This window comes from Nicotiana tomentosiformis, chromosome 2 (assembly GCF_000390325.3).
Source record: "Nicotiana tomentosiformis chromosome 2, ASM39032v3, whole genome shotgun sequence".
NCBI lineage: Eukaryota > Viridiplantae > Streptophyta > Magnoliopsida > Solanales > Solanaceae > Nicotiana > Nicotiana tomentosiformis.
This window is the reverse complement of record NC_090813.1, coordinates 112,012,827-112,084,915: the sequence shown is the minus strand read 5'-3', so window position 1 is coordinate 112,084,915 and position 72,089 is coordinate 112,012,827. Positions and strand designations below refer to the sequence as shown.

At 35.8% G+C, this 72,089-nt stretch overlaps 5 protein-coding genes and 1 long non-coding RNA gene across 9 annotated transcripts; 3 read left to right on the top strand and 3 right to left on the bottom strand.

The window, feature by feature from the left end:
- The first annotated feature begins 4,522 nt into the window (after positions 1–4,522).
- Positions 4,523–13,237, top strand: LOC104095490 (CBS domain-containing protein CBSX1, chloroplastic-like). Of its 2 annotated transcripts, none has more exons than XM_070195971.1 (8): positions 4,523–4,919; positions 6,645–6,732; positions 6,810–6,874; positions 8,253–8,301; positions 9,890–9,942; positions 11,076–11,191; positions 11,303–11,352; positions 13,123–13,237. In XM_070195971.1, exons 1-8 carry the CDS (start codon positions 4,719–4,721, stop codon positions 13,131–13,133), a joined length of 633 nt encoding a protein of 210 aa, XP_070052072.1. In that variant the 5' UTR covers positions 4,523–4,718; the 3' UTR covers positions 13,134–13,237. The 2 variants fall into 2 exon arrangements, with proteins under 2 accessions (XP_070052072.1, XP_009599924.1); XM_009601629.4 differs by lacking the exon at positions 13,123–13,237 and adding an exon at positions 11,439–11,945 and having other exon boundaries at positions 4,532–4,919; positions 11,303–11,360.
- An 8,866-nt stretch (positions 13,238–22,103) lies between these two features.
- LOC138905407 (uncharacterized) lies at positions 22,104–22,421 on the bottom strand. The gene has a single exon (XM_070193931.1). The coding sequence runs from the start codon at positions 22,419–22,421 to the stop codon at positions 22,104–22,106; it is 318 nt and encodes a 105-aa protein (XP_070050032.1).
- A 6,133-nt stretch (positions 22,422–28,554) lies between these two features.
- LOC104095491 (ethylene-responsive transcription factor ERF011-like) lies at positions 28,555–30,061 on the bottom strand. The gene has a single exon (XM_009601633.4). It carries the CDS (start codon positions 29,338–29,340, stop codon positions 28,831–28,833), a length of 510 nt encoding a protein of 169 aa, XP_009599928.1. The 5' UTR covers positions 29,341–30,061; the 3' UTR covers positions 28,555–28,830.
- A 14,911-nt stretch (positions 30,062–44,972) lies between these two features.
- LOC104095492 (uncharacterized) lies at positions 44,973–53,522 on the bottom strand. Of its 3 annotated transcripts, none has more exons than XM_009601635.4 (10): positions 53,054–53,522; positions 52,842–52,904; positions 51,842–51,926; positions 51,689–51,757; positions 51,389–51,461; positions 51,121–51,169; positions 50,197–50,279; positions 50,043–50,112; positions 45,329–45,414; positions 44,973–45,218 (listed from the first exon to the last, which is right to left on the bottom strand). In XM_009601635.4, the coding sequence occupies exons 1-10, from the start codon at positions 53,387–53,389 to the stop codon at positions 45,173–45,175; spliced, it is 960 nt and encodes a 319-aa protein (XP_009599930.1). In that variant the 5' UTR covers positions 53,390–53,522; the 3' UTR covers positions 44,973–45,172. The 3 variants fall into 3 exon arrangements, with proteins under 3 accessions (XP_009599930.1, XP_009599929.1, XP_018626053.1); XM_009601634.4 differs by having other exon boundaries at positions 51,389–51,464; positions 53,054–53,512; XM_018770537.3 differs by having other exon boundaries at positions 51,389–51,464; positions 51,692–51,757; positions 53,054–53,511.
- Positions 53,523–54,169: 647 nt separating this feature from the next.
- LOC104095493 (uncharacterized) lies at positions 54,170–56,111 on the top strand. The gene is made up of 2 exons (XR_686141.4): positions 54,170–54,467; positions 55,857–56,111. It is a non-coding gene; the product is annotated as an uncharacterized lncRNA (long non-coding RNA).
- Positions 56,112–59,006: 2,895 nt separating this feature from the next.
- LOC104095494 (SUMO-conjugating enzyme SCE1-like) lies at positions 59,007–70,592 on the top strand. Its single transcript, XM_009601636.4, has 5 exons — positions 59,007–59,327; positions 59,438–59,521; positions 68,427–68,579; positions 68,671–68,784; positions 70,230–70,592. The coding sequence occupies exons 1-5, from the start codon at positions 59,259–59,261 to the stop codon at positions 70,290–70,292; spliced, it is 483 nt and encodes a 160-aa protein (XP_009599931.1). The 5' UTR covers positions 59,007–59,258; the 3' UTR covers positions 70,293–70,592.
- Positions 70,593–72,089: the final 1,497 nt, after the last annotated feature.

Here is a 72,089-nt window from a genome sequence, read left to right as displayed (position 1 = left end):
TTACACTAATAGAGCAACCAAAATATCTACTGATAATAAGAAGAGGAACCCGTACTGGCCCATTTTTATATCAGCCTGGTTTCATGTACTCATGTACCTCCATTTTTCGCATAACTTGCACATCAAACGTTGCCCAATTTCATTTCAGCATGGTTTCCAAAAGAGTAATTTTCAGAAATCACTATAGTTTCACTATCAACTTTAATTCATATAGCAATCATATACATATTTACTTCATACTTAATATTTTGTTGCTATCGGACTGTATTCGTTATATTCGCGCTACTGTATTCATGAATACAGTCGTGGAATTCGCCTAATAAGTAGGGAGTCCAGCTGTTTAATAACGAAAAGAGGATCAGTTAACGTGTATCACTTCTAATTTAACTCAACAAAATCAATTCTACAAAATTTCGTTGCTATTGTGTTGTATTTCATGTATTCGCGCGACTGTATTTATAAATACAATGAGGTAATCCGCCTTAAAATAGTGATTATGTGTTTAATAACGGAAAGCGCAATATTGAATTGTATTCAATTTCACTATATTGAATTCAGCCGTATTCAAACAACAAAAAATCAAGAAATAGGGTGTATACCGTTATATTCAATTCGACTATATACATTGTATTCAGTTCACCTATATTCATTATTCACTATTATACATTATATTTAATTCACCGTATTCAATTTGATTGTATTCAAAACAACAAAAAAACCACAAAAATAGTGATATTCGGTTGTTTTAAAAAAATACAGACCTTCGAAATACATAAATACATGCGAAAATATAATGTATTTATACAAAAATATAATGTATTTGAGTCTATTTGTACAGAATACAATATATTTGTATCATTGTGTGTGACTCATTAGCAAAGAAGAAAAGAAAGTTCGTCGGAGATGACGTTTTTCGGCCAAGAAAAATAATGTATACATTGAGACGAACAAAAATCAGACCCTCAAATCTTCTCCAGCGATTCTACTTCAGATTTCCAAAAGCTCAATCTGTAGCCATGGCCAGATCTGTTCATCTACTCCCTCTTCGATTTAGATCTATTCTCTTCGCTTCAAAAAGTCTATCATCGTCACCCAAAATGGTTGCTATGATGGCTGCTTTGATGGAAAAGGGAGAGAGATATGAGAAGAAGAGAGAGAATTGAGAATCTTGCTGATAGAGAGGGAATGAAGAAAGAGAGAAAGAACATAACTAGCGTATTTTACGCCTCAATGATAGGGTATAAAATAAATACATATTTTGCTATAAAATAGAAAAGATCGCTATAAGTAATAATATTTTGAAATTATTTTGGTTTATAATAAATATGGTATAATAGTTTGTTATAGGAGGTAAAAATTCGTAAAATAAACAACAAAATTGCATAAAGTAGGCCAATTTTTTTTTTGGGGGGGGGGGGGAGGGGGTATAATTGTAAGATTATCAACTGAAAGACTCTTGGAGAGGGCCTAAAATCAAATAGAAATACATAAAACAAGTCCAAATATGACAAGACAAAGCTACCGAAACAGAAAGATTCAACAACTCAATATAATCTCACTAGTAGGGTTTGGGGAGGATAGTGTATACGCGAACCTTACCCCTACCCTGGGATGGGAAGGCTTTTTCCGATAGACCCTCGGCTCCCTCCCTCCAAGAACTCCCTACCTTGCTCTTGGGGTGACTCGAACTCACAACCTCTTAATTGGAAGTGGAGGGTGCTTATCACTAGAGCAATCTACACTTATCATAACTGAAACAGAAAGATGAGTAACAGAAATGAACGATCTCCTCTTTCAATTGTCAAATCATGCTTGTAGAATGTAGATACTGAAACCAGCAAGGCATACTTTGCTTCAGCATAGGGAAATCTCTCTCTCTCTCTACCTTTATTTTTTCTCCTCTCTTTCTCCTTTCTAATTAGTTAGCAGAGAAAGGCTTAGCACGCAATTTGCTGACAAACTATGGGGAAAAGAATGATGTCTACACACGATTAATAGGATGAAAAATTATTTTCACGAAAATATTCTGCCTAGAAAATATGTTATGTTGACAATTTATTCTTTGGATTGTTCCTGTTTCATTAAATATAATATTATGTGGTGTATAGAGTAAAATTGGTTTATGTTAAATGCTCGAATGATTGCGTGACACGTGAAATCGGAGGCGGACGGAAGATAAATCGAGTGAAAACCAAGACCGAAGACAACAACTTCGGTTAGTACCGGGTAGATCCCGAAGGGAACGCGGTCAACGGAAGCAAACAAATGTTTGCCACAAGATGACATTTAATGAAGAATATTTCTCAGTATTAAAAATGCAGTCGTTGTAGAGAATTTTGGCATTTATAGTTTGTCGTTACATATGGCCCCTTTATTGTCATTTAAGAGGAGATTGATCCTAGAATCTTGTTTCCTAGGTATAGTTATAAATAATGACTTCAACAACCATTCTAGGGGAAAAAATCTCTAGCAAAATTTATGCTACACTTTATTCTCAAGCTAAAAAATATAATTTTATTTTCAGTTGAGTACTATTTTTATCGTTGTGTTCGGAAGCATTTCTCCCGGAACCATGCTGGTCATTTCCTTCGATTTCAACACTAAGTATTATTTTTCATTTAATTTATTTATCATTTTTGGATCAAATCAGTTTGCTTGTCTATAAACCACGCAACAAATTCAATTGTACCGTTTTACGGGTAAACAGTTTGGCGCCCACCGTGGGACTTAGACAGTTGCGTAATTGAGTTGATTCTTGCGTCTATTGCTAACTTGTTTGATTCTTTGTTTCGTAGCAAAAGTCGAAAAGAATGACAGCTAATGATGTCAACATCACACACAACGTTGAGGCACAAGAAAATCTTCCTCAACATGAAGATTCAATCAGTAACACCCGTAATGAGGGTATATAGCAACTCCGGTCCATGACGGGCAATATCCTCGACATGTAGACAACTCCTGATAACACATGGTTAGTGCACCGTTGGCTTGCCTAGCAGCGACTTTGGGCGCATTCACAGCCTATAGGAAAATTGGGTCGTGACAATGGAATAGATGCAAAGTATTGATATATCATAGTCCAACTATAATGGAATAGATGCAAAGTATTGATATAGCATAGTCCAACTATATATTCTGGAGTTTCTTTTTCGCAGAGGAAAATGTTGACTTAGTAACATGGATTAAGTTCTTCTATTTTTACTATTTGTGTTGGAAATTTTAGAATGGAGTGTTTGAAGAGAAAAATACATAATGTAACTATTAAGAAACAGTTGAGTCACATGTGACCCTCTTTCTGAATGAATCTTGTGCAGATATTCTTTTGAAATATCCTTAAGTTAAGAAAACTAACTCTACCTATATATAAAGTATAAACTCCCAATTACAATACTATAGTCCTTAAATACGTGAAGTAAAACTGTGAAAGAGGATGTGTGCTAAATTTGAGATAGTAATAGGAGTTAACTGTTTCACAACAGGTAAGTCACTGTTTCAAACTTTCAACTCAAATAAAGCTCATACAAAAAATAGAGAAAGAAAGGAAGACAAAGAAGCAAATCTAGTCATAAATACAAAAAGAGAGAGAGAGAATACAAACTAATATTGATAATTTGTCACTATCTTATATTTACCTGAAAGTTCTTGTTTATGAAAATTGATATTAACAGAATATCCCAATCTCAAATTTTGAAGAGTAACAGAAAAATCATAGTTTAACGGCAAGAAAGCTACATAACTTTCAGAACATAACATAATACATCATAACAAAAAGATTATATAAAACATTATTTATGAGATCGATAAGGAGAATTGTTTACCTGAACCAATAAAAATTGTCAAAATTTTGGATAGATTCAACGACGCCAATTGTCAGGGGCTATTCTTTAAGAACACAAATTTTAAAATTGTGATATGTATACTATAGTCAATTAAAAGAGGTAATCAAATTTAATTTTGTGAGAAAATATGAGCAATTTCAGCTCGCATAACAATTAATAATTAAAATTATATATCAACCATAGAGTGTGGCAAATAATTGGTAATTAAAAATATATATCAACCATAGAGTGATAAAAATCTTAAATTAATAAAATATTAACTTGATATGATTCCAAAATATTAACAATCCTAATACGGTATTGATTCCAAAATAATGGGAAGAAACGAAAGGGAGAAGCCTAATACGGTCAGTAAAGAAGAAATTGAATCATAAACTAAGACTAAAGAGATAATGGAATTGGAATCCAAAACGAATACAAAAGGGACGTAAAACGCGTAGGCAAGAATCCCAAACATGGACAATTAGCTTTTTTTATTTTTATTTGAAGAAAAAAAGTAATTAAAATTATAATTATATCCAACATGAATAATATTTCGATAGTACCTTTCTGCTTTTAATTGTAGTATAGATTAGAGCATATAACTTAAATCAGGTTTGAATAACAAGTTAGAATAATCCCATTTCAACAGTATGTGCCTGTCTGGTAAATAAAACAAACTCCAGGGAGTAGAATGAAAATATTTTTCCGTGAGAGCACCAATTCGAAGGTTCAAGTTTAGATGCCTCTAGAGTATCAAAAAATAACTACCTGACGAGTGACGAAGCCATACGCGTCTGCTTACTAAGTACTGGCTTCGCTATTTCCGTCGAAGCCATTACTGCTGCATCTTCACTTCCACATCTTCTCTCTGTTAGTTGTCATTTTCTTCTCCCGTCGATGGCGTCTATATCGCCGTCTGGACTCTGTCTCCACCGCGCATCCGCCGCATTCCACCACCAGCTGCCTTGCCTGCTCTTATCTCTGCCTAGCCACAAACTTGCTGCTTCCTCTAAATGTTTCCTGCCGGTACGCCTTTCGGACTCTCGCGAGACCTTTTGCCTTGCTGCAGCCAACACTTTGACGACCAATTCTGTCCCGGTTTGCTTCCTTATCCAATTCTACAATCCTGATTGAACTCTTAGCTTAGGCTAGCTTAACTTAATTTAAGCAACTCTATTCTCTTTGAATGTACTTATATAGTAATTTGGCATATCTTCACCGGCACATACGAATTATAGGATTTGAAGTTTCTAGAAGGCTAAAGGTTTGGAGTATTTGATAAACTTCTTAAGCACTTAAAAGTTAAAACTTAACTCATTGTGAAGTGATAAAATGACTCTTAAATTATGTGCTGGTTATGATTATACTTATAATTTAAATTAAAAATTGTGATTTATTAATTAAAACTGAGACATGAACATGAAGTCGATCAATCATTATCATTAAATAATTAACTATTAATGAACTTTAAAAGTTATTCTATATGTGAAAGCTTAAAGCTACATGGTTACTTTCTGCATAGGTGGATTTAGTTAACAGGCATTCATGCTTTTTGAAAAGTGCGTGAATAAAAAAGGTAAGTAAACTGTAGTGCTTCCTCTGTCTAAAATTGACAATCCCTTAACTCTTTTTTCAGTTATGCTAATAAAGTCAAAATGCATAAAATTAAGCTTGACCTTCAAATTTTGGATTGACTTCTACTTGATGTGGTAAAGGTTTGGCTATTCATTTACATGTGGTAAGTTAAAGCAGGGTGCTTGATATAAATTAGATTATGATTTAAAATGATATTACTTGCCTGTTAGTCTTCTTCTTCTTCTTCTTCTTCTTCTTCTTCTTCTTCTTCTTTAAAATGATATTACTTGCCTGTTAGTCTTCTTCTTCTTCTTCACTCTTCAACATTGTATTAGATGGACCTTTTGGAAAAATTCGATTTAATTCCAAGGCGGAAATATACATAATATAAAAATGAACAGAAATTCACAAGGTCAAAACCTTTGGCAATAATTTATTATATGGCATTCAAGGGATCCTTAAAAGTTTGAATAGTGATAAACTGACTTAAAGAGTAAAAACTCAACAGAGCTTTGCATTCCCTTACCCTCGCTCTTAAGTCTAAAAGTTGTGACAAAAGGGAAACTGCATTCAATCTCATTTGATTGAGAGAGGCGCTCCATGGGAAATGTAGCAATTGAACTCAAGCATTTTTAACGTTATTTGACAAAATTCTTGGCCAAAGTGAATATTCCCAAGGTTAGTACAATTTTGTAGTCATAGTTTCTTGGTATGTATTTTAATCCAGATTAATTTGAAGGTAGCCTCAACCTATGGATTGAGGTAGAGAAGAAAAGGTAAGGTTGCAATTTGGCATGGTTCAAATTTGAAATATGTGCAACATAACTGAATGTGGAGGAACCATGTAACTTTTTGCTATTGCTTTCACTGAAAAAGAGATATAGGTATTTAGAAAAATAAAATTAGATATTTAGGAACTGCACTGAAAGCATTATAAATGGCATTTTATTTCAGAAAGACCAGAATACGTTTAAATGTCTTATTCAAAGATTTATTTATTTGACCCTTGGGAGCAGACATGGATTAAAGTTTCGGGACAGAGAGATCAATATGTATTGGCTCCTCATGTGAATATCTTGCTCACGAGTTGTTGCTTGAACAAAACTTGGTGCTAAATGTCTTGGATCTGTTTCTCTCGGAGAGCCCTTTGTTTTCGAAAGTTAACTATAAATGATTTATCCATTGCATCAAGAAGTTCCTTTTCCCCATGAATGTCCACCAAATCATAAGCTTTTCCACTTGTGGCAGCCCAGAAATGGTGTCTATACAGTAGGTGATTTCATGACTAGAAAAGAGGAGTTACATGTGGTAAAGCCCACAACATCAGTAGATGAAGGTATTTTTGTGCTCAAATTTCATCTTTACTTGCTATACATGAAGTCGATATCTGATACATGATAGTTCCTGCAACAGCCTTGGAAGCTCTAGTGGAACACAGAATCACTGGTTTCCCTGTAATTGATGATAACTGGAAATTGGTAAGTTCTGATTTGCAATGTTAGCTGCTATATCCAGTGTAGATCCCACTTTATTGAGTGTAATTACCCCTTATTCAATGACTCTTTCCCAGCTTATGTAGCACTTATGAACATCTCTTAAACTAACTTCATACCTGAAAGCTAATTTGCCATTAAGTTTCAGTTGAATTAATATCATCAAAGCTGGGCATTAGGAACCTTTAACTTCTTTAAGTGTCTATCTTGTGCAAACTGAAGTTTGTTAAACACAGAAGATAATTTAGCATATCAAACCCATATAGATTACTATGACACAGCACATAACTTTTGTTTATTAGACAGCTAAGCTAGTTATTTACAATGATGGGGGAATTTTCACGAATGTTAAAAATAGATCATCTAGTTACTACTCTGGAACTTTTAGTATAGTAGTTGCTGTGCATGTGATTGCGCATGACCATTAGGATAGATTTTTAATTAGCATCATATTCTAATCAACAAGCTCTTAGTTAATAATATGATAAACATACTAGAGACTAATTCATGTGCTTTAGCTCTCACACATGATACATGCTTCTCTTGACATGTTACATTAAAATATTTTAAGTCATAAAATTTGTTGATCTGTTATAGGCTTATAGCCACCATCCAAATTAATTAGTACATCAAAAGCTTTACTTGGGAGATGTTATCTTCTTCTCATTTAGTGTGCAATCACATGTTTTCTTTTCTGGCTTATATTTGTGAATGGATATTTATAGGCTTATAGCTACCATCCAAATGAATTAGTACATCAAAAGCTTTTGCTGGGGAGATATTTTCTTCTTCTGATTTAATGTGCAATCACATGTTTGCTTTTCTGGCTTATATCTGTGAATGAATCATGTTTCAAACCACAAAGCAGGTAAGGAAAAGCTAATGCTAAAAATTCTTATGGCAACTAATATTTTTTTAATTCCTCTTCTCCTTTGTTACTTTATAAGATGACAACAGGAATCTATTTTTAAAATATTGGTAAAGTAAATCTAATGCTATAGTGTCTTCTGGCAACAGGTGTCTGTAGAAAAGTTCTTTTGTTTTGACAGCTTATTACTTAAAATATTTTGACTGCATACTAATAGGAATTTCTTCTCTAGCTTGTATGGTTTCCATCCACTTTTGGTAAATCAAATATTTAGTGGATGATCCTTTTATCCGATACCTAGTATGCATCAAAACTATTAATTATGAGAAATTTATTAACTGAATAATGCAATATGTAATTGCAGTACTATAATGCGAAAGGTATGGCCACTTCTCTATAGATTTGATTCAGGATATTCAGTTCAAAGATGTGCTAAGAGTAATATTATTTTGTCTCATCAAACACTCAAAAGTCAGAAGCTCTTTCTTGGTACAGGTTGGTCTTGTTTCTGACTATGATCTATTGGCGCTCGACTCTATATCAGGTAAATTTTCCTAAATTGTGATGCTATGATGATTTTCATGCGGAGATTACAACAAATTCTATCGGTATTTGGCCAATATTTTTTTCTGGACCGTTTTCGTTGAAACCTTTAACGTGTTTGGCAAGTAACTGGTGTGTTTGCTGGGGACTGGCATATGGAGAAATGGAATACAGTCCACTATACCCGTCTACAGACAATGTTTAGATTTTAAGTTTTCGGATTCTAAACTCTTCCATAATTTGTTTGCCTTCATACTCCAGGCAAGCTTTATGTTCGAGATGAGTATAGTGCATCTCTTCTTTTTTTTCCTTCGTGAACATGTACCAATTACATGTCTCTCTAGTTAGATCCCACCTATCTTAGTGGTGAACTTTCTTATACCTCGAATATTGTGGCATAATATTTGTGACTTGGAATGTCTGTCAAACAGGAACAAATTCTAAATCTTTTTTCTTGCAGTGTTTAAATATGTTGTTATCATATTTGAGGTTTTACTCACTTAGTTATAAACAGAGTGTGTTTAAATATGTTGTTAGCCTTACTTTATGGTTATAAGTTGAAAATAAATTATGGTTTCCTAATTCGTTATTTTACTTTGGATCTTTATGAACTATAGCCAAAGTTCTAGTAAAAACTTGGTCTGTTCAAATTAAGCCCTTCTGGTTATAAGGTGAAAAATAAACTAAGATTTCCCTAATTCCTTATTGTGCTTGAAATGCTTTGGGACCTTTTATAACTCGAGCCGAAATCCTATTGAAAACCTCTCTGAGGCTTATCTTCTCTCTTTATTTGGATAACATAATCCAGTACTGAAAGTTTATTTGGATTAAGAATATGTTGTTTGTTTTACCCCTTGTGAAGGTATAGTGCATTCCCATTCCACATGTTCATCTTATATTTCATTTATCCTGTATTTTGTTTTCCACTTTGATATCATTCTTGCCTTGAAAGCAATCTTTCCAAAGGCACAATTAGTTCTCTCTTGGTGTACTGTGCACTATTTGCTCTGTCCCCTTTAATTAGCCATGGCAAGAAAACATGTCACTACTGCACCAGCTTAGAACCCCAATCTCAGGCAGTGGTCGAATGATAAAAGGAGCAATTGTTTTTTTCTTCTTTTCTACATCTACTTCCTTAGATTTTGGTTATCTGAAAATGGAATTTCCTGAAAAGATTCATTCTTGCTGCCTAGAAAAATTCTTATATGGAGAACTAATTTATTTATGCAAGAGGAGTAATTGATTTTTACGGGCATCACAACAACTTGATTCTGTGGATGTGGGGCATGAAAGAATAGGCTTAACAGTTAACAGTTACAACATAGTCCCCTAACATTAAGTCCAGTTTGGATTGTTCAAGATTGAATTTTTTATCCCATTAGTTGAGTAATCATTAAGAAATTAGCATTTGAGCTGCTAGCAAGTTGGTGTTCTTGATAAAGATGGACGAATGGAACTTTTATATCTTTTCTTCTCTTTTCTGGTGGGTTTGTTAATCCTCCACTTTTTCTGTATTCCCCTTCTCCATTTGATTAAACTGATATACTAAAATACTGATATGATGTTAATTGTCCAAATACTTTTCTTAGGTACAGGAACAGCTGATGCAGACATGTTTCCTGAAGTAGACAGCAATTGGAAAGTAAGAAAATTTTAATGCCCTTGTACTGTTTATGGAGTACATACTTTTGTAAAAATAATTGACGGTGCTAATTCCATAGAATTTTTATTTTAGGCATGAAATCCTTTACAAATATTTGATAAGATTGTGATTTCTACGTAGAAGACTTGAATATCTCTGTAGTGAAAGGTGGATATTCTCTCTTTCACCTTTTCCTTTTTCTCCTTTTGTGTGTGTGTGGGGGGGGGGGGGGGGGGGGGATAAGAGGAGGAAACATTGGATGGGTTTTCAGTCACCAACTTCAGAAGTTGGCCATTTCATTAAAACGTTTGCCTCACATGAGTGCCTTAAATATTCCTATTTCAACTACAAGAATTCAATATGTGGACTTCATCGTTGCACACTGATCTTGCATATGGATGCTCCCGACTGCTAACATATCACATGAAGTCAACTTTGTGCAGTTTAGGTGTTTGTGGCATTGAATTCAGAAAAAAAGGCCTGTTATTTGTAAGATGTAATTAATGGCTTATGAAACCTACTGAACTGCCTCTGGGTTTTGCTGTCGTATCTAATAATGCATCTATCCTATTTCCAATCTCATAATGATCTGTCTGCTGATTAGCTTCTATGGTCGTACTGAGTTCATCCTCTTACTACGGTTTGATTCGGCATGGAGTTTCGGGAAAACTTGTAATCTTAAACCTTCCATGACATTTTTGTGGTTATAATTAAAAACATGCTATCTTGGGTAAATGAAAATTTTGAACTTAAAATTGCTTTCAAATATAGAGAGGTGTCATTCTTTCTACAACGGACTACTAAAAAATAGTGTCACATGAAATGAAAGTAGATGATATTTTTTGACTAGATGCTCCATGTTTCCTGTTGTCCAAATGTTGGGTCTGCTTCCCCAAAGATAAACCTTTTACCCTAGACTACCTTCGGTTCACTCCCGTAAAAGCAATTTTTCAGGCCTTTGGGCGTCCTTGTAATGGTATTAATAAATGGGGTGGCTCACTTGGAGTTAGCTTGTCATCTTTTTGCTGTGTGGAAGAACAGTGAAAATGCACTTGATTATGTATCATATTAACTGCATCACACAGTATCTCAAAGCTAATCAAGCTTTGTCTCATTCTGAATAATAATTGCAGACATTCAATGAGATTCAAAAGTTGCTAGGTAAGACCAAAGGGAAAGTGGTTGGTGATCTGATGTCACTTGCTCCATTAGTAGTTCGTGAATCTACCAATCTTGAGGATGCAGCAAGGTTCTGTCATTTATTTATTACTATGTTCCTTCCGTTCACGTTACATGTTTTCTTGCTTTTTATTGGATGAGACAGCAAACCGTTTAATGTATTTCTTTCTTTCACTGTCAGACTTTTACTGAAAACGAAATATCGTCGGCTTCCTGTGGTAGATGGTGATGGTAAGCTGGTAAGCTCCTCAAGCTTTGTTTGGTTGCATCTTCTCTAGCAAGTGATTTTTTAATCAATCAACTGTTGTTTAATGAAGGTGGGAATAATAACAAGGGGAAATGTAGTAAGAGCGGCCCTTCAAGTAAAGCGGGCCAACGAAATGGAAGGCTGACATGTACCCATCTTAGTTAACTGTATGCATTTTTACTAGCAAGAATCATAGTCTGTCCCTTCTTTCAAAGGATCTGCTCATCGAGGCAAACTTATATTAATTGCGGTTCCCAACCATACACAGTATGTCAGAATCTAGGATATCTATGTAAATCTACAAACTTATAGGAAACTTCATCAGCGAAAAAGACATTGCAGAGATCATTCTGCTAGATAATATGGTTCAAATGTTACATGGAAAAGCGAAGTGTCCGAGTCAAAACTCTTCAGAGGTTTGAACCACAGAAGAAAAACAGATAATTTTCTGTAAGTGGGAAACATTTTAGGTGGACCTTAAAGAACCTTAAACAGTAGGCACCTTCGTTGACTGTGGAACTTTACTCTTTGATTGAATTTTGTTATTTGTTATCAATGATATTTTCTTCATTTCTAACTTTTAGTTTCATAATATTTGTGTGGAACCCATCTCTGGATGGGCTGCTTCTTTCTTTGGTTGTTGAACTACAAAACGACTGACTAAATGGTGTTAGTCTGCTGAGGAGGTTGGTTAACCCTATGTGGAAAGAACATAAAAGAACAGCCCCATATAAGATTTTCAACAGGTCCTGTTGACACAAATGGCACAATTTTAGTTTTTTTGAGTGGGGCCCTAGTGATTGGATTATCTTTTGGGAACAGCGCGTTTCCACATGCTAACAGTTAGGGGTGTCAATGGTTCAATCGGTCCGTTATTTTTTAATTTTGTATCATACCAATTTTTCGGTTATTCTATTATGTATAATCAAAATTAGACTTTTCGAAACCGTGTCAATCATGTCGGTTTCTCTTTGGTATCGGTACGGTTCGTTAAATTTTCGGTAATTTTTTTTAATGTCATGTAAAGTCACTAGTAGAAGTAGAATGCAATAACATACGTACTTTTATAGGACTTAGCAATGCTCTCTAGACATTTTTACAGTTTAAAAGGTGATGAATTAAGAAAATATGAAAGATGGCTAGAATATAGATCCATCAACTATTCTACATCAGCGTAAAAGAAACCAAGCAAATACAAAAACAATATAAATCACATGAGTGAAAAAATATTAACTAAGTTGGGATTCAAGAATAAAGTCTATAGAAGATTAAATATCCAAAAAGATAAATCAAAATCATACAAAAGGAAACATCTTTAATACATTATAGTTTGCTACTCATAATCGCTACAATACCTTGTGTCTTGCTAGTGAACATGCCGGAAATAATTTTGTTTTAATAGGAGTAGCATAATATGTTTGAGTATTATGATTTTGAGTTTAATTACTTGTTGACTTGTAACAGTTTCATAATTCCAAGGCTCAAGAAAAAATTTAATACTTTATTATTTTTAAACTTAATATATAAATATATTGTTCACATTGTAAATTTATTCGGTACGGTTCGATATTTTTTCGGTTTATTTTCATAAAATAAAAAATCTACCATAATTATTGATACGGTTATAGATTTATATAAAAATTTATAATTTTATTAAAAAAACTTAAAATTCGATTCGATACGATACATCAGTTTAATCGATTTTTAAATATATATATGGACACCCTACATAGTTTTGTTACTGAGTTTGACAGGTACCCAATAATTTGATGTAGTAGAATATGAGCTCACGAGTCTCTATGTGAAAGCATTCCGATTCACATTTCACATTTCACATTTGATCAATTGCCTCTTTTTTCTCTTTTTCAAGTATTACTTGGTACCAATTGGAGGCAGAGAATCCAAGTTTCCCCTTTCATTCAAACCGGAGAAATTTCTTTCCTCAATTTAATAGTGTAGTTGATGCCTTTTCTTCCAAGGTTAAAGCTAGAATTATTTGTAAATAAAATTGCCCGGGCAGGAAGGTAGGCACGGTGCTGGAAGGAGCTGTGGACACATTCCATTAATTTCTACCACTATTTTTACATGTAATTAGTTACTTATATTATATCTGGTCCATTTAGAATAGAAAAGGACTTGTTACGACTCCCGCCTTCTGTGGTCCAATAAACTCTTGTCAAACAGCCGTGAAAGCACTTTCTTCTCACCTCATATCAATTGTTTCTATTGTCAACTAAAGCATATTATATTTATATGTATATGCACTCTTTTATTCTAAATATATTTAACATTGTTCGCTAAAATTGTTATGTTATATACATTATTTCAAATTTACTTAAATAGTAATTTAAAAAAAATTCAATTGATAAAACTCTAATTTACTGTTTCTGCAATCAAATTAAGTCTAATGTTTATAAAAATTTCTACTACTTATACAAAGGCAAGTGAACATCTTGTGGCAGGTCAAAAATGTTGTACATTAAAAAGAAGTATTCTATTGCTAGTGCATATGTGACAGTTTTGATTTGACAATGAAGTTGATCTCTTTATACAGAAGAGGGACTATGGCAGGCAAGCGGGAATGGCTAGGGCCCAGCCTCTGGTGGCCCATAGTCTCTTTTAGGTGATACATATGTCGGGTTGGTTCAGATTTTTTAATTATCAAACCAAATTAATTATATCGGGTTATTAAATCGAAAGACCAAACCAAACCAATAAAAGTCGGATTTTTAAATCTCGAATTTTTTGGGTTTTTAGGTTGTTTCGGGTTTTTTTCATAAAGTCTTCGTAGTGCAAAATATAGAATTTGTGTTCCAAATATTTCTTTCATCCTAGTAAGACAGAACTATATAAGATGTTTTTTAATAAAATAACATAGATATGAGATGATTCATGGCATTGTACTAAAATATTCAACAATAAAGATGAGAAAATCGTATAAAATAAATATTATTAATAAGCCATAATGAAAACAAACATAATTTAAAATTACTAATAAGTTGCTAAAATAAGTACGACCAATAAGTACTATTATTTACATGACTAAACACTAAAAGAAAAATAAATTATGTATTTTATCTAAACCATGAAAAAACTAAAAAATAGATATCCTAACACTATTTTCATTCATAGTACAATTGAATTAAATATCTTTTATTATCATTAGTATTGAATTGATTTTGGTTTAGGATTTATTTGAGTTACTAATATTTATGGACTATAAAATTTATTGGAGCATCCAAAAATTATAAGTCAAAGCTTAAAATAATACGTTAAAAGATAAAATTATGAAAAAGCTTAAGAAATATTTATAAACTACACTACAATAAATATTTTCATGTATTAAATATATTTAAAACTTTTATACATATAATGTCAGGTTTGTTTGGTTTCGATTTGACTTTTTTTAGTTAAAACCAAATCAAACCAATTATCGTCGGATTTTTATTTTCAACACCAAACCAATCAAATCAAATCATAGCCGAATTTTTTTTCTCGATTTGACTCGAATTATCGGGTTGGTGCTGTTTGTCGGTTTTATTTGTATACCCTATTCTCTTCAATAACTTCATCAACACTATTAAAGATTAGTGTACTGGAGAATAACTGTGTTCTAAAAAGTCTATCATTTGATCGATTCAGGTATGTTTTTCTTTTTCTTTTCCATGATTCAGATATATCCAATGATAATATGTAGAGTTTCAACAAAAACAAAAAGATTGAATTCAACTGAAAATTCGAGTCATACCAATTTAAAAAATCAACATGTACTTCGTCTAATTTAGTTTGGTAATGAACAAGAAAAAATCAAACCCAATTGACATATGGATATTTTTTTTCTTGAGTATATAAAATTTATATATTTTTTCTTTTAGAATAAGTCTAGGCAGATTCGTTATCTTTGCTTGAGATGTAATACATTATGTAACTAATCTCGGCAGATTCGTTATTTCAATGTCTGTCCTTTAGTTTTACTAATGAAGATTTATTAAGCTCATATATCTTGTTTGGTTTTAAGATGAAGATCAAACCAAACCATGACCACCCCAATAATATCTGTCGAAAAGAAAATAGTGAGGAAATTACTAGTTGAAATATTATTAGGAAAACTATTATTCCGAGCATGAATCGAACTCAATCCCTGCTACTACTAGTAACAACAAAATGCAAAATAAAATTTAAAAAAAAAGAAATTTTACCTCCTATAGCAAAGCTTTACGCCCTATTTATTATAAATAAAAACTCTTTTAAAATATTATTTTATATAGCTTTCTTTTAGTTTTTATAGCAAAATATATATTTATGGTCACTCCTTACGGTTAAGCCATAAAATACGGTGTCTAATATTTTTCTCTCACATTCTTTCAGTATATTCTCTCACTAAATTACCGCACAGTTCTCTCTCCACAAAATTCTTTCACAAAATTCTTAATTTTCTCTCCACGTTCTCTCTCTCACAGCATTGTCCTCCCCATTGTTGAAGCACGATTCTCCTTTATCAGCGCCATTGTCTTCCTCAATTTTTAATTTCTTTTGCTCCAAAAAGTTGTAGTAAGTATTAAAGTTTTTAGCTTTTGGCCGGTTAAAACTTCTTCTTTTTCTCTTTAATATTTTTTTAAAAAAATATTCACCATTGTTTAGTTTTCACCAAAAAACTTGAAATTTCCTCTTCAATGGCTGATTCAACAACCCAGAAGAAGGTTACCAGAGGTATACCCACCAAAGCACTAAATTTCGATGGGCCATCTTTCGATTTGCAAATCGCTCAAGTGGAACCAGTATTTGCAGGTTCATTAGTAACCACTGAAGCCAGAAGGAGAACAAAAATACACGATGACTCTACGAAATAAGGTCAAGTTGAGAAATCTTCGAAAAAATCAACACTTCCTGATATGGACAAGAGAAAAAAGCTCATGGGTGATGCTTCAGGGAGTAAGGGAAAAGATGTCTTTATAGGAACTAGCTCGGAAACACATAACGATAAGATAATTGTAGATATATTTATATGTATTCGAGTCCTCATACATTGATTATTAGCTTGTACAGTGGTTGTATCTTCTTGTATGTAGATGTATTTATATGTATTCGATATTTTCTACACTAATTTTTACTTTTTACAGTGATTTTAGACTGTTGTAGTTAGATGTATTTATATATATTTTAGTTCATTCAACAATATTTTTAAATACACCAGTTGTTCTGTATTTAGTTATGTATTCACCCTAAATGTATTCATATGTATTCTCAAGCCAACCGTATTCTGTTGTATTTAAAACAACAATCATTACCATAACTCATAATTTTTGTGGTAAATATCAATGCATTATGTTGTATTTCATGACTGAATTATGTATTCAACATAACTTTATAATCTTATATATATGAATTGTATTTAACTGTGACAATCTTCTTTTTCCAGGGATTGTGGGTTGTATGTCACAGCATACGCAGAGTATTTGAGCACTTATGGATTGGTTTCACAAACAACCTTTGATGCCAATTTACTCCGTCAAAGATATGCTGCCCTCCTTTGGGACTATGCTATGCGGAAGATAGATGCTGATGCCATAAGCGATAATGAAGCACCCGCAAATATTTTTAGGTAAATAACAGCTTCGAATACTTTTGTAAAGATAGTTTTAGAATAGTTTTCTGTAAATCGAATTGTATTTGCAGGTTATCACTGAATACATCATGGTTTTACTCAACATTTGTTATTTTTTAATATATTAATGTATTTTGTTTTTAAGATGTTAATGAATGAAACCATAACATTATTTAAGTTATGCTATTAATTCATATATTATGTTGTATTTATGTATTAATAATCATCCATATACTTCTATTATGTATTTTTATAGTTGTATTATACTTATATATATCCCTGCTATATTCAACATAATTCAATGGTTTTAAATCTCTGTTATGATCCAGCTATATTCTTCAATATTTGAATGATAGGCAGTAGTGTATTCAATTGTATTTTACTGTATTTATTTGTCACTACCCAAATTCCCACCACATGCGTCGTGATGGCACTTAATCTCTAAGAATAAGTAAGCATATTATAATAACAATTCAAGCCATTTTTTTTATTCAATGCAAGTGTCAACACTAACAACGGAAATATTCAACAAACAACCTCCCAAGACTGGTAATACTGAGTCACGAACTCTAGCTGAATACATGGAATGATCTCGAGAACCGAATGTACAATACTGTTCGGATAGGAAATTAACAGTACAATAAAAATGAAAAGACTCCAAGGGACTGCGACGACCAAGCAACTCTACCTTGAATCCTTGCGATCACACTCTAACTTTGTCCAAGTCCGATATCTCCAATATCTGGCTCTGCATAAAAATGTGTAGAAGTATAGTATGAGTACACCACAGTCGGTACCTAGTAAGTATCAAAACTAACCTCAGTGGAGTAGTGACGAGGTACAGTCAAGACACTCACTAGTCTAATAACCTAAGCAATATAGTATACAAAAATAATAAGAAACAAATAACAATGATGGCAACATTAATCAACTAGTGATATACACAACAGGGCAACAAGAACACCATTAATATTGTTCAACAAATAATGAGTACAAGTATAACCAATTAATCAAGTCCTTAAAAATATACATCTTTTATCTATAAGTTTTTCAATAAAAGTCTCTAAAATATAATCATTTTCAATAAATATATTTCAAATATACTTCCTTCAAATAAATATCTTTACATTATAATTCTTTCAAATAAATATCTTTCGAATATAATTCTTTCAAATAAATATCTTTCCATTATAATTCTTTCAAATAAATATCGTTCGAATATAATTCTTTCAAATAAATTTCTTCCGAATATAATTATTTCAAGTAAATATCTTTCAAATATAATTCTTTCAAGTAAATATCTTTCAAATATAATTCTTTCAAGTAAATATCTTTCAAATATACTTCTTTCAAGTAAATATCTTTCTAATATAATTCTTTCAAATAAATATCTTTCTAACATAATCTTTCAAATAACAGTCATCATGTGACACCTCATTTAACTTTCCTGGCGTGAGAAATATATTCAACATATCACATCAAATGGCACGTCAATACCTTCGTGCACTTGTCTCATTCTCACCTAATATATATATATATATATATATATATATATATATATATATATATATATATATATATATATATATATAGATAGATCAAATCAATTGGTACGGCAATACCCTTCGTGCATTTATATCTTTCTCACCGTGTATACATATAACAGTACCAACTAGGTGGGAGAAATGCCAATAACAAATTAACAATAAAAGAAATAAAGTGGAGGCACACAGGAATCAACAACGACTACAAGTCAGATGGAAAACATAGGTGCACAATAACATCTCAAGATAAAGGCATGAATATATACACAACAAAACGATATCACAATATAATGTATATCTCTCCTCCTCGCCTGCACGGAAACACCCTTTGTGCCATGATTATATGATAATATAAAAATAATGGTACGGCATCACCCTTCGTGCTTTTGCTCTCATCCTCACCTGATAATATAAATGAAAATGGCACGGCATCACCCTTCGTGATTTACACTCTCAAATGGTACGGCATCACCCTTCGTACTATACACTCTCTCTCACATGATAATATAATTCAAATGGCACGGCATCACCCTTCGTGCTTTACACTCTTCCTTACCAAGCACATGTATATCATTAACAAGCAAGGTATGAAGTATAAATAACATCAAGGGGAGTGTTTAAACCACAACATAATACAATAATTCATATCACAATTTGCCACTAACCACAATCAAATTCCAACTATATAGCAGAATCAATAAATTTCTCAACAAATAGCCCAAGATTCCACACAACGTATATTAAACCTCAAAACAATCAACAGAGGTGAAAATACTTAGTATATGGCAACACCTTCATTAATCCAAATTCTTGATAATTATATTAACTCCTCAATTTAAACTTATTTATTAAATAATTACAGATAAGGATTCTATCATTAATTTAATTCCAAGAAAAATATCAAATCAACAAACACACAGAATTCACATAAAATCTAAGTGACAATAACACCAAATTATTATATAAAATACAAACTTGACAAATAAGGAATGAGGCATGATAATTCAAGGATTTACTAAATGCCAACAATTATCCAATTTAATACATAAAAATACCTAAAACTTTAAACCAATAAAATTTGCACATATAATCCCGAGTACGTAATCGTCACCTCGCATACACGGCTTCCAATCACACAATTTTCACATAAGACTCAATGTCTAAGGGGTAATTCCCCCACTCAAGGTTAGGCAAGATACTTATCTTTTAGAAGTTATGCTGATATTCCAAAATCACCTTCTTGCTTGAATTGACCTCCGTACAACTCAAATCTATCCAAATTAATTGTACAACTTCATTAAAATTCATCGAAAATAATTCCGGATAATAAAACGTTGACTTAAAATTATATTCTAAAAAGTCATTCAAAGTCAACGCGGCGCCCGCCTATCGGAACCCGACATAATTTTTACGAAATACGAACACCCATTACGATACGAGTCCAATCATACCAATTTTATCCTATTCCAATAACAACTCAACCTCCAAATCTTAAATTTTTATTTTTGGAAGATTTTGCCAAAATCTTGATTTCTTCCATAAAAATCTAAATTAAACGATGAATATAATCATAGATTCATGAAATATAAACACTTTAGGATATAGAACACTTACCCCAACCAAGCTTGTGAAAAATCCCTCCAGAAATCGCCCAAATCCGAGCTCCAAAAATTCAAAACGAAAATGGCGAAATGACCATTTTTGGTCCTTATGATTCTGTCCAGGCTCCGCACTTGCGGACAATATTTTTTCTTTTTCGAAGCCGCTTTTGTGAAACCCTTCTCGCTTCTGCGACAGACCACTGCCAACAACCCCATCGCACATGCGTATTCCTCTCCGCTTCTGCGCATTCGCAGGTGCGATGCAATATGCGCATCTGCGAAAGCAGTCGCTCCTGCGTCGTCCGTTTCCGCTTCTGCGCTTCCGCAGGTGCGAAAATTTCTTCTCACCTGCGACTACTACCATGCCCTTTCCATCTTCGCTTCTGCGGCCCTGGCATCGCAAAAGCGATTCCACCAGCTGCTGCCATTTTCCAGCAGTTTCCTTCAAGTCCAAATTGCTCTGTTAACCTTCCGAAATCTACCCGAGGCCCTCAGGACCTTAACCAAATATACAAACATGTCCCAAAATACAATACAAACTTAGTCGAGGCTTCAAACCACGTCAAACAATGCCGAAATTACGAATCGCGCATCGAATCGAATTATGAGTTTTTAAATCTTTCAACTTCTATATTTTGCACTGAAACGTATTAAATCAATCCAGAATGACTTCAAATTTTGCACACAAGTCATAAATTACGTAATGGAGTTATTTCAATTTCCGGAATCAAAATCCAACCTCATTATCAAAAATTCAACCTTCAGTCGAACTTTTCAAAAATCTTCTATTTTCCAACTTTTGCCAAAATGCGTCGAATTGTACTACGAACTTCCAAATCCAAATCTGGATATACGCCTAAGTCCGAAATCACCATACGAAACTATTGACATCATCAAAATTCCATTCCGGGGTGGGTCGTTTGCTCAAAAGTCAACTCTCCGGACAACCCTTTTCATTTAAGCTTCAAAAATGAGAATTGTTCTTTAAATTTATTTCCAAATCTTCCGAAAATTAAACTCGACCACTCCCGCGGGTCATAATACATATTACGAAGCTGCTCGAGACCTTAAGTCACTAAACGAGGCGTTAATTCTTAAAATAACAAGTCGAGTCGTTACATTCTCTACCTCTTAAACATACGTTCGTCCTTGAACGTGCCAAGAATCTTTCTAAGGATATTCAATTACTGAGTGTATTCTTACACACATACTCGTGGGTGATTCTATGTCACCGTAAATTTAATAGGAGTCCGACAACACCATCTCAGTGGAAGTTATTTCTTTTATCCACACTTATAAACTTTAAAATCAATTTCTTACACTCCAAACATTTTCAAAAGGTCTGATTTTTACATCAATACACGGTATTAGTCTCAACTGGCTATAGCAACTCGTGCCTACGAACACATCAACTTTCTTGATAGTGCTGAAGTACTTCGAAAGTTTTCGGGGTGTTACATTCTCCCCCACTTAGGATCATTCGCCCTTGAATGAGAAGTAGAGTCCGCCCTCAAACACATAACATAACTTATCTAAGGAGCATAAAAGGAGTTCTCACCTCGATAATCGAAATCGAATCAAAATAAGAATGGTGCTCCTTTTATTATAAATTAAACCATTCCTGTAACCACACCATCTGGTGTATCGGCCTCAGCGAATTCATAGCAATTATATCAACAGGTCGGGCCTCCACCTCTTAGGAGCCCTCTACCCGCCTGTCCTCCACCCCTAAATGGCTATGCACGTTGAGTATTAACTGGAATAAAGCTTGTAGCCTGAGTGTTCTGATGAAATTCACCCCTCCCAAGTCTGGGATAATTTCTCTTGATGTGTCTAGTATCACCACTCTCATAACAACCCCTCTGCGGGCGCAGCTGCTCATACCGAATCTCTACCGGATAACTGGAATAACCACTGTAAAAACTCTATGTCGGTGGTGCACTAAAAGTATTAACTGAAGTACTACGAGTATTATGAATTGCGGACTAGGCTGACTGACTGCTCGAGCCTCTGCCATGATGAGACATATCTGCAGAGGAGAATCCACTAAATCCTCCAGAGTTCCGAGACCTTTTGGCCTCCTTAGCCTCCTTCTCCTCACTTCGAACACGTTCTAGCATCCTAGCAATATCTACTACTTGCTGAAATGGAATGTCAGCCTGCAATTCTCGAGCCATACATATTTTAAAATCATAATTGAGCCATTCAATGAATCTGCAGACTTGCTCTCTAATTGTACAAACCAAGATAGGTACATGACGGGCTAACTCACTGAACCTGATGGCATATTCTGACACCGTCATGGCCCCCTGACGCAACCATTCAAACTCTGTGTGCCACGCATCCCGGTGAATCTGGGGAACAAACTCTTTCAAAACATCTCTGAAAATTGAGTCCAAGTTGGTGGTGTTGCATCGACTAGTCTATACTCATCATAAACTTGCCACCCTTCATGGCACGACATCATAAACTCTCATCCTCACTTGATAATATAAATGAAATGGCACGGCATCACCCTTCGTACTTTACACTCTCAATGGCATCACCCTTCGTGCTTTACACTCTCAAATGGCACGACATCACCCTTCGTGCTTTACACTCTCCCTCACATGATAATATAATTCAAATGGCACGGCATCACCCTTCGTGCTTTACACTCTTCCTTACCAAGCACATGTATATCATTAACAAGCAAGGTAGGAAGCGTAAATAACATCAAGGAGAGTGTTTAAACCACAACACAATACAACACTTCATATCAAAACTTGCCACTGACCACAACCAAATTTCAACTATGTAGCAGAATCAATAAATTTCTCAACAAATAGCCCAAGACTCCACACAACATATATAAAATCTCAAAATAATCAACAGAGGTGAAAATACTCGGTATAGGGCAACGCTTTCATTAATCCAAATTCTTGATAATTATATTAACTCCTCAATTTAAACTTATTTAGTAAATAATTGCAGATAAGGATTCCATCATGAATTTAATTCCAATAAAAACATCAAATCAACAAACATAAGAAATTCACATAAAATCCAAGTGACAAAAATACCAAATTATTATATAAAATACAAACTTGACAAATAAGGAATGAGGCGTGATAATTCAAGGATTTACTAAATGCCAACAATTATTCAATTTAATACATAAAAATGCCTAAAACTTTAAACCGATAAAATTTGCACATATAAGCCTGAGTACGTACTCGTCACCTCGCATACACGGCTTTCAATCACACAATTTCCATATAAGACTCAATGCCTAAGGGGTAATTCCCCCACTCAAGATTAGGCAAGATACTTACATTTTTGAAGTTATGCCGATATTCCAAAATCGCCTTCTTTCTTGAATTGACCTCCGGACAGCTCAAATCTATCCAAATTAATTGTATAACTTCATTAAAATTCATCAAAAATAATTCTGGATAATAAAACGTCGACTTAAAATTTTATTCTAAAAAGTCAATTAAAGTCAATGCAGAGCCCCCCTCTCGGAACCCAACATAATTTTTACGAAATCAAAACACCCATTCCGATACGAGTTCAACTATACCAATTTTATCCAATTCCGATAACAACTCGACCTCCAAATCTTAAATTTTCATTTTTGGAAGATTTTGCCAAAATCTTAATTTCTTCCATAAAAATTCGAATTAAACGATGAATATAATCGTAGATTCATGAAATATAAACACTTTAGGATATAGGACACTTATCCCAACCAAGCTTGTAAAACATCCCTCCAGAATCGCCCAAATTCGAACTCCAAAAATCCAAAACGAAAATGGCTAAATGACTATTTTTCGTCCTTATGATTATGTTCAGGCTCCGCACCTGCGGACAATATTTTCGCTTCTGCGAAGCCGCTTTTGTGAGACCCTTCTCGCTTCTGCGACAGACCACTTCCAACAACCCCAACGCACCTGTGTATTCCTCTCCGCTTCTGCGCATTCGCAGGTGCGATGCAACCTGCGTATCTGCGAAAGAGCTCGCTCATGCGTCGTCCCTTTCCGCTTCTGCGCTTTAGCAGGTGCGGGAATTTCTTCACACCTGCAACCACTACCATGTCCTTCCATCTTCGCTTTTGTGGTGGATGCCTCGCTTCTGCGAGGTCGCTTCTGCGACCCTGGCATCGCAAAAGCGATTCCACTAGCTGCTGCCATTTTCCAGCAGTTTCCTTCAAGTCCAAATTGCTCTGTTAACCTTCCGAAATCCACCCGAGGCCCTCGGTACTTTAACCAAATATACCAACATGTCCCAAAATACAATACGAACTTAGTCGAGGCTTCAAACCACGTCAAACAACGCCGAAATTATGAATCACGCATCGAATCGAATTATGAGTTTTCAAACCTTCCAACTTCTATATTTTGCGTCGAAACATAACAAATCAATCCGGAATGACTTCAAATTTTGCACACAAGTCGTAAATGATGTAATGGAGTTGTTCCAATTTTCGGAATCAAAATTCGACCTCGTTATCAAAAATTCAACCTTCAGTCGAACTTTTCAAAAATCTTTTATTTTTCAACTTTCGCCAAAATGCGTCGAATTGTCCTACGGACTTCCAAATCTAAATCCGGACGTACGCTTAAGTCCGAAATCACCATACAAAATTATTGACATCATCAAAATTCTATTCCGGGGTCATTTGCTCAAAAGTCAACTCTCCTGTCAACCCTTTCCATTTAAGCTTCAAAAATGAGAATTGTTCTTTCAATTTATTTCCGATTCTTCTGAAAATTAAATTCGACCACGCCCGCGGGTCATAATACATATTACGAAACTGCTCTAGACCTTAAGTCATTGAACGTGGCGTTAATTCTTAAAACAACAAGTCGGGTCATTACATTATTAAATTTCAATGAGAGATAATGTTGTATTCAATGGTTGTATAAAGGTCCTCCTATATACATGTCATGTTATAATCAGCATAATTCAGTTGCATACAGATACAAAAAAATATCATTCAAGCTATATTAAAAAGTCAAAATACCATATTTAATGTTAATCTAACTTGTATGTATTCTTGTTTTATTGTATTTCAGTATATTTAAATGATAGACAGTGTTGTATTCATTATCTTGTATTCATTGTATTTTATTGCATTTATTATATTTTCAGACTTAGCTATGTTCAGTGATCATATTCTGTTTTTATTTCCTAACGTTTGTATTCTACTGTATTTATGTATTAGTATAATCTTCCACATAGTTTTATTTCAAGCTATATTAATCTAACCTGTATGTATTTTTGTTTTACTAGATTTCAATGTATTTAAATGACATAGAGTATTGTATAAACTGCATATTTTTGTTTTACTATATTTCAGTGTATTTAAATGACAGACAATATTTTATTCATTATGTTGTATTCATTTTATTTTATTGTATTTATTATATTTTCAGACTTAGTTATGTTCAGTGATTATATTCTATTTTTTATTTCCAAACGTTTGTATTCTACTGTATTTATGTATTAGTATAATCTTCCACATAGTTGTATCATTTTTTTGGAATTGAATTACATATGTATTCAATTATTTTTTGAATGTACATTCATGTATTTTATGAATACATGAACTACTATACCACATACCTGTATATGAATCATTTTGTAAAGGTACCACGAAACATAATAGCGTTCAATTTAGTAATCTAAACTTAAAAAATTCATCCACTAAGTAACCAATACACCAATAAATCAATATGTAATATAAAACATTGAACAAATCTATGACATATAGTTATTGTAGTAATTAAAATTAGAATATGAACTAATTCCTACGTGGAGCATTTCTACAACTACGCTTATTATATCCTCTCTCCCCACATATACTACACGAATGTTGATTTTTCTTCTGAAGCAATTCACTTAACGGCTTATCGCGCTTCTTCTTTGGCATTTCAGGAGGTCTTTTCCATTTGGGTGGTAAGACAACTTCCTCTGATATATGTGATGGTATATTTCATTCACTTCGGTCAGGCAGTGGATACACCGGCACTTCGTATGTCATTACAACAGAGTTTGATTTGTAATAGCCCGAGCAATAATCTTCCGGCATTAGAAACTTGCTTTTCAAGACAGCCCGAGCATGTGGGCATGATAATTCGTCAACTTGGAACCGCCCACAACTACAAGTTTTCTCTAGGAGGCAAACGATGTAATGTCTTCCTTCATCATTCACCATGTGCATGTGTTCAGTCGATGGTACAACCTACATTAAACAGAGAAATATAAGTTGTGGACATTGGTACAAGTCGTGTATCTATCAATGACTAAATGTATTAAATACACTATACATGTATACAAGAAAAAAAATATTTAAAATACACCGAATACAAACGCTATTTATCTGACAGAATATTAAAGTGATACATATATTTGTGCAATACAGTGAAATACACTAAAATATTGTCAATACAAAAATATAACCAATGAAATACAGTTATAGCAACATGTATTATCAACATATAATATGCATTAAAAATAACTGTTTGATACAACAGAATACATGCACTAGTGTTACTATAAAAAAGGCAGGAAGTAGGTAAATAAATTAATACATTTATATGTGAAATACAGTGAAGTTTATCTATACAAAATAAAAACATTGAATTAAACCAATAAAATACAGCTGTAGCAACATGTATTATCCACATATAATATGCAGTTAATACAACCATTTGAATACAACAGAATATTAGGCGTGCAATTTCCTTCCACTTTGTATTCAATTTTAATTGACTTTGAACTCAAATCTATGTCAAGTTGCTTCGAAATTGAAGCAACCAAATCATTGTACGACGCATACTCTTTTATCAGTATCTCATCAATCAAATAATCGATATAGCAATTTTCAATGTTCTTGCCAGAATGATGAATTAGTACGGTTAAACTTTCCATCTATTTCTATGGTTACGTGTATCACTTCCAAGAAGAATCTTGAACAGTATCGGTGGAAAAAAAATTATCGAACGATACCAGGGGGAAAAACGAGTGAAACTCTGAAGGTGGCTCTGTTTTTTTGTGTTTGATGTTTGCAGAATCCTCTCATAAATTGGATTGCTAATGTTGCGTATTTTAATGGTATTTGTTGAGTTATATTAGGAGTGTATCACGTTAATTGATCCACTTTTCGTTTTTAAACAGTTGGAGGGACCTATTTTTACGTTGATTTCTGTTACTGTATACGTAAATACATAGCGCGAATACACCTGAATACATAAACGTACAACTGTGTTTTCCTGTTTTTAGCCGAGTTTTCCTATTGTATTCATGAATACAATAGATTGAATACATTACCATAACAACTAAAAATATAGCTATAGGAAGTAAATAAGTATATGATAGCTATAGGAAGTTAATAGCCACTAAACGATAGTGGTTTCGGAAAATTTCTCAAAAAAGCTACTGTATTTAAGTATTGATAAACACATTTATCCACTACTTATATTAGTCAAAAATAACATCTAACGAAATAATTGAAGGGCATTTAAATTGACCCAAACGCCATCATTATAAGTAAGAAAATATTTAACAATATAATTAAGGTAGGGTTATCGCATGTTCGGCCAAACTTCTAAAATCAACTTATTTTTAAAAATAATTTTCTTAAAAGTACTTTTCAAGCACTATGTGTTTGATTAATTAATTTAAACAACACTTTGAGCAACAATTAGTCTTTGACCAAGCTTTTAAAAGGTATTTCTAAGTATATTTTTCTAAAAAGTATTTTTGAAAACAAGTTACTTGTTTCTGTTTCTCAAAAGCTATTTCTACTCAAAAATATATATATATATATATATTTTAAAAAGCCTTCGACTAAACACCTTAACTTTGAAAAAAAGTACTTCGGCTTAAAAAAAAAAAATCACCTTTGGCCCAATATTGGCCCAAGAAGCTATTGAATTGACTCGGATACCACTGTTAAGAGTAGTTCATTTTGTTCACAGTTAGCAAAACACAAAATTTCACATATTATCCACTTGCACCAAACTCGAGCCATTGTAGGGCCAGTGATGTTTCCCTCGTCCTCACCCTCTCCAAGTGGCCGCGGCCGTTCCCCACTTGGATTGGATCCACTCGGTCCAGGAGTCTTTTTTGCAATTCAGTTTCACTAGTAGTAGTGCGATCAGATGTGACAATAATCTATCAGATATCTTTCCCTCATCCACTGTTCATGATATCAACCACTACACAAATAATTTAAAACAATAAAAGACTTGACTACAAGTAGTAACAATTTAACACCCCATTCTCCTTTTCTGTCGCCGCCACACACGCTCTCCTCACTCCTCAATCATCATTCATCATTTCTCTACAATAAACAATTGGCTAAGTCTTTAACATCACCAATACGCATATAATACCATTTGCTATCCAAACACCACCACCACCAAGGCCCCAACCAAAGAACAATTTGAATTGCGAAAGACAAAATATTAACACAAATCACCTTTACATATTACAACATCAAAACTGTTTGAGCTCAAGAATTTCTTAAAAAGAAGTAAAAAATAAAATAAAGAGGTGATACTTTTGAGAATATAACAATCCTAGGCTACCAGCTAGGAATAAAGACAATCTGGAGCGGCGCTTGTATTCTTACCAATGCACCCCCTCTTCCCCAAAACAAAAAAAAAAAAATTACACTAGCATAGTTACTACTATTATTATCAGTAATAATATTGTAACTAAATATTACCAGTAATCCAGTTCTGGGTCTTCGGGCTCGGGCTTCTTGTTTAAATCGGGCTTCTCCTGAAACCAACATGGCTTCAATTCAGACGGGCTTGCAGTCTCACGCTGCACTTTTTCTTCGTGGTCGTGGTCGTGGTCGTGATGAGTTGCAAGTGAATTCTGTACCGCGTCAACTTGGGCACCAACTTCTATGGCCTTTTTACGAATTGAAGCAGCAGATAAATCATTAAGCCCACCATCACCACCCAACAACTCAGGAAAATTCAACCGGGCCGAAGGCCCGCGTAAATAATACACCGCCGTATCATAAGCCCGTGCCGCCGCCACCGGCGTTGAATACGAGCCCAACCAAATTCTCGAACGCTTATTGGGTTCTCTAATTTCTGCAACCCACTTTCCCCACTTCCTCATCCTTATTCCTTTGTAAGGCCTTTCGTTTTTTCTCTTAGCGCCACAACACCCCCCTGAACTTGCAACTCCTCCACTTTGACCCCCACCACCCACCTCCATCTTCCTCTTACCCTCTATATCTTCCTTTTCTTTCTCTCTGATTCTATAATTATGGGAAAATACAGGGGCTTAATTACAAATTTTTTGTTTCCCTGTAATCTAGAGCTTGACTAGGAGGAATAACAGAGAGAGAAAGAATACCCATGAAAAAGGCAAAAGCTGGAAGTGAAGAAAGGTTATGGGATGCGGTTGTGGATACTCTACGTTGATTTTCTAAAAAGGAATTCTTTTTTCATTCTCCTAAAATAAATAAAAATGAAAAGGCAAATATCTTAAAAGCACCGACACAATCAATCTTCTTCTTCTTCTCTCTCCACAATAATAATAAATACAAGTAGTAACTTGCTGGATGAGTATAAAACAAGTTTTTTATTGGCCCCTTTCTTTATTCAAAAGCTTAGCTGCTCATACCTCATAAAAAATGGTGGTTGTTGGCCATCAGCCATGTTAATAGCTCCTCAAAATTCTCAGACCCTCCATCTGTAGCTATAAATTTAGCTGTAAATACCACTTTTTTAAATCAAAATTGTAACTTTGTTTGTTTTTGCTTCTGTTTTTGTGATGGGGGTGTTGGTTGGGGGTGGGGGTGGCGTAGTATGTGAGCTGAGGGAAATTTAGGGAGAACTCAATAATGGAAAAACAGTTGTCATTTGGCTCAGTGGTGACGACAGAGAAATGGATTTTATTTTCTAAGCATATAAAATAGGAAGAAGGAACGATGATTACAATAATTCAAGGGAAAAGGGCGAAATATGCCCCCCTCCACTTTAAAATATTATCTACATTTAACCTCAATTATATTATCCGGCTAAATTTATTCATACTATTATATTATCTGGCCAAATTTATCCATATCATCAGCAAACATTTAAAAATTATCCTTTGATGTGTTAAGTAATTCAAAATCTCCGAGTTTCTTTTATTTAAATCACTTGTTATTCTTCTTGCTCCACTATTTTCAGAAATTACTATTGATATGTTACTAGACTATACAAATTATTCATGAATATTTTTAATTACCAATGCACCCACTTTTCTTCTTGTAATAATAGTTTTGGATTTGGTTTAAAGTTTTTTTTTCCAACCATATACACACTGTAGAATCCAGTGAGTCTATTTATTGTGAATTATATGCAGCTGATCATCATGTATGCACATGTATTATATTCAAATATATTTTATTATTGTATGGTTAGTATAGAGTTCGATCGACTAACTTAAGAGTGCACAATGTGTAGGCATTTGATTAAAGCAAAGTTGAATTCGGCAATGTAAAGTCTCCGAGAAACTTCAACTTCAATCACTAATACTTGCAAAGTCCCCATACATTTGGTGCAACGAATTCATTAAAATTGGGATATTGTAAATATTTTTAGAATTTAGAAAAGCTACCTAATTTAGATTTTTCAAATAACTATACTTTATTTATTAACAATTGTATTATTTAATTTTTTTTTCCTCCAATTCAGATAGCAGGTAAATGCCAATTATTTTGAAAATAGTAAAAAAGGAAGCAGAATCAGTAACTTAATTAAAATGATTTGGGAGATTCTGGGTCACCTGACGGACTGAAGGGTAATTTTTAAAAGTTTACTTATTGTAGGGATAAATTTGACCCAATAGTATAACGGTAAGGATAAATTTGATCCGATATTATAACGGAAGTTAAATATAGATAATATCTGAAAGTAGAGGGTCTATTTGGCCCTTCTCCCATAATTCAATGAGATTGTTAATATTATTATATTATATGGTTGGAATTAATAATTTTGTTGTTTATGTAATACTCCAGTAGGAATTTATGTGTTTGGGTAATTTAGGGAATTTAAAAACAGTGGTGGGAGAGTTAGGTCGGTGGTCGGTGGATGGAATAGATAGTGTTGTGACTTGGACTTCCAAAACTGCCCCCGCCAAGCAATAACGATTTTTGTGAAGTGACTGTTTTGCCCTTATCCAAATTATTTGGCGCTTAATTGGTGTGGTCGGAGATTCCTATGCTTCAAAGCTTAATCATGGGTGTACTGCCACTCTGTCTCCCATTTGGTTCAAGAAAAAAGAATTGGTACTTATTGTACTTTGTCTTCAAATTTCTATCCATATGGTCTTAAACTTTGCCCCATATACACCTCGGATCGTTTCATTGATCGTATTGGTATAATCAATCACAACATAAATTATCGCATAAAATAATAACGCATATGATTAATTGTGTAAAAAAAATAGTCTTTACGTAATTAATGAGTGCAATTTTTGGTTGATCGTATAATAAAAAATAATATACATGTAATTAATATAGTGTAGTCCACGGTATTAAATAGTCCGCATTAAGTTATAGGCGTTTGTGCATCATACTATGCGAGATAAAAAAAATTAGTTTGTTCCAAAATAAATGATATATTTTTAAATTTAGAAATAATTTAACTTTAAACTATTTATTTTATCTATTTTATCCTTAATGAGAAACGTTTATAACCACGCAAATGTCATGGTCCCATAAAACTTTTACCCCTTAAGCTTTTAAGATCACAAGTTTTAAAAGTATTCTTTTTTTTTTCTTAAACTTCGTGGTGAGTCAAATTACCTCATCTAAATTGAAACGGAGTGAGTATGTGAACCAAACATGCCTTCATGTAGTCGTTTGATCGATATACGTAGCCGCATTTGCCCTTTGCATCGTATGGTATGTAAATCAGGTTTGAAACTGAGATGTCTGTTTCGTTTGACGCCTTCTGTAGCCCTTTCTAACTTATCACTTTTAATAGCATCATATCAATAGAGACAAAGAACAAACTACGTATACTATCTGTCTCCTTTTGTTTCTTATTCGAATATAAAATAACAACGAAGAGGGAGATACTCATTTTAATGTATAAATGTGCAGGCATCTTCAAGAATACTCTGATTATGAGTAGCGGCAGATGTAACCTTTGGTAGCTGGCAGAGATATACATATTACTTCGAGTTAAAATATGTATGTATACATATATGTATATATTAAATTTAGGCAAGTTACACACTTGATCGATCGATTAAAAATAATTATATTTACTAGCCAAATATATATATATATATATATATTACTAGCTACATTATTTATAAAAACGGTTATACTGTGTAATTCAAACTCCTTTCACTCTGTTCTACTGTTTTTGTTTTGAAGGGAATGTGTCATTCACTAGCTCCAGCACAACCCGCACCTTCCCCTACCAATTACTAAATTGTTTCTCCTTTTCAGAGTATTATGGAAATATTGTATGGACCAAAAAAAAATCTTTGATATAGGCGAGCCACGTCAGCACCATGATAACCTTTCTCGGCTGCCACGTGCACAACCCGCACCTTCCCCTACCAATTACTAAATTGTTTCTCCTTTTCAGAGTATTATGGAAATATTGTATGGGCCAAAAAAATCTTTGATATAGGCGAGCCACGTCAGCACCCTGATAACCTTCGTCGGCTGCCACGTGCTATCAGTAAGATCTCCACAAAGATCTGGCCCAGGTCGAAGTAGTCTCGAAGTGATGAAAGGTGCGGTCGAAGAGTCAGCAAAGATCAAGGTCGTGAAGTCATCGTAGTTCAAGGTCGAGGTCGAGCATCTCAGACAAAGTTATAACGACTAGTTTTAAGATATGACATAAAGAAGAATATTCTAGTGAATATTCTCTACACCTGTACTATTATAGTTTCTAGAAACATGTTCCTTATAAATAGAAAAAGACACAATGATAGGGGGCATGAGATATTCCTTTGAAAAAAATACATTGACTTTATAGAGAGAATCTTGTCTTATTACAAGCATACAAAAATAACCATTTTGCTAAGATTCTTGTCTAGCATTCCCACTGGATCCAAAAACAATCTAAGTGTTCAAAGGCTTATGTCACGACCCAAACCGATGGGCCGCGACGGGCACCCGGTACCTTACTCAACCGAGTACCAACGTAATGTATCTTTCGTATCATACTATCATAGGTAATTGAGCCGGAGAGGCTGTCGAGAGATAAGTAGAATAAAACATGATGAAATACTCAATATAGGGTGACCCAACTTGATATAATGACTTATACATATGACGTACTGGCCTATAAGGCCATACTAGTATCCGTATACATGACATTTGTCTACAAGCCTCTAAGAGTACATAAATATCATAAAGGTCGGGACAGAACTCTGCCATACCAAACAATACATATTCAAATCATACTCACCAAATAGGCAACTCCGGAGCAAGTGGAGTGCACAAACACCTTCTGCTGAGCTGATAACCTACTAGGAGAACTCTCAACCTGTCTATCGGGACCTGCGGGCATGAAACGCAGCGTCCCCAGACAAAAAAAACGTTTGTACAAATAAAGTACCGAGTATGTAAGGAATGAACATCACTAAATAAAAGTCATGAGAGAAACATGGAGTAAAGAACTCAACCTATAATTCTGAATAGCTCTCTGAATCATAAAATAATTTATAATGCCATGCATGTGCGTATAAATGCCATACCATGCATAGGTATATGCGTATATAACATCATCAAGCCTCTGAGGGCATCCCATCATATCATCTCAGCCACTGTGGGCAAAATCATCAACGTATACCAGCTGATCAGGTGGTAGTGCGTATATAACGCCTTAACCTTTTCTCATATCCCATATACATATAATATACGCGTATATAACGCCTTCTGGTCATGGGTCAATGTACATGTATAAATGCATGAAATGCATAAGAAATACGTTAATAAGATTTCTCGAATATCATAAAATCAATATGCCTTTCGGACAAACTTTATCAAATACATATTTTTCTGAGACCCATGAATAGAGTATATAATAATAATTCATATAGGGAATCAAGAATATAGACACCCCTAGTATTTCTATGAATAGAGTCATTTATGAAAGTTGCGTATTTTGCTCATTTCGTTTGTATCATTTGGATCATGCCAAAAAGAAAGAAGGGATAGCCTTAACATACCTCAAGTCGTCAGTGTAACTCAACAAGCTTATGAAAACTAGCGTGCCAACCCTATAGCAAAGAAATATGTGTACAATTTAGATGGCGGTAGTAGATTATGTATCTCAAACGATAACTCGATTCTAAAATAAAACGGGTAGCATTTCCCCTGATTTTACTGCTCCCTCAAGCCTACTATAAGCGAGATACAAACACAATACAATCAGCAACTCAAAACCAACCTAATTATAATCCGGGACCTTCAATACAACAAAACCCCCAAATATACCATAATACACTCAATCAACAAGTTATCAATTAGCATGTAACTACAACGACGAGCGACCAACCTACTACCCTACCACATGTGGCGTTTCTCCACGCCCTTTTTATCCTTCCAAACTCCATAAATCAGCAGCACAATAGACATCCCAAGAGCAACACGAAACAGCCCACAAAACTGTCCACTATAAGTCAAATAACTCGAACTCACGGCTTCCGATCACCGTCCCGTGAGGTCTAACCTTTTAGGAAATGAATTTATCAACTTTTCTTGATATTCTAAAGCTTAAATACATAAATTAGGAATTTTTATTAACTATTAAATACATTCCAAAACTCAAACTACAAAGAAAAAGAGAGGCGATATAGCGATACTTACGTCGTAGGGATCGTTCTGATGTTATCGCTTCTCGATTTTATGCCCGGGATGTTAGTATTATTTGAAGCTCTTGTAGAGAACTCAAGGACCATTTTTTATGGAGTTCTCTGGTCAGATTATGTGCAAAACTGAAGAGAGAGAGGGAAAGAGAGGGAAAGAGAGAGAGAGAGAGAGAGAGAGAGAGAGAGAGAGAGAGAGACGAGTTAAAACAATATAACAACTTTTGAAAAGTCAAAAGGTACTAGCTTGGCACCCTCTGATTTGCCCATTTTCCGACGCTTATATCTTTTTATCCGGATATCGTATGAATGAACAGTTAAGAGCGTTGGAAACTACATTCCAAGACGTTCAATTTGGTATATAATATGTCTCAAAAATACCTCATATAACACATGAAATATATTTCTCAAAAAGCTCTGTTACAGGGCAAATCCTTAGTCGGTGTTTCCGCAACTTTAATCTGATTTTTTTCCAAACATCATATGTAGACATATTATGACTTTAAAATCATTTAAATCATGATTAATAAGTCTCATAATCATCTTAACTTACTTAAAACTTCGGTAAACCTTTCTTATCCGTGTAAAAGGATTTCGCCCTTTTTGAGCTTATATTAAATAATCCTATAATGATAGTGACATCTGAAGTACGGGGTGTAACAACTTATCAATTATTCATCATTGTGAGAGAGAATATTCACAGATCTCACACTTTTTCGGGTGACTCACACGTTTCTATTTACTTAAATGTCATTTATTACTACTTGTTATTATTTAATGGCATATCCTATCTTTTTTTTATCATTGAACATTGTTATTATTGCTTACATTCATTGTCATCCAGACAAACATACAAGTTATTTGTCATAAAACTAATAACTTTGTCAAGATATTATTATTAGCAAAGATTGACTCATCTTTATTTAAATCTAACTAGTTGAACCAAGATTTATCTTTCTGGTCAAACAGTTTGGCGTCGTCTGTGGGAATTTCGTAGTTAATTTTTTAGTTTCCTTTGGTTTGTACAATTAATGTGAGTCACTAACCTCACAAACCCCAAGATCTTTCTCTTTCTTTGCACGTACAAAAACCTACATGGCAGGTAACCAAGGAGAGATGATTAAAGTAACAGGTGATTTCCCTAGCAACCTCATGAACGCTATCAACGAGAGTTGTGAGACATTAGGCAAGGACGTGCAAAAATATCAGACCGAGATCTGTAAGCTGTTGCTCGAGTTCGGCGAATACCAGCTCGACCAGATACCGCGCGTGCAGAATGCTAAAGTAGACTGCTTCGCCAAATTGGCCGCGTTTACCAAAAGCATCACGACCGGGGATAAAAGTGTAGTCCACCTCCTCAACTCATCGCTAAACCAACTTGATGTAAGATCTGTAAGCTTAACTTGGGATTGGCGCAATCGTATTATCACCTATTTGCAGGACGACGCACTCCCAAATGATAAAAAGGAAGCCAAGAAACTAAGAATACAAGCAGCCACATACAATCTCCTCTATAGCGACCTGTACAAGAGGACATAATGCGGCCCTCTGGCGAAATTTTTGGGCCCAAACCAAACCCAGAGTGTCCTCAAATAAGTCCATGAAGGCCATTGCGGTGCTCACTCCGGCAATCGAGCATTCGTCAGGTGCCTCATACGGGTCGGATACTATTGGCCCACCATGAAAAAGGACGTCTCAGAATTTGTGAAAAATGCGAACAATGTCAGAAGTACGCCCCAATAATTCGCAAAGCAGGCGAACACCTCCACTCAATCACCTCTCTGTGGCCGTTCATCGAGTGGGGAATGAATATCGTGGGCCCCTCCCAGTAGGGCGAGGTAATGTACGATTCCTTTTGATTTTAACTGACTATTTCTCTAAATGGGTGGAAGCATGAGCGTTCGCCCAAATACGCGAACAAGAGATAATCACCTTTATATGGAAAAACACCATCTATCGATTCGGCCTACCCAAAGAGATCAGCTACAACAACGGACCCCAGTTCACGGGAAAGAAAACTATCAAATTCTTTGAGGAATGGCATATTAAGAGGATACTTTCAACCCCGTATCACTCGGTGGGTAACGGATAAGCCGAATCCTCTAACAAGTCCATATTAAACATTATGAAGAAAATGCTCGAAGACGCCAAGGGATTGTGGCCAGAGATACTCTACCTCGAAGACGAGCACATGAGAGACACCCTACTCTTTGGTATATGTGACCGAGGCAGTCATACCAGTTGAAGTTATAGAATCCAACCTAAGGTACTCTCACAAAAACGGTACTAGTAATGATGAGAGTAGAAGATAGGAACTCGATGAAATCGACGAACGAAGAGATATGGCATACATAAGGATGGTCGCCCAAAAGCAGCAAGCAGAACATTATTACAATAAGAAAGCAAAGGTCCAGCCACTCAAAGTCAGGGACTACGTACTCAAAGCCAAAACTTAAGAGAGCAAAGACCCACGGGAAGGCAAATTGGGAACAAACTAGGACGACCCGTACAAAATTACAGCCAAAGCAAATAAGGGTTTGTTCCAATTAGAGACAATGGAAGGTAAGCAATTACTGAACAATTGGAACATCAGCCACCTCAAATACTTTAACTTCTAAAAGGAAGAAGTATCCCCAAGTCGTACTATTTTTCCCTCACTTGAGTTTTGTCCTATTAAGATTTTCTCAAGGAGGTTTTTAACGAGGCGACAAAGAGGACACTTCGAGTCAAAGTGTGCGAAGTAAGGACTGTTTTTCTCTTTCATTTCCCGACTCATCAATACTCTCCAAGTCAAACAATGAAGGGACTAGATAGACTGGGACTGGAATGCTAGCCAATGCCCAAAATCTGTAACTTTCCCCAATCATGTAACTAGAGCAACAACGTCAAAGTAATAAGAAACTTACGTTTATCATAACACATTTTGTGTTAAGGTTAAGTTCGACCAAGTTCGAATAACACATATCGGCCCTCGGTCGCGATTTAATAAAAGGTTAAGTTCTACCCAGCTCGAACAACACCTATCGGCCCTCGGCCACGATTTAATAAAAGGTTAAGTTTGACCCAGCTCAAAAAACACCTTTTGGACCTCGGCCGCACTTTAATAAAAGGTTAAGTTCGACCAAGTTCGAACAACACCTATCGGCCCTCAACCACAATTTAATAAAAGGTTAAGTTTGACCCAGCTCGGATAACACCTTTCGGCCCTCGGCCGTATTTTAATAAAAGGTTAAGTTCGACCAAGTTCGAACAACACCTATCGATCCTTAGCCGTAATTTAATAAAAGGTTAAGTTCGACCTAACTCCAACAACACCTTTCGGCCCTCGACCGCATTTTAATAAAAGGTTAAGTTTGACCTAACCTGAACAACACCTTTCGGCCATCGGCCACATTTTAATAAAAGGTTAAGTTTGATCAAGTTCAAACAATACCTATCGGCCCTCGGCCGCGATTTAATAAAAGGTTAAGTTCGACCTAGCTCGAAGAACACCTATCAGCCACTACTTGGCAAAAGACCAAAATCAAACAAGTTCAAACAACACCTATTAGGTTGGTTTTGAGTTGCTGATTGTATTGTGTTTGTATCTCGCCTATAGTAGGCTTGAGGGAGCAGTAAAATCAGGGGAAATGTTGCCCGTTTTATTTTAGAATCGAGTTATCGTTTGAGATATGTAATATACTACCGCCATCTAAATTGTACACGTATTTCTTTGCTATAGGGTTGGCACGCTAGTTGTCATAAGCTTGTTGAGTTGCACTGACGACTTGAGGTATGTTAAGGCTATACCTTCTTTCTTTTTGGCATGATCCAAATGATACAAACGAAACGAGCAAAATACGCAACTTTCATAAATAAATCTATTCATAGAAATACTAGGGGTGTCTATATTCTTGATTCTCTATGTGAATTATTATTATTATATACTTTATTCGTGGGTCTCAAAAAAATACGTATTTGATAAAGTTTGTCTGAAAGGCATATTGATTTTATGATATTCGAGAAATCTTATTAATGTATTTCTTATGCATTTCATGCATTTATACATGTACATTGACCCATGACCAGAAGGCATTGTATACGCGTATATTATATGTATATGGGATATGGAAAAAGGTTAAGGCGTTATATACGCACCACCGCCTGATCAGTTGGTATATGTTGATAATTTTGCCCACAGTGGCTGAGATGATATGATGGGATGCCCTCAGAGGCTTGATGATGTTATGTACGCATATACCTATGCATGGTATGGCATTTATACGCACATGCATGGCATTATACATTTTTTTATGATTCAGAGAGCTATTCTGAATTACAGGTTGAGTTCTTTACTTCATGTTTCTCTCATGACTTTTATTTACTGATGTTCATTCCTTACATACTCAGTACTTTATTTGTACTGACGTCCCTTTTGCTTGAGGACGCTGCGTTTCATGCCCGCAGGTCCCGATAGACAGGTTGAGAGTTCTCCTAGTAGGCTATCAGCTCAGCCGAAGGTATTTGTGCACTCCACTTGCTCCAGAGTTGCCTATTTGGTCAGTATGATTTGAATATGTATTGTTTGGTATGGCGGGGCTCTGTCCCGACCTTTATGATATTTATGTACTCTTAGAGTCTTATAGACAAATGTCATGTATACAGATACTAGTATGGCCTTATAGGCCAGTACGTCATGTGTATAAGTCATTATATCAAGTTGGATTACCCTATATTGAGTATTTCCTCATGTTTTATTCTACTTATCTCACGACAGCCTCTCCGGCTCAATTACCTATGATAGTATGATACGAAAGATATGTTACGTTGGTACTCGGTTGAGTAAGGTACCGTGTGCCCGTCGCGGCCCGTCGTTGGGTCGTGACAGCCTTCTCGGACTCTAGAGTGGTCACTTGATCATGAAGGACGAAGTTGTCTTTCTCCAGATCCCCGATCCTCTCCTCGAGATGGTCTTCCTTAGCTCTCGCCGTCGATTGATCATTTTCCTGCTCGGCTCGAAGAGTCTTATTCACCAACTCGAACAATCTCTGCCTTCCTCCGAGCGTCCAAACGAGAGGACTCCGCCTTCTCAAGTCCTTTCTTTTTCTCGGCAATCTCATCGATGAGGGCCTCCAACTGAAATCGGCACTCTTCAAGTTGCCCTGGCAATTCAACCACTTGAGCTTGAAGATCACTGCATTGGGCCTCTACGCCCCTGCTAACCTTAAGCTCATCTTCCCTACTTCTCAACGTCCCCTCGAGGACGCTGTACTTCTCTATGGTCTGCACCAGCTCTTCATCCTTCTTCTTCAGATCTTCCCTCAAGGTCCGCATATTGCCGCCCTTGCGAAACAGACTGCGGAGATCCCGATACTTGTCGCGATACTCAAGGTATTTATCTTTCAGTTTCACGAAGATCTCTTTACACCTTTTCTCCCTCCGAGCGCTCTCCATTTCTAAAATCACCGTCTGCAAACCAAAATAGAAGAAAAAAAGGACAGAACTTTGAATGCTCTAAAAAATAGGAAAAAGTTCGTATCACATACACTCACCCTAAGAGCAAGGCGAGCAATGCTCCTCGACAAGGCACCGTCATTTATTTCCTTAAGGGTCTTACCCTCAACTTTAGAAAAGATAGTACCAAGTCCAGGGACTACCTCCTCAGTGTGCACCAACAAGTCACGATCCATAGGGATTGCGATAGTCCTCGTAGACCCATCTAATCTTACTTCGAGCTGGATAAGCCCCTCTTCAATCATTCTCAGGTCGTCCGCATCGACATCGAAATTTGACTAGTCGTCCTCCTCAGTAATGTTTTTGCCCTTATCATCGGCAGATAGAGAAGCATCCGCGGTTGTCCGAAAGATTGAAGCCTCCTCTCGCCGCGAAAGGTCAAGAACGTCATTTTCCGCCTCTTCGGTTTCCATCCCCTTAGAATGAAGAGATACGCCTACATCGGCTTCTACCGGGCTCGGAGCCTCGAGACTCGGTTCAACATCATCGCTCACAAAAATTACTGATGTCTCACGCAATGAAAAGTCCCCTTCCGCCGTATCAACGACCAGAGTGACTCCATCACCCACATCCATAGACCTCCTCTTTCGAGATTGGAGATCTCTGTCACTGGGCAAATGCTCATCGTCCTCGTCAATGAGTGAATATAGAAGAGGGGAAGAAGTCTCAACGGCCGGAGCATAAACAAAGGCGGAAATTACGACAGGTTAATTGGAATGAAGGCAAGATCGGCCATAGTTGAGGCAGGGGCGGAGACTGAAGGTGTAGTGGCCCTCCTCTTCCGGAACGAGGGCGTGGGAGCTCTCGACCTCCTTGTAGACCCCCTGGCCGAAGCTAAAGAAAACGAGAAAGGAAAAAATTAGCAAAGGTAACGGACATATGCGAATAAACCAAGACGTCGTCGGTAGGGAATATGTTACTTGTCGAGGTAGGAGATGGCCTAAATCTCTGAGAAAAACCCGACCAATCATGTATCCTCGTTGTATGAGGAAGAATCTGTCTAACCCAATCGGCAATATGGGTCACCATCTGCAAAGGTCGAGCAGTAGCTGCAAAAAGGGGAAAGCCAATTAACCGACCCACAATAAGGAAAACATTGGAAATAAAAAGGTATATAAACAGATATATATACCTCCGACGGATATACCTTTCTCCACCGATGTACGAGTAGGGTTCCATGCCTCAAGAAAGCCTGCGGCGGCAGACACTACGTCCTCGATCCTCACAAAGGAATAGTCAAGCCAGAAATACTGACTAGCCTTGTCATCCATCCTCACCACCAAACATATCCCCCAGCGGTGGAGAAGATTCAGCAAAGTCCCTCGATAGAAATGAGGGGCGAAGAGATGGATCAGGTGGCATACTGTTATGTCAACGTCGGTCAATTCAGCAAATTTCATCAATATCATGGCCACTTTAAAGATATAAGGGACGAGTTACACCAGACGTATGTTATAGTAGCGGCATAACTCTTCTATCAATGACGACAAAGGGAACGAATATCCAATTAAGAATGGATATGCACAAAGGGCGCAGAAGCCGGGACGATGAACTCGCACCTCATCATCGCCTGCAGGGACCAAGTCCACGTGACCACGTAGACCGAGTCTAGCCTTGAGTTCAGTTAACCGCTCAACCATCATTGTAGATTTAAACCTCTCCGTTACTATTTCTGGCGCCTTTCAGAGGTCGGGTTTAGCATCGGGATATCGAGGTACAATTTTCTCTACAGTAGGTAGGGTTTCCTCCTCAACGGCAACTCCGACGTCCTCCCCCTAGTCAGGGAAAACAGCATCTAGAGGGATAGAGTGATCTTCCATATGGACATCTGATGGGAGGTCCGACATTGTTACGGAAAGAGATAGAGAAGCAAAGAAAATAATAGAGAGGTAAAGGGGTTATGCGAAGAAAAAAAAAGAAACTCTATTTATAAAGGAGAATGCGTGTGGAAAAGCTTCAAAATCAACGAACCACCCCCTATTTATAAGACTTTGGGGCACCGGAATCGAAACGGTAGGCCATGATTAGCATGGAGATCGAAATGATAGAACCAATCAAGGGTCATGCGTGAATCGACGCAACGCGTCGGGAAACAACATCATCATGACGCATGACGTCAAGACGTCACTTTTTCTATTGGACCGGATTGCTCCAACATACTTTCCGGGAAATTCAAAGAATTCAAAATGTGCGACCCTCAGAGAGCCACGTTGCCTGATCGTTACGACGACCACGGCCTGTACAGCAAGCTCGGTAAGGTCGACCACAAACGGCATTATCCACTCATCGACTTCTCCCGCGAGGACGACCTCGATAAGAGGTGGGACTAACTGTATGGGCCAAAAAATATCTTTGATATAGGTGAGCCATGTCAACACCATGATAGCCTTCGTTAGTTGCCACGTGCTATCAATAAGGTCTCCATAAAGATTCGCTCCAGGTCGAAGTAGCCTCGAAGCGATGAAGGGTGCGATCTAAGAGTCATCAAAGATCAAGGTCGTGAAGTCATCGTAGTTCAAGGTCGAGGTCGAGCATCTTAGACAAAGTTATAACGACTAGTTTTAAGATTGGACACAAAGGGGAATATTGTAGTAAATATTTTCTACACCTGTACTATTAGGGTTTCTAGGAACATATTCCCTATAAATAGAAAAAGACACAATGATAGGGGCATGAGATATTCCTTTGTAAAAAAATACATTGACTTTATAGAGAGAATCTGGTATTATTACAAACATACAAAAATAACCTTTTTGCTAAAATTCTTGTCTAGCATTCCCACTAGATCCAAGAACAATCTAAGTGTTCAAAGGCTTATCAATCATTCATCATTGTCAGAGAGAATATCCATAGATCTCACACATTTTCGGGTGACTCATACATTTCTATTTACTTAAATGTCATTTATTGCTACTTGTTATTATTTAATGCCATATCCTATCTTTTTGGATCACTGAACAATGTTATTATTGCTTACATTCATTGTCATCCGGACAAACATACAAGTTATTTTCCATAAAACTGATAGCTTTGTCCTCAGGATATTTAGCTAAGATTTACTCTTCTTTATTTAAATTTAACTAGTTGAACAAAAATCTATATTTTTTGTCAAACAAATATAATAACAGAACTTTGTGAAATCACGAGCAAATTAAAGTTAATACCCCAATTACATGGGCGAATCTAGAATTTTTATAATATGGGTGCACCACTAAATAAATAAGAAAAAATAGTACATGAGAATTGATCTCTGCTCCTCTAGGTAAATAATTCGGCATTTAACTAGGTGCATTATTTGGCCTCTTTGAAACATGGGTGTCAGCAGATAATATTAAAGTAATTCTAAAAATTATATACATAAAATATTAAATTTAACAGAGAGAAGATGGGTACATGTGCCCATATATTTGGATATAAATCCGTTTGTGCGCCCAAGGGTAAAACCAAAAAAGAATCGACTTTGATGAATCTTCAAATTCGATATCTACCCTGATAGACTCGATGGCAAAAAGTTGCAGAAGTGATTCTCATTAACTACAAAAATATGATCCTCCTATTAGGGGGGAAAGAATGGTCAACAAGCATGCTCACATGCAAATGGACTAAAACAAGAAAAGATGGCGTGAAAAAAGAAGTCAAATTCGCCAATAAATTGCCCAGAGAGAAACAAACGGATAAAAGGCAATAAAGTAGTAGTATCAAATAAAGAAAGGCAAAATGACAGATAAAGTAAAGTTACAGAGCTCCTGCTCTCAGCAGAAACCTATCATCTAATGACAACTATAAAGATATGGGATTTGGTATGTGAAGCAATTTGACTTTAATGTTCTCTCCTAACTTTCTCCTGCCTACAAGTCAAAAGATGATTAGTAGCGAATCGATGTATTAGTCATCAGATACTACTATAGGATTTCCACATGCCAAATGATTGATGGGTTTGTTGTATTTGGTCGTGTGATTTTGAAATCAGTCACCCAAATAAGTGCGATTCTTTATCCATTTACCTGCACCCAATACTACAACAAATAATTAAATGTAAAACACTCGTCATTTATAGACTTTTATCACTTAATATTTTTTTATAATGTGCATTTCTTTCATTTGTAACTTAGGTTACTAGCTTTGATGCAAACGTGATAAGGTATCCCAGGTAAGTATAAGTTTTCCAAATAGAAGACGTCATATAATATTCCTGGCATCCGAGGAGTAATTTATGCTAATCCGACTGTTTTACCTTTAAAAAGAAAAATTAAAAGGGTAGTGTCTCCAAAATTTGTTTAGGAGCATATGAGCAAATATGTTGACTTCTCTGATATTAAAAAGTAAAATAGAGAATAAACAGTACTGGGGCTAGCAAAAGTGAATGTTAGAAAACTTTTTCTAATATATTAATTTAATGTATTAAATTTCAAAAAGAAAATGTAGAGCAGTAAAGCACTCGGTCACTGCCGTACAAATTAAATTGCAAATAACTTATGCTCCTTAGTTGATGAGACAATGGAGAAATAGACATCAAGCAGCACAAGAAAAAAAGGAAATAACTCGCACATTTTACTTTTGACAAAGGAAACATGCTGTTGTTCATAGCAACCTCCAAACTGAAGAACATTACATGTGAACTAGTAATACTTTTACTCATTCTCAATACAATCAACCAAGTAAATGACACACTGTAATTTGTTAATGGCATTGCTGCACCAGATCTTTACTGACTGTTGTCCACAAGCTTTTACCTTGACTTCTTACTTCGCATTCCCATCCGTGATTTTGCATATCTAAACATTTCATTAAGGAAAAATGTAATGCAAAAGCAGAAAGAATTTAAAACAATAATGGGTTAAGTTCAGAGATGGAAGAATAAATGATGGGACTTGGGAAAGGATACTCCAGTCGCATGCCCTCTCCAGAGGTGGAAGAATAAAGAACGGTCCCTTGAAGACGACCCAATGCCTCAGTTGAGCAGGCAGTGTCCTGGAAACATGGTTAGTAATATCAATTTCAGGTTTCACCTCCGTTTATTCTTTGTGTATTTAGGTGAACTTGATTTGCAGCAGATTACAATAACCGACCCAGTGTAATCTCACAAGTGAGGTCTTGGGAGGGTAGTATGTACGCAGCCTTACCCCTACCTTGAGATTGTTTCCGATAGACCCTCGGATCAGCAAAAGCAAAGTCACAGCATAGTTGAAAAGAAATACAATAACGGATAAACCACGAAAAGGAAACAGAAACACGAAGCAGTACCAACAACAAGATAATAAGAAAACTGAAGCAACAAAACAATTGGTAATAGCACAAATCTAAGTATAAAGAGTACGAGAGTGCTACACATACTACAGGGAAGACAATGATAAACTCGCGACTACCTACTAGTCTTCTACCCCAGTTCTCGACTTCCACACCTTCCTATCTAGGGACATGTCCTCGGTAAGCAGTAGATGTGTCATGTCCTGCCTTATCAACTCTCCCAATACTTCTTTGGCCTACCTCTCCCTCTCCCTCTCCCTCTCCTCAGACCCACCAAGGCAAACCTCTCGCACTGTCTTACTGAGGCATCTAGACATCTCCTCTTTACATGCCCGAACCATTTTAGTCTTACTTCCCGCAACTTGTCCACCACGGAAGCCACTCCGACCTTGTCCCGAATATCTTCATTCCTAATCCTATTTTTCTTAGTATGCCCACACATCTATATCAACATCCTCATTTCCCGCTACGATATGCAACAGATTATTGACCTTAATGTGGTAGCAAACTAAGGGAAGAGAAACAAGATAAAGGTAGTAGTTAACGTTTCCAAGTTCCAATAGCAGTACCGCCAGTGGAAGCTTTTCCCACCAACCCCTTTTATTGGGTCAGGGGAGGGGTTGTGTGGGGGGTTGGGATCGGTTGGCTCGGAAGATTGGTTTAGGGAAATATACATCATCAGTATGAAGTGAGATTTTGAATAGATGCCATAGGTGACATTATGAGAAAGCTTAAAAGGTAAAGATAACACAATGGGATATCCATGTATAGCTAAAAATATATCTCAATGACTGCTATATGCATTTAAAGAGTTACTCTCTTTCCAACTGGTTATGACTTCAACATATTGTAAAAAATCATTATCAATTCTTCAATTAAGAAAAACACATATAGATGTATGATTATCTAGGGGTGATAGGTAACACTTGTACAGCTCGCACAACTTTGTGCCACAGTTAAAGATTATTTACCATTCTCAAAAAAAATGTATGAATATCTAGGGGAACATAGGAAGGCTTCTTTTGAAAAGCAGAGCTCAGGCCTTAGGGTGAAGATGCCCAAATTAAGGTTCTTCAAAACCAAGTAAAATCAAAATTAATGCACTAAAGCTGCAAAACATGTTGGAGTCACTGCTAAATAATGCCTTTATAAGGCAATACTTGCTGCAGAGAATAAGCTAGTGAAAGCAGTAAAGAGTTTGAGGATGCATGAGAACAATTATAGTACACCATGTTGCTTTATTTAAGATGCTTCCCAGTCATATCAATTATGGAACACCTATCCCAAAATATGGGATAGTACCAACTAGGTGGTTACCTAATTTATATTTGAAACAATGTGCAATGCCTCTTCACTAAGGGCGTTTTTTTCTTCTCCCCAATTTTACATTTTGTTGATTGAAAGAATAACTGCTATCCATCGAGTAAATATGGGTTTGTTAAAGTGATTCGTGCAGTTGGTGGTCCCATTGAGAGTTGAGGGTCCTTACATTGCATGAGTGTTAGCTCATGTTAACTTTTAGAAACGAGAGACGAGAAATGAGAATAGTGGTGGCAGTTATAAGAGGGGAAGCCCAAAAGCAAAGATGCCACACAATGGTATCTAGGGCAGCGCATAATAAGGTAATCACCGAATTACCGTACCAAAATCGAAAATTTTGGTATATGATATTCGGTATTTTGGTATTTGGTATGGTATTTTTAATTTTTAAAATAATTTGGTATTAAGTATGGTATTTGGTATTTTAAAAAAAATACCGATACCGTACTGATATATATATAAAATTACACATTATACATATTATTGATTAACATACTAAGATACATATTTTTCTTTGACATTCATGTTGAGATTGGCAGTAAAGCCCATGTACTTCTTTAGGAAAATGGAGGAACAAGGTAGGATGCAGGTTCCGATTCTTACTCTCTAGGTTGTTGAGCAGTTTAACGTAATGTTTCAACGGTTTTAGGGTGCTTCTTACTCTGTTACTCTTTTATTGTTGTTGCATATGTTGGATTAGTCCTTGTTGTATTATCTAATTTCAACAATTAACTCTAAACAAGTAACATGATAATTTCAATGATCAAATGTATTCCTTTATGTACCCTTTTTTCTCTTAGTTGATACTTGATACTTTTGGAAAAAGATTGTCAATAGTCAAGTGAGCTTAGAACGTTTTTATTGAGTACTTTAATTAAAAATATTACAGTCTTATGGCTCTATACACTAGTTAATATTCAAGCCGAATAAACCGAAATTACCGGACTGAATAAACTGAAACCGAAAGGAGAAAAGACGAACCATACCGAATGTAATTAGGTATGGTATTGGTATAGCATTTTAAGAAACCGAATACTAAAAATACCGAACCGAAATGACTAAATACCATACTGTACCGACTGATGAACACCCCTAACGGTATCTCACACGACGCCGGTAATTATCATAAGGGTGTCAAAATGGATGGCTGACCCCTTGCAATTAACCTCTTAGTTCAGCCTTCCTATTCATTCCTATGAGAGAAAGTTTTAAGTACCTTGGATCTGTTATACAATGGAATGGGGAGATGACGAGGATGTCACACATCGTATTGGGATGGTATAGATGAAATGAAGGCTTGCTTTCGGTGTTCTTTGTGATAAGAATGTGCCGCCAAAACTTAAAGGTAAGTTCTATAGAGCGGTGGTCAGACCGACTATACTATATGGGCGGAGTGTTGGCCAGTCAAGAACTCTCATGTACAGAAGATGAAGGTGGTTGAGATGAGGATGTTGAGATGAATGTACGGGCATACCAGGTTCGATAGAATTAGAAATGAAGTAATCTGGGACAAGGTTGGCGTGGCCCTGTGGAGGATAAGATGCGGGAGACGATACTTAGATGGTTCGGGCAGGTTAAGAGGAGAGACACTGATGCTCCGGTTAAGAGGTGTGAGAGGCTGACGGAGAGGTAAAGACAGGCCGAAGAAGTATTAGGCGAGATATGGCGTTGCTCTATCTGACTGAGGACATGACCATAGATAGGAAGGTGTGGAGATTAAGAATAAAGGTAGAGGGTTAGGAAGCCGAGTGTTGTCCTTGTTTGTCACAGTAACTTTGATACATCTCATAGTGTCCTTCGGGTTCTTCTTTTTATCTCTAGATTGTTGTTATTTCTTATTGTTGCCTTGTTTCGGTTTTTTGTTTGCATTACTTAGTGTTAGTTTTGTCTTTTCGCTTTGGTTGTCAGATTGGTTTGCTTGTTATTTCCCCTTCCGAGGGTCTACCGGAAACAACCTCTCTACCTTTTAAAGGCAGGGGTAAGGTCTGCATACACTCTACCCTCCCCAGACCCCACTTGTGGGACTACACAGGGTTTGTTATTGTTGTTGTTGTTCAACCTTCCTATAAACCTAGAAACGCCAAATCTTAACATCAGGAGCATGAGCAACAAAAGAGTCGCTTGGATTTAAGCATCAGTCTTAAGACATTAAGATTCCTGATCCTAGAGCCAACTGGGGCATTGATAAATACATTTCGCTAAGAACAACAAGAGGTCTTAAGATGACATCCCACACCCAATGAAGCTCTTTGACAACAGTTCTCTTCCATCGTTGTGCCGATGTGTGGTAGTTCTTTTCCGACGTTGCTATTTCATAAAGAAAAGGTGCCCATATATGTATTACATGTGAATATGTAGATAAAAGTTGACATTCTACTCCTAAGTTACCGAGCTTGCAGCAGTATACTTCTTAACTCACGCATAAAGCCAGTCTAGCCAAATAAAAATAAAAAATAGAGAAAATAAGAAAAGAATTACCAGAATAATCAAAGAGGTGAACCTAAGATGGCAAAACAGCAAAATAGAGGAGATGAAAACAGGTGAAACGGTACTCTGTTTAGCGAAACCCCAGCCTTAAGTAACAATGTCAAAGTGCACATTATCATGCCAATGCGCTAACCACTAACCACAGTAAAACTGAATTACCAGTTGGAAGCACTAAATTTTCATCGACAAATTTATCAATATAAAAGAACGGTAAATCTTGGATGTTCTGCATTTAAACGATTACTTGAATGAAAATGCATCGATTAAATAATGTGCTTACTGTTTTCTTGAAGAAGTTAATTAGGAGATGCATCTGAACTTCCTTATTAAGATTGCTGAGACAACAGGATAAAACATGTAGTATTTCCTTGTTAACTGGCTAAGGATTTAGCTAAATTAAATAGGGGGCAATGAATCTACAGGGAAGAAAGAAAAAGTTGTTGGTAAAGGGATAAAGATGCCCTTAGAAAAAGATAAAGGACACGCAGAAGATGTGTGGGAATAGGTTGAGCAACTGCCACTGCAAAGATGAGTAATAACCTTACCTGAAAGTCAACAAAAGCAACAGGAGCTCCATATGTGCCCTGCATCTTCAACTTCAAAAAACCCTGACATCTAACAATGTCAAAGAAAGCACAGTAACCATCCAGTATACCAAATACTTCAGAGGTTAGAACTAAAAGGGAAACTTGTCAAAACCTTGAAAATACTTGAATCAGCTCTTGCTCATTACAACTTTGGCCCAGATTAGCAACGAAGATTGTTGGACATGGATCAGCCGCCTGTGGAACTTAAGGTCGGTCATGAACGATCATCACATTAACAAAAAAGGAGCTTTGGACTCGGAATAAAGCGAGGATTCAAGATTAAGAATGGCAGCACCGCCACTAGTTTACAGAAGTAGCACAAGATCTGTTTAAGAGTATGGTCCTTGTATGTGACATGAGTGTACATTTGAAGCACCAATTTGAGTCTTCAGAAAAGAAATAAACTTAACTTCAAATATCCTAGTTGTTGGCCAAGAAGCAATTTCATAGAGGATTTGCACTCATTGTTTTTGCTCATATGACTTCAAAAAGGAGAATATTATTTAAAATGATTTAGACCTTTGATGCACTTCCAAATGTTAACCCCCTTGAGCAAATTGACCGTGCTTTGCATTCACCAGAGCAATTCCACAAAATAAATCTAACAGAGCTGGAAAACATATAATCTACAAAGCTGCAATATTTTGCACTTGCAACAGAAACTATGGAGAGTTGTAGAAAGCGATTTGATCTTAATGTTATGATGCACCTTATGACATGGAAAATTATTTGAAAGCATGAGTAAAACCTAGACATTACAGGCTCATACATTAACTAATGGTACAACAACCCCTGTTTACACATGTTGATTATTTTATCTATCACAAGATTCAACAAGGACTTGAAGTACATGCTTGATGAGTGACTAAACAGAGCCGTAAAAAAATTAAGAATTCAAAGGAATACGACTAAAAATTGGCAAAATACTTTCCAAATAAAAGCTGAAATTATAGATCAAACTTGTAACAGAACAACCAACCAAATTACCATCGACATTCAGAAGAACAAATGATTGTCCATGTATCAGACGCCTTACCGTTTTAGAAGCAGCTTGATTCACAACTCTATCACCAAACTTTCCCTTACTGAATCACCAAACAAAAAGAAAAATATAATTTAGAATAGAAGTAATCCACAAGATCAATACAATACTAAGATCCAATACCCTACTTCAGGGAACATGGAATAGAGAAACTATTTCTATTTGGTGCTCGACTTTCAGCTAGAAGTACAAGTACTTGGAGCATTCCAGTCAGAAGGAATCACTTGGAGTAACAAAAATGTGCTTAAGTAGTGCAGATGACCTTTGTGTGGGTGGATAACCAATCGTGTTGTAAGCAGAATTACCCATTCCAGGCATGTGAACGCTGCCAACACCTGCTAGTGCCCAAGCGTGCAAAACATGTGCGAAGTGAGCATTTAGATAAAGTGCTTTGCAGTGACTGACGAGCAGTCAATCCTTAAATGACATCAAATTAGTTAAATGTGACAGGCTAAAAAACATCGCACAAGCAAATTGGTTTATATATAAATGACATGATGGCCAACAGACTCAGTTTTATATGCATGTATCACTGTAATATGCTATAGAGGCAGATTTATACCACAACCACTGTCTCTGGAAATAGCAGCAGAACCTTTAATCCTCTTCTCTGATACAGGCTTCCCATCATCTGTGGTTTAATCAAACGAATTTGTGGCTTGAGGAAAAGTAATTCCAGTAATTTACAACCGAAAGAAATCTATTCCTAACAGACCTGTCCGTAACCTCTTAGACCTTGAATTTGATTTAGCAAGCTCAATGTACAATTTGGAGTCCTTCTCAAAGTCAAAAACCATTCCCTGGACACGCATTTAGAAGCAAAGCATGTTATACTCCTCTTTTGAGAATGCCTTCCTAACATCATTATCTATTTTGTTTATTCATGACCAAATACTCAATCGGATGTGAATAAATGAAGAGATTTGTACCTATTTATTTTATGTCTAATGCAAAATGGTCTATAAAAGGTAACAGAACTATGCACTACTCTCATTCTTTTCAGTTGTTCTCCATGTTTCAGGCAAGTTCAAGTTACACGTCTAACAGAAGAGAACTAGTTCTTTAAAACATAGAACATACAGGTCAAGTGAAAAATAAGATGACATTAGATGTGGCCCCTCTCAGACTAAGCTTCATTCAATTTTGAGATCAGAGGCAAAGGTTCCATCTTCAATATTTTCGAGCATTCTCCATTCTTGTTTGGATTTTCCTCAGCCAAGGATCCCATTATTGCTAAACCTCCTTCTAAGAAGCAAAAAATTAGAGTCATCATATTAAGCATGTGTTTATCTTTTGTATAAAGTAATACGCACTCCTGATTAGATCCCTCGCCCTTCTTTGGTATGGTGTCCAAATGTAATATCTTCTTTTTTCTTTATTAAGGTGGTGTTCGGGCCAGCTTGGGCACACCTCGACTAATCCCACCAACATAGGTACTAGGTAAATCTGCTGTTACCTGCTCACCAAAGACGGAGCAATATGGAAAGAAATCACCTAATTTTTTGCCTCCACTAAATTTTGAACCTGAGAAATCACCTAATGTCTGGTACTCCAGAGTGTGGAGGGTTTACTTACATTAAAGAAAAGAAAAGAAAAATAACTAATGGCCGTACATGGATACCCAATAATCCAGAACATGGACATTGGACTAGGAAGTAAGTAAATCATTTGTTCAACAACTCACGGAATTAAAAGTTATCAGATATTGGCCTTACATTTAGTTCATACATTGCCATAAGTGCTGAATTCTGATCTGTAAAGACTGCAAAAGCAAATGGCTGACAGGAACACAAACAATATGTCAGACATCCTTAGCAAAACAGATATGTCAGACTCACATAATATGAGAAGAGCAAAGCTGATACTGAAACTAACTGAAAGAAGTTAAAACCTTAGATCCCAATACGCAGTAAATTTAACAAAATACCTGTGAATTACTAGAAATTTGGCTACGAAGATGGGAAGATTCATATCCTGGGAATTCACGAAAAAGGTTGTAAATTTCACGAGGCTTGACATCTTCAGGGAGTCCAGCAACGAAGAGAGTTCGAACATCGTCGTACGAATGCTGAGGATAAATAGGAGAGGGTGCATATGTGGGGATGGGTGGTTGGTGAGGGTGGTGGTATTGAGGAAGAGGAAGTGGCTGGACCACCACCGGCGGCGGCGGCGCGTGAAATGTGGTGCCGGGTGGCGGAGGAGGGGCTGGTGGTGGTGGAGCTTGATAATAGTGGTACTGATAATAGGGGGCTATTTCGTCCATTGGAGACACTACGAGGACTAATCAGTGCGTCGGATTTTTTTTCCCCTATAGTTTTAAGTTTTTGCTCCGTGCTGCTCTACTACTGTGTTTAATCCCTCAATTTTATGCTGTTTCTGTTTTTAGCTCCAACTTTTCGTTGTTAGCAATTTCTCGTCCTGTGGTTTAAATAACTACCTCGTTAAATATTGGTACTTTTCTTTTAATTTGTTCGAAAATGTTAATTCACTTTGTGTTCTTACATATTACTCCCTCGACCACAATAAGTGATTATTTTATCTTTTTATTTTAATCCAAAATAAGTGTCAACTTACATAATCAAGAAAGAATTAATTTTTTTTCTTCAAAATTTACTCTTATTTACATATTTCAATGTGTCAAGGTAACATATTATTTTAAGATGTTACTAGTATTAGTATCTGTGTGATTAGTACTAGTATTAAGTAATTGTAAAGCCCCGTAAATTTTTATAAATAATTGGGCTAATTTTGAGTTTGAGAATGCATTGTAATTAAACTCGAGCTACATAGTTATTTGAATGGAACAAAGTTATTAGAATACTTAATTATTTTATCAAAGAATGAGTGTTGGATTAATGGTAATTAAAAAGTTTATTAACAACTCTGGAAAGGAAAATATTAATGTCACAAACATTAAGGTTTGGACGAATGTTTGAGTTTTTTTGGAGTGGCCGGAATAGATTCACATTATGGGACCCAAGGAATTAATTATTAAATACCATGAAATTGAATAATACACAAAGGAACAAAAGGTATAGTGGTGGCAAATGATTGTAAAAAGATTAAAAAAAATCAAAAGCATGAGATGGACATAGTGGCTAAACAAATGAAATGAGGTAAAGCTCAGTAAGCACTGAACGGCATTGAAGGCGTCAAACCTGGCGTCCAAATTTGCTGAATGAGAAGGATACGCGCGATGGAGATGCGACGCATCCATTGTGGCTTCAATCTGCTAAGTGTCTTTAAAGGTTATTACGGGGAGGGTTGTGCTATTAGTTGGGAGTTGGTTCTTAAAAACTTAGAGAGAGAAGGGAGCTCTCTACCATTAATACTTTTTTAAGGTAAGAATTTAATGTCCTTCTTGGTAGATTTGGTCCATTAAATACATCTCTTAACTCTTCAATTATATGAAAATTATAGATCTTTGAAGAAAATCTTAAGAGCACTTTAAGAACATAAATCTTGAAACTTTTAGGGTTTGACAAAGAGGTAATTTCTTCACTCCAATCTTATGTACTATACTCCATGGATGTAGTAGAGTATATTTATAAAGTTAGATTTGAGCTTAAACATTTATTCATGAAACTCTAGAAGCTAATCCTGAAATTGAAGAGTTGGTTGGTAGTGATGATGAATAGTGTTGGGTCTTGTTTGAACGATATTATTTTGAGTTTCTAGTGGAACAATTAGATCCCATAACAAGGTTAATGAATGAGTGGGAGTTAAAATTCAAGGATTAACCTTCAAATGATGAAATGAGGATTTTTGCTAAACTTATGAAATTGGACTTAAGTGTTACATATTTAGTTGACTTAGTTGGTATTGTTGTGACACGTTATTGAGTTATGTGAGTTCGTATATGTAGATTGTGACTCGTGGGAATTATTGGATCAATTGGGGTAAGGTTGGAAGAAATTTGAGTTACGTTGAAACTTATTACCCTCAGAGCTTTTCTCCAAACTCATATCGTAACACGATTAAATTGAGTTTCTAAATGTGAGTCCTACCTTGTGGGGACGAGCGAGTTGGGATTGTGCCATTTCTTGTATCATAAAAGATTTAAGTGCAATGAATATTATTTTCTTGAAATATTATTCAAATTTTAAAAATAAATAAATGAGGAATAACACTTGTAATATTTTGAAATGAAAATATATGAGTTGTGAAATATCTTGGATTTAACTATTCTCAAATAGTTGATTTGGCTACGAATATCGTCATTGATAAATGTAAAGGTTTTGGGAGTTACTTAAGTTCACCGAGATTGATCTTGGATACTTTTCCTCATTAGGCCATGAAACTACATGTGGCAGTGTAGGCGTAGAACCTACCTTATTGTGCTACTTTATTAGCACGGCTGAGTCGATTCGTGCGGCACAACGATGAGACGACCTGAGCAAGTAGGGTATATGATACTTGTCGCTAGGTACATAACCTAGTTGACCTCCTTTCGTATCGGTGATGGTATAACGCTCCCGGTAAATGAAAAATCTAATATGATTTGCAAAGATTAAAGCTAAAAGAAGACTTTGAAATATGTTTTACCATATTATTTTATTTTATTTTCTAAATTGTTAATTGATATGAAGGCTTCTTTCTTATATCAATTGTTATTGCATATCTTATATCTTCTTAAGTCTTGTCCTACTTTCTTTTGGGAAACGGTTCATGATTTGTACTAGGCATGTGGAGCTTAGGCCTTTTGGCCACATTTTTATTTCTGTTTTCAGGGACTGGACATGAGCAGCTTGGACCGCGTGGTTAGGCATCTCTACATTTTCTGTTGACGCTTTTGGTGAGACTTCACACTCGTACCGTGGAGAATTTATTTATATGATTATCCTTTTAAGCCACCGGGTTATGTTTTGGTTGGCTATTTCATTTTGTGTCATATAGATTCCATAGACAATAGTATTATTCATTTTGGGTTGTAATCCTATGGTTACTCATATGGCATGCATGAATGAAACTTTTTTTTATCTTTATGAAGTTCACTTTCAAAGAAAAATATTTATTTAAAGATATTATTCATGTCTTGTTTTATATCTTAAAATGATTGTACTTGAAGAGGCTTTCGCATCCTCCCGTTAAGCACATAGGTGAGTATTAATCTATTGGATGGTTCACTTATTTTAGGACGTGACAATAACTACCTCGTCCTAAATATTGACACTGTTTCTGTTTGTAATGGAAATAATTTGAATTGACTAATTAAAAATATATAGATTCTATGATGTCTCAAATTAAATTACGAGAAAACTTTGTTATAGTTCTATATATTTTGTTATTTGTTCATCATAATCATAAATTAAAGAATTCTAACCCCTTCTTATATCCGTGAAAGAGCATCATAAAATTATTTGGTTTCTTCAAAATAACTCTCACATGAAATCATGATTGGCCTTGACTTTTGTTATCACGGCAAAATATCTGCAAAATATCTAACGATTAAATTTGTCTTTGCTAGAACTTAAAAGATATTCCTACATTAGATGGAGATATTGTTATTCTTAGAATTACACTATTTGTTGTATTACACCAGATATTACCGTAACAGTACTCTATTTTATGTAACAAGTTTACATGAGTCTTGAACTTGAATATTGTATAGCTCCTTTCTAAGTATATGAGGGAGGAGATGGACAACAATTTTGACCTCAAAATTCAAGTAATTTGGATGCTAACAGGGCAATTGAAGTGCAACATATATAACACAACATCATTAGAAAAAGTCAAAGCACCAAAAAAGAAAAAGGTAAATTCATTTTCGTTTTTGTTTTTTTGTAATAAATCCATTCACCCAGGTTGTACTGGCCTGAGGTGTGTTTGGCAAGACCCCTACCAAAAGAATATTATTCAAAAGAATACTCGTAGGAGGATATAAACCCTAGCCTCCACAAATACATGAAGAGTGAGAAAACCTCACCCTTATATAGATAGCAAAAAATGTATCTTCTGGTTTAAGAGAGGACTTCTCTCTTGTATAACAAATGAATGTCGAAGCATATGCTATTATGATTAATCCTGGATAATCAGAGTTAAACATTTTCAAAAAGATAGTGATCACTCTTTGTTCTCATTTTGAAGTGGATATAGTCTTTTTGGTCATTCTTCAATAAAGCTTTAACATTCCTTGATAATGAGATAACTTGAGTGAAGAACCTTTCTTGTCTGTTCATAAGTCCAATATTGGTAAGTTTATCAGTTACAAGATTAGCTTCTTTGTAGTAATGTTGAAATTGACACTTGCCTTGTGCCATTAAGTGCCTAAATTCATTTTCAATACATCAGCAATACCAACAATCTAGTTTTGAGAATGGCAACTTTTAATGTTCAGAATAGCTATTCTATGGCACATGATTATTCGACTTCGTTTGAAAAACAATCAACACAAAAATAGAATTTCAAATAGTTTCTATCAAATATTTCAAAATGATATGTTTAACGTAAAGCTATATGAATGAAGCTAGACATCATAATTATTATCGTGAAACCTTTTTTATTTTTTACTGGGCTTGAAATGCTACTAAACCTCTAAAAACGTGGGAATGGAAATGATGATTGATAACCTATCAAATTGAGTTTATTGAGAGGAGAAATATTACTTATGCTTTATCCATTTGTAGTTCTTACTTCAATTAAGTCCAATTCTACTCCATTATTCTTGTTATTGAATATTATATTTTAATTATTATTTTATTCTCAGGTAAAATTTATTAAATTTATTTTATATTTTAACTTACCCAAAGTGTAAATAGTAATAAATTCCCTTAATATACGTCTTTATGTATATTCTTTTGCATAGTAGTCCATTTGCTATTTATCCGATTGATTTTACAAAATTCTTATTTGTATAAAGATATTTATTTATGTATAGAATATTTGTTTGCCCAATTTGTCAAATATTAATATGGCGTTATTATTCTTTTTATATATTTTAATTTATTTTTAATTCTTTTTCTTACCTTCTAAATACTTTGTGTATTTTATGTAGATCTTATTCGGGGTTTTTGTTAAAAAAAATTTAAAGTCATTAAATCTTTAATATCTTAAGTAAATTTATTTACTTTATTTTATATTTTAATTTATTTGAAAGTATAAATAGTCATAGATTATCTCAATCTACATCTTTTTATATTTCTCAGTTTTTTCTATTATAACTTTTTATAATTTTTCACCTCCATGTTTCTAGATAATATAGAAGAAAAATTGACGAGTTAATCTATATATTGATATAGATATAAATATATAGATTATATTTGTCTAATCTTAAAAGTGTCAAATGATTTTTTCTCAATACGCCACTTGGCTTAGTTTCGAGATTCACTACCCTTCTTTTAATATAATACAAGTAATTAGTAGCTACAAAATTGAATTAGTTAAATTATAACTAAGCCTAGTAATAAACTTCCAAACAATAGTTATTTTCGAAAGTTTTCCGTTAAATAATCTCATGTATGGAACAAAAAAAGTTGAGGAGAAACGACTATCGTGATGACATTCTTGATGCAGACAAAGGATAATGATTATGGGACGAGAAAGCATCTAATGATTCTCCATCTTACATCCAAAAAAAATAGAATTAGACCAATAGCCATTCGTACCATTTGGCCTTCCTATTTTACATAACTTATGCTCAACTAAAGATAATAATTATGACACTAAAATTGCATTTGTTTGTTCGTACTTTGACAACCAAGTCAAGTGTAGTGGGCTGATTAGACGGGCCAAGTCCCCAACAGCCAATGGCGACTAGCTAAAACAGCACCGCTGACGTTTTCCACGTGAACGCGCATAATGGCGTGGTTTTCACGCTAGAATATAAAATCGGAATCTTTTTCTTTTTCCAAATTAAATCGGAATCCATTGACTTCCCGTCTAAATCCATTTTAAGAAAGGCCCCGACCTAACAAAAGAAAAAAGACAACAGTTTTAAGTATTATCTTTAATTCCGTCACCATTTCCTAATATGATCTCCACCGTCCAATCAGCCACTTGAACATTACCAGTTTTTGAATACAGTTCCTTTTCTTTTTAGTATAAATTTAAATAAAAGGGGCATCCAAGGAGAAACTCATTGCTCGCTACTCATTACTCATTCACCTTTACAGCTGTTTTGGAGAAAGACAAGAATGTCGGGAGGTATTGCTCGAGGTCGTCTTGCAGAGGAGCGAAAAGCTTGGCGCAAGAATCACCCCCATGTTCAGTTCGACGACCCCTTTCTTGTTTTTCAGTTTTCTGCTTTTAACTTTGCGAATTCATTTCTTATTTATAAGTTTTGTTTTTCTAACTTCATGCTTTTGGTTAATAGGGATTTGTTGCAAAGCCGGAAACACTTACAGATGGGTCAGTGAACCTGATGGTTTGGCACTGCACCATTCCTGGTAAAACTGGGGTACGCTTTTATTCTTCCCTTCTTTCTGTTTTGCTCATTCATTGGAAAAGACTCGTTTTTTAAACTTTGTGAGGGTAAGGGAAACCCACGAGTGAGCTAAAATTCTCCACCCATATTATTATCTACAAAAATGGGTTGGATAATAAATCTTTTTTAAAATGGGTCAATTATAGATAAAAATCGTATTATCCACCTAGAAAATAGATACTAATGGATTTAACTTTTATATTTTTAAAGATTTAAATTGGGGGTTTTTCAAGTTTGAGATACTAAGAATTCTCCCAATAGTGATTAAGTCGTCATCCGCCGCTTAACCCATTTTCTATCTCTATTAAATATAGGTCGGGTCGGATAATTAATCCGTTTTTGCATTACCCTTTTTGACCCGCCCATTTTTAAAAAAATGAGTAGATAATATTGACCAAGAACAAGAAGGAAAGAAAAATAACTTATAAAAAAATACTGTGTCGTGGGCCTTGAAAGTGATTTCGGTTCAGCTGGGTGCAAATCGTTAAGATCGGCCGCTCCCAGGTTCCACAACACCTCCAAACACGTGCACTCATGGCTGGAAGTTTGGAATTTGCACAAAACAATTGCCCAGAAATCGGTTGAAGAAGAAGAGAAGATGAATGTGTTTTTATGTGTTTGAAAACTTCACAAAACAACTCCTAGTACAGATAAGATGCTAGAGCTGTTACCTAGTATAGATAAGATGCTAGAGCTGTTACAAGAAGGAGAATTAAATTGGGGGTTATGAAAATTAAAGAGCTGTAACAGAATTCAAGTAGCAGTTACAACAATTTAAAGTATAGCTGTTACAAAGTAATAAATCAGACGTTATTCAATTCAAAGAGAATGAATTTGGACATATTCTGGTAAGCTCAAAAAATAAAGAATCTTTTTTAGCAAAACCAGCTTTGAATTAGGCCTCACGTATATCTCGCGCGCGCACGAGAGGGGCGAATCGATCCGTTTTTTCTTCAGGACCAATTTCTCATGTGCGCAAGGCCACTCTCTTTTACTAGCTCTTTACAAGCCGAACAAAGAACAATTCAATATAAAGAGAAGAAAAAGATTTTGCACAACCAATGAAGTACACTGTCTTTCACAAAAGACAAAGAAGAGAAGTAAAGAAGGAAAAGGGACCACAAAGAAATCTTTGACTTTATACCAACACCCTATCCGACCCGACCTGCCGTTTGCCACCCCTAAGTGAGTTTCATTTAATGACTACTAGGTACTAGCGATCAACCATTATAGGGTCAACCAATTGTTATAATTCTGTATTGCTGTAATAAACAATTAAACTTTCTGAAAAAACAAAACAGAAAGTTAGTAATACTTGTTTAACGAAATAGATTCTGAAAAAAAAATAGTATAGGAATAAATCGAGCCCACTGAATACACAGTGTGTCCTTAAAGAAATTATTTCCCTCAAGTACCCGAGCTGCTGGAATATATCCTCCCAGGATAGAACGATTTAACTCACCGGAGTGTTGGTACCAAAACGCCAGTGAACAGCGAGCCACTCGAAGGCTGTAAAACACACTGAAATTTATTGTGCAGAAGAAGAAGAAGAAGAAGAAGAAACCATTGTTTCTGAAAAGGTTTGCAACCTTTCAGAAACAGCCATGACTATTAGAACAGGGTTGTTTGAAATATTGCGGGAAAATATATTTAAAATAATCCGGGAAAGAAAACGGGCCTGACCGGGTCGCGGGTTATGTGTTATTCCGGATTGAATTTTTCGTTAATTATTTAATTAATTAATTAAATAATTGAAAGGAATTTTGTCCAAAAAGATTAATCAATCAATCGATCTTTGACCAAATCCAAATCCGAATCCGAATCCGAAGCCGAATCCGAAGCCGAAGCCGAAGCCGAAGCCGAGCGAGCGACGACGACGACGGCGCGAGGCTTGCCTTCTTCTTAACTCTTTAAGAGCTAGAAGAAGAGCAATTATATATATACCCATAAAAAGCCTTTTCTTTCTTTGATATGGGACAATGTCCCTTTGCCAAGGGAAACTCAAATATTTTATTTTTCCTCCATTTCTCATTCACCCTCTTTAAACTACAAAAGCTTAAAATCCCAACAATCCCCCATGAATGGGGAATGGCTATAAAATAAAGGAATGCACGGACGCGTGTGTGTTTTACATGCAAGAATTAATTGCGTCTGGATAAGTAGGTTTCCCTTTGAATTTTTCGTAGTGAACTTATATCGGATATACTCGGTCAATCGGTAGATTTGATATCTTTGAACCGTCAAGCTTTGTTGTATACCTAGACAACATAAGTCACACAATCAATCCTTAACCATCTACAGTTCTCACGGTTGTGTTCGTTTCAGCCATGAACACCGCCTGGTTTCATGAGTGCTTAGATAATGGGCCTTTACTTTCATTTCCCTTGAAGCAGCTTACACTTCACACTCACATAGGTGATTTCTAAACGTGTAATCCTATAGACACACTATCTGGTCATATCCTGCCAGACTTAGCAAATCATTAAAAAACCTTTAAGCTTTGTTGACTCATCAAAAAACCTTAATGCTTTACCTCGATTTCTGAACATTGTCTTCATCACGAGAATGGGTTGAGTTATTTGACAATGTTGAACCGTCATTCATAACTTTGTTTGATCTCTTTGAACCTAGCTCGTGGGATCTCCAGTCTGCTTGGTAGAGTTACCGTCATGATGACTTGTCCTAGACCCATTTCCTTTGATGATCTTTCAACTGCCTCTCTAGATAGGCCTTTTGTAAGTGGATCCGACACGTTATCTCTTGACTTTATGTAGTCAATTGTGATAACACCACTAGAGAGTAGTTATCTAACGGTATTGTGTCTCCGTTGTATATGACGAGATTTTCCGTTATACATAACGCTCCCTGCCTATTGCCGTTTGACTATCACAATGTATACAAATAGGTGCCAAAGGTTTGGGCCAAAATGCAGTATCTTCCAAGAAATTCTGGAGCCATTCAGCTTCTTCACCGGCCTTATCTAAAGCTATGAATTCAGATTCCATTGTAGAACGGGCGATGCACGTTTGTTTGGATGATTTCCAAGACACTGCTCCACCCCCAATTGTGAAAACATATCCACTCGTGGATTTAACTTCAGATGATCCAGTGATCCAATTTGCATCACTATATCCCTCGATCACGGAGGGATATTTGTTACAATGCAAAGCGTAATTTTGGGTATTTTTGAGATACCCCAAAACTCGTTTCATTGCCATCCAATGTATGTGATTGGGATTACTTATAAACCGACTCAGTTTACTAATAGCACATGCTATATCTGGTCGTGTACAATTCATGATATACGTCAAACTTCCCAATACTCTTGCATAATCCAATTGTGAGTCACTTTCACCTTCATTCTTTTGAAGTGCATAACTCACGTCAATTGGAGTCTTGGCAATTTTGAAATCCAAATACTTGAACTTGTCAAGTACCTTTTCAATGTAGTGAGACTGTGATAATGCTAGACCTTGTGGAGTCTTGTGAATTCTGATTCCTAAGATCACATCAGCAACTCCTAAGTCTTTCATATCGAATTTGCTAGCCAACATGCGCTTAGTAGCATTTATATCTGCCATGTTTTTGCTCATTATCAACATGTCATCAACATATAAACAAACAATGATTTCATGACCTGGAGTGTTTTTAATGTAAACACATTTGTCGCACTCGTTGATTTTAAACTCACTTGCCAACATTGTTTGGTCAAATTTGGCATGCCATTGTTTGGGTGCTTGTTTAAGTCTATAAAGCGACTTAACAAGTTTGCACTTTCTTTTCTTTACCAGTTACCACAAAACCCTCAGGTTGTTCCATGTAAATCTCTTCCTCTAATTCTCCATTTAAGAAAGTTGTTTTAACATCCATTTGATGGATTTCAAGACCATACACGGCCGTTAGTGCCACTAACACCCTAATAGATGTTATCCTCATTACTGGCGAGTAAGTGTCAAAGTAATCAAGGCCTTCCTTTTGTCTATAACCTTTGACAACAAGTCTTGCCTTATATTTGTCAATAGTGCCATCAGCTTTCACTTTCCGTTTAAAGATCCATTTCGAACCTAAAGGCTTATTTCCCGGAGGAAGATCTACCAATTCCCATGTATGGTTATCCAAAATTGATTGAATCTCACTATTGATTGCCTCTTTCCAAAACGCTGAATCAGAAGATGACATAGCTGCTTTAAAAGTTTGAGGCTCATTTTCAAGCAAGAATGTCACAAAATCTGGTCCAAAGGAAGTAGATATTCTTTGACGTTTGCTACGCCTTGGATCTTCTATACTTGGAGTATTTTCCTTTGGTTCTTCCCGAGGTCGTTTAGGTCTTTCACTTGACGACTCACATTCAGTTTTATACAGATATATGCTTTCAAAGAATTCAACATTATCTGATTCCATTACCGTATTAACGTGAATTTCGGGATTATCGGATTTATGAACCAAAAACCGACATGCTTTACTGTTTGTAGCATATCCAATGAAAACGCAATCAACAGTTTTTGGTCCGATTTTAACCCTTTTAGGTAAAGGAACTTGTACCTTTGCTAGACACCCCCACACTTTGAAATATTTCAAGTTGGGTTTTCTTCCTTTCCATTTTTCATATGGAATAGATTGCGTTTTGCTATGGGGTACTCTGTTAAGTATTCGGTTAGCTGTAAGGATAGCTTCACCCCACAAACTCTACGGTAATCCGAAACTTATTAATAAAGAATTCATCATTTACTTTAATGTCCGATTTTTCCTTTCCGCAATTCCATTGGATTGAGGTGTGTAAGGTGCAGTAGTTTGATGGATAATTCCATATTCCGAACATATTTCTGTAAATGAAAATTCATATTCTCCACCCCTATCAGTTCTAATCATTTTGATCTTTTTATTCAATTGATTCTCCACTTCTTTCTTGTATTGCTTAAATGTTTCAATTGTTTCATCCTTACTATTAAGCAAATAAACATAACAATATCGAGTGCAGTCGTCAATAAAAGTAATAAAATACTTTTTCCCACTCCGAGATGGTGTCGACTTCATATCACAAATGTCAGTATGAATTAAGTTTAAAGGATTTGAATTCCTTTCAATAGACTAAGGATGTTTTACAAACTTAGACTCAATACATATTTGACATTTTGATTTATTACACTCGAATTTAGGCAACACTTCTAAATTAATTAACTTCCGCAAGGTTTTGTAATTGACATGTCCTAAACGAATATGCCATAAATCATTTGACTCCAATAAATAAGAAGAAGCTGCAATTTTATTCATACTGTCAACAACCATTACATTTAGTTTGAAGAGGCCTTCTGTGAGGTAGCCCTTTCCAACATACATTTCATTCTTGCTTACAACAACTTTATCAGAAACAAATACACATTTGAATCCATTCTTAACAAGCAAAGAAGTAGAAACTAAATTCTTCCTAATAGTAGGAACATAAAGAACGCTGTTCAGGAATATCTTCCCATAACCTTCAATCTTGGCTGTTGCAGTATTTTCCATGGAAAGCTCTTCTTCGGGACCAGCAGTAGAGTAAGTCGCAAATGCTTCCTTGACAGCACAAACATGTCGAGTGGCTCCAGAGTCAATCCACCACTCCTTCGGATTTCCAACTAGGTTGCATTCCGAAAGCATTGCACACAGATCATCAATGTCATCATTCTTCTCCACTATGTTGGCATGTCCCTTCTTCTTATACTTTTTCGGGAGACGACAATCAGGGGCTTTGTGACCGATTTTTCCACAATTGTAGCAGCTGCCCTTGAATTTCTTTTTGTTCTGCTCCTTAGTCTGTCCAGAAGACCTCTTTCTCTTCTTACTTTTTGGAGCAGTCTCCTCAACGATAATAGCTCCCATGATCGTTGAATTTCCACGAGACTTCTTATCGGCTGTTTTGTTGTCTTCCTCAATCTTGAGACGAATCACAAGATCTTCCAACTTCATTTCTTTGCGCTTGTACTTAAGATAGTTCTTGAAATCTCTCCACGGAGGAGGCAATTTTTCAATCATTGCAGCCACTTGAAATGCTTCATTCACGACCATACTTTCAGCAATAAGGTCATGAAAAATAAGTTGAAACTCCTGAACTTGGGTTCCAACAGTTTTACTGTCTATCATTTTATAGTCTAGAAACTTGGCAACCACGAACTTCTTCAAGCATGCATCTTTAGTCTTGTACTTCTTCTCAAGTGCGTCCCATAATTCTTTCGAAGTATTCATCGCACTGTACACATTGTACAAGTCATCCTCTAAAGCGCTTAAGATATAGCCTTTGCAAAGAAAATTTGCCTGCTTCCACGCCTCAACAATCATGAATTTCTCGTTGTCCGGTATGTCCGCAGCAGGCACTGGAGGTTCTTCACTAGTGAATTTCTGCATACCAAGTGTGGTAAGCCAGAAGAACACCCTTTGCTGCCATCCTTTGAAGTTGGCTCCGGAAAATTTTCCCAGTTTCTCTGTCGGTGGAACAGCAGTCCGGCTTGACGAGGCTATCGTCGTTGCCGCAATAGTCGCAAAAGAATTTCCGTTATCAATTGCCATTTCTCACTGTAAACAACAGAAGAGTTCAATTAATGGCAAAATAAGAACAATAAACAATACTGTTATTAACAAAAACAGTATGTATAATAAATAAAACCGAAGTTTTTATATACTGTTTCACAGAAAAACGATGAAGTTTTTATGTTATTCAAATCGTTTTATGAATTTCAATACTCTGATGAAGTTTTTTATATCTTCAAATCATAATAGTAAAATTCAGAAGGAGTAGAAAATCACACAGGTTTTAATCTCCACAAACAAAATACAGAATATAATAAATTAATTTCCTTAAGAATATTATAATTCTGTATTGCTGTAAAGTTTAACGAAATAGAATCTGAAAAAAAAAACAGTATAGGAATAAATCGAGCCCACTGAATACACAATGTGTCCTTAAGGAAATTATTCCCCTCAAGTACCCGAGGTGCTGGAATATATCCTCCCAGGATAGAACGATTTAACTCACCGGAGTGTTGGTATCAAAACGCCGGTGAACAACGAGCCACTCGAAGGCTGTAAAACACACTGGAATTTATTGTGCAGAAGAAGAAGAAGAAGCTTAGAAAATTTCGTAAAGAAAGATTTTGGGATTCAAACTCTATTTATAGAGTTGCTGGCATTGTTTCTGAAAAGGTTTGCAACCTTTCAGAAACAGCCATGGCTGTTGGAACAGGGTTGTTTGAAATATTGCGGGAAAATATATTTAAAATAATCCGGAAAAGAAAACGGCATGACGGAAGTCGAAGCCGAGCCGAGCCGAGCGACGACGACATGGCTGTTGGAACAGGGTTGTTTGAAATATTGCAGGAAAATGTATTTAAAATAATCTGGAAAGAAAACGGGCCTGACCGAAGCCGAAGCCGAAGCCGAGCCGAGCGACGACGACGACGGCGCGAGGCTTGCCTTCTTCTTAACTCTTTAAGAGCTAAAAGAAGAGCAATTATATATATACTCATCAAAAGCCTTTTCTTCCTCCGATATGGGACAATGTCCCTTTGCCAAGGGAAACTCAAATATTTTATTTTTCCTCCATTTCTCATTCACCCTCTTTAAGCTACACAAGCTTAAAATCCCAACACCAATTGGGTTAATTTTGGTTGACTTTTGGTATGTGTCTATTTGTGTTGGTTCATTGTTTGATTGAAGCACCTTGGTTTATGGACCTGAACTGAAAATTAAGCTGTTCTCTTGGTTCAGTTAGCACTTTTTTTTTAAAATAAAATTTTGTACCTGCAAATATTACACTTTATACAGAGATCAATGTTGAATAGCTATTGCTTATTTTTCATTTCGGAGAGTATGAAACAGTATCCATATCCCTCCACAGCTTAGAAAATTAAAACAACCTACTCCATTAATGGTCTTAGAATTCCCTATTCTCTTGGTAGAAGTACTTTCTCTGCAGGCTTAACTTCTTCAGTCGGCTTTCCTTCCATAGTCTAAAAGGCTTGTTCCTTAGTCTTCTTCTGCAATGTATTGGTGCATCCATTTCAAAACTGTCTAGAGGGATACAGATTAGGCCTTTGTTAAGTTGGTGGTGTTCCTTTAATTAGCTTTGCTTCTCCTGTTTGCAAATAACTGTATCAACTTCATATCTATGACTTTATCAATGTACGGTAATAATTTATTATTCCTTAATATTTAAGATAAACAAATTTGAAGAAAGGCATCAAAAGACATACCTCACTGGAAAATTGTGTCTGTTCTCATGAATTTTTATATGAATATGAGTGTAGGAAAACATCAAGAAAGGGGAGAAAAAGACAGAGAAGACTGAAAAGCTTTGACAGTATTTAATTTTCCTATCTCATGTCTCCTGGGGTAAGGGAAATAGTCCTGGTCCCTTCCTTTCCCCAAGAAAAACTGGAAAACGACATTTTTAAAACATAACCACCCTTGTATGGCCATCTGAAGTAGAATACTGTGGTAGCAAGTTAAGTTTATGAGTTGTTGGCATACGTTTGAAGTCGTATGCTTCGTATACTCTTAACTGGTAAAAGGTAATTGCTGCATGTAGGAGTATAGTGTATACGGAGCTGAAGCATTTACATCAGACTTTGATGTCATTTCTAGAGAAGTGCGGGGGACATGCGGAGTACATGTATGTTAAGATGGACCAATTAGTTCACTTAGAAGTGCAAACTGCAGAGTGTATTCTCTTATGCTTTTTGTTTCCTCCCTGCCTCCCTCAGATCAGAGCATCTTCAAAGCATATGCTTATTAAACATGTAGCATTATCCTTTTTCTGTGAAAGTACTATGCTTGACTGATTTAGGGACAACATGTTTATCCTTCTGTTCTTCATTGGTCCTTAATGACATTTTAATGATTGCAGACTGATTGGGAAGGTGGTTATTATCCACTTACAATTCACTTCAGTGAAGATTATCCGAGTAAACCACCAAAGTGTAAATTCCCACCAGGTTTTTTCCATCCGAATGTCTATCCGTCTGGAACGGTTTGCTTGTCGATCCTCAATGAAGACAGTGTATGTGGGCTATGCTGTTTCTTTTGTCCTGTTCTTGGCTTATTGACTGTACTCGATGTACGACAACTATTAATTTTCTTTTCTTGTTTAGGGGTGGAGACCAGCCATTACCGTGAAACAGATACTGATTGGTATTCAGGACTTGTTAGATCAGCCAAACCCTGCTGATCCTGCCCAAACTGAAGGCTATCATCTATTTATTCAGGTAATTTTGATTTAAAAAAACTGTTAATTCTCCATTTTTCCAAATTCATTATCCTACTCTTGATGTTATCCTTAAATTGTGTCTACTTTTCTGTAAGAGAACTTTTTTCTTTATAATATACTAAAATGTACAATTGAACTACTTTCCAAGTACTTTCACTTTCTCACTTCATATAACATTCTTTTTATCTTGGAATGTTGGGCACCATTCTATTATTTTACACAATTTTCTCAAATTGCAAGAATTTAAATGCATTTAACTAGTCAAAGTTAGTCTTTGATGAAATATTTTTTCTGCCATTTTAGCTGTTTTTTTCCTGCCATTTTAGCTGTCTACAGGTATTTTAATATTTTGTTCACCTTTGCTGGCATAATACAAAATTCAAATAAGCATCTTGAACTTTGTATTTCAATTAAATTGTGTCATATATAATGGGATGAAAGCGGAATTACCGTTCAATTTCAAATTTTATCAAAAAGTTGATTTTAGCTGATTATGCATCCCAATTTATTACTCCCTCCGTTCCAGTTTATGTGAACCTATGTCCTTTTTGGTCAGTTCCAAAAAGAATGACCCCTTTCTAAATTTGGAAACAATTTAGCTTAAACTTCTAATTTTACCCTTAATGAGAAGCTTTTATAACCACACAAATACTCTGGACCCCTTTTTGATTTGTTTAGGACCACAAATTCCAAAAGTCTTCATTTTTTTTTAAACTCCGTGCAGTCAAACAGGTTCACATAAATTGGAACGGAGGGAGTATAAATTTATGACAGTGTGAATCTTAACTTTTAATTCGATCCCCCTTTACTAGTATAGGATGACTTTCGGTCTTTACCTTAATAACCAGGGGCAGATTCAGTTCAATAGCTATGGGTTCCCGTGAACCCAGTAGCTTTTGTCTAGAGACTGTATTTGTATTGAAAAATTATTAAATGTATAAGAATATTTAGCTTAGAACTCAGCCCGTTCATCTAGTTAGTATATATTAATTCGAGATTTTTGTAAGAACCTATAAACCTAAAATTCTGGATCCGCCTCTCTTAATAACCATAACAAACGTGATGAAGGAAGTGCTAACTGCCATTTCTCTTGCACTATTAGAGTGTGCTTTAGCTTTTATGTCACAATAATGTTCCTGCACAAGGAGGGTAGAAGGGCACTGTTGACTTTTGCTGTAGGTTAAATGCATTAGTGATCGGTATTAGGTTTCATGGACGTCACTCTTTGGAAGCTCAAGAATCATTTCTGGTTTCTTTTTCTCTTACATGAATTATATCAGATTTTATGGAAACATTTTGTAGTTATCTCATTAGTAGAACAAACTAGTATTTGCAGGTCCATATTGTGTCTTTTCTTGGTCATGCTTGAAACTTTTGAAAGATGTATTAGTTCAGAATATGAGTTTGATACTCTCTGTTTGATGCACGCTCATATTACTGCAGGATGCTCTGGAGTACCGAAAGAGGGTGCGATTGCAGTCGAAGCAGTATCCTCCTATTGTTTAAAGAATGTTTTGTCTAATCTTGTGCTGGCTCCTAGTGTACGTCAAAGTTTGCTGTCATCCCCTGGCAATAGCGGACAACAAATCTGCCAGCTACGGATGCTGATTGGTATTTGTTTAAGTGGAGAAGTAAATATTTATAACTACAGGATTTTATATCTGATGTTATTGCCTTTGATAGTTCTCAAAGAGTATATGTGTATAACAAGCACAGCTGCAAATTGTTACTATTTAAATGGTGAGAATCTGTTGAAAGTTGTTTTCTTTTGCGAAAGCAAAGATTTTGTCGCAAATTTACGGAAAATCTTGCTCCAGGGAATATGGGGTTGTGTCCTGTTGTTTTGGATCCAAAATCAGCTCTGCTCTTTCTGTTTTCTTCTTTTGTTGTTGTTCGTCTGACTGTGCCAAATAACAACTATTAAAGGGAAGATTTGTCACTGGCAAAACTTGGGTACATCTTGAATTTTGATTCCTTCGGGACGTTATGACTTTATATCTGGTTCCGTTCAAAACCACTCAAAATTATATTGTAAAATTCTATCACTAACATTACTCTAATCAACATTCACAAATTTCAAGATTTCAAATCCATTTAGCATTTTAAATTTAAATTTTGATGTGATATCTAATTCAATAAGTTAATTTTGACCAGGTATTAAGATGTTTTCATTTACCACTATTAACATATTTCTTCTATTTCATTCCTTCTATTCCAAAGTGAACGATAAGGTTTCTTGTATGCACCTTCGCTGCGTGTGAACCTATGATAAAGAGGAGTTTAATTATTAAACCCCTAGGAAGGCACAAGTAATTACACCAAGAAAAGAAGTATGATAAAGAAATAGTCGTCTTCGTTTTTCTCTTAGCGCACGTTAGGTGATCTTGCTAACCTGCGCCTTCGCGGGAATGGGGAAGAGGAAAAGCAAAGAAGAACACCAGCAAAACACCAGTGGTAGAGAGAAAGCTCACGGATATCATCCTGCGAGACCCACGACTATGAACTGCTAAAGCGAAAGACAAACTACAAGAAGAGGAAAAGGAGAGTGAGAGCGACCCAAATTGGCTAGATCTGAGCAGTGCTAGGGTTGAATTGAAAACGCCGCAAAGCTCTAGTGTGAAAGGGGTAGTTATGCCGCCGGTATCAGTGTGTGATCCAAGCCCTAGTAGGTCACAGACCAATGGAACAGTGCATGCAGTTCCAACGGTGGAACAAAGAACTACAGAGATCACCAATCGGAGTGGCACCCAAGGTAAGACGGATGTGCAGATTGGAGATGGGGGAAAGATTGTTCTCATAGAACAAGCTAGTTAGAGATCACCAATCCGAGTGGCACCCAAGGTAAGACGGATGTGCAGACTGGAGATGGGGGGAAAGACTGTTCTCAGAGAACAAGCTAGCTGCCAAGGGCATGAACTTGACCTATATTCCTCGGATGATTCAGGATAGGGAGGTTGTAGTGCAGTTATTGGAGGACGATCTCGAAGATGAAAATCAAAAACGAAATCGAGTTGTGATACTCTATGTGGTTGGAAACACTTCATCTATTGGGGCAATTGAACGATTTATTGCTAGTCAATGGAGTTTTGTCAAAAAAACAAAGGTACTCTTCCATAACGATGGCTACTTTGTAATCCTATTGAATAGTAATGTTAAGCGAGATGAAGTGTTGATGACTGGCCCGTACACCATCAATAGTAGGCCTATTATACTACGAGCATGGACGGCAGAGTTCAATGAGGAAGTACTCAAAACCATTCCTCTATGGGTTAAGCTGCCTAATTAACTTTGAACTGCTGGAGT

Excerpts from the sequence above, each read along its gene's own strand:
- LOC104095491 (XM_009601633.4), bottom strand. The coding sequence starts at position 29,340 with ATGGAGGTGGGTGGTGGGGGTCAAAGTGGAGGAGTTGCAAGTTCAGGG.
- LOC104095492 (XM_009601634.4), bottom strand. The coding sequence starts at position 53,389 with ATGGACGAAATAGCCCCCTATTATCAGTACCACTATTATCAAGCTCCA. Across the intron at positions 51,927-52,841 it reads TGGCAATGTATGAACTAAAT|GGAATGGTTTTTGACTTTGA; the intron begins GTAAGGCCAATA and ends ATGCGTGTCCAG. Across the intron at positions 51,170-51,388 it reads GGTTATCCACCCACACAAAG|TAAGGGAAAGTTTGGTGATA; the intron begins GTCATCTGCACT and ends TTGGTGATTCAG.
- LOC138905407 (XM_070193931.1), bottom strand. The coding sequence starts at position 22,421 with ATGACGGTGTCAGAATATGCCATCAGGTTCAGTGAGTTAGCCCGTCAT.
- LOC104095494 (XM_009601636.4), top strand. The coding sequence starts at position 59,259 with ATGTCGGGAGGTATTGCTCGAGGTCGTCTTGCAGAGGAGCGAAAAGCT. Across the intron at positions 59,328-59,437 it reads GGCGCAAGAATCACCCCCAT|GGATTTGTTGCAAAGCCGGA; the intron begins GTTCAGTTCGAC and ends TTTGGTTAATAG. Across the intron at positions 68,785-70,229 it reads GCTATCATCTATTTATTCAG|GATGCTCTGGAGTACCGAAA; the intron begins GTAATTTTGATT and ends ATATTACTGCAG.
- LOC104095490 (XM_009601629.4), top strand. The coding sequence starts at position 4,719 with ATGGCGTCTATATCGCCGTCTGGACTCTGTCTCCACCGCGCATCCGCC. Across the intron at positions 8,302-9,889 it reads GGCGCTCGACTCTATATCAG|GTACAGGAACAGCTGATGCA; the intron begins GTAAATTTTCCT and ends TACTTTTCTTAG. Across the intron at positions 11,192-11,302 it reads AATCTTGAGGATGCAGCAAG|ACTTTTACTGAAAACGAAAT; the intron begins GTTCTGTCATTT and ends TTTCACTGTCAG.